Here is a 64,641-nt window from a genome sequence, read left to right as displayed (position 1 = left end):
GTCGCCGCTGCCGTCCGTCCGCCCGGGGGCCGTGAGGCGGCGGCGGTGGAAAACCGGGCCGGGCTCCGACGGCGGCATCCCCCCCGCTGAAGCCGCCTGTCAGCGGGCGCTCGGGCCTCGCAGCGGGAGACAGGCCCGCCCCGCTGCCGGGACCCCCGGGGCGGGGTCTGCCGCTGCCTGGGCTGCCGCCTCTCGGGGCCTCCCCCGCCCCGTCCGTAGGTGGCCCCCGGCCCGTGGGTAGCCCCCCGGTGTGTGGGTGCCCGTTGGCTGGGGCGGGATCGCCGCCCTCGGTGAATGTCGCCTTCAGTCCTGCGACCCGGGAGGAGCCGGGCGTTGCGGGGCGACATGCGGGGCGGTCTCCCCCTCGGCGTGTCCCGAGTCCGGTACCCGGTGCCGGAGGGCACCACACGGGGCTCCGCGCTGCTCAGGTGGCTCTCTCTTGCTCTCAGGGACGGCAGGGAGCGGTGACTCCCCGGGACTGATTTTGTCCCCCCCGGGACTGATTTTGTCCCCCCCCCGGTCCAGCAGCTTGGCCATGTAAAAGTTTGGGAAAGGCAGGTTGGGTTTTTGTGGGTGGCATTTATCACAGCATCCCGCAGGTAACGTGTCAGCACCACGGGCTGAATCAGTGCTGTGACCGCAGTCTCAAGTTTGGACATTTGGAAAAAGAGAAAATCCCCTTACATGGCATAAATAAAGCTTTAGCATCTAGAATTTGATGGAGTATTTGACCAGCTTTATTGAAGGGCTTGGATTTTTTGACTGAGTTGGTTGTGGTAACAAAACGGCCAGTGAGAATTGGCTGTCAGGAATTACTGCTGCTTCAGGATTGCTTCTCTGGCTTGATTTGCTCTTTAGGCAACTTAAAACTCCTTCTGAATTAGGCGTAGCTAATATTTGCTTTAGCAGTTGGCAAGTTCCTTTAGTAAATCAGTGGATTAAGTGCTGGACATTGAGAATGCTCTTGCGGATAGTTAGATACAAATGCAGAACTTTTTTTCCTTTATTTGGTACAGCTACTTCAAAAACTCATCAGGACCTATTTTTATCCCTACTGTTAAGGACTGAGAGAGAAATTATAAATATTTGTCAGCAGCCTGTTGCACGGGAATCCAAACTACAATAGTAAACTGATGCACGTTTGGCAGGCTTAGAACAAAGAGGCAGCTGTCTGAATTCCTGGGTCTTGCTCCTAACACTGTCATTTTAACATCACCAATAAGTACTGTGAAGCTCAGGAAAAGTTTTAAAAGTGTTTTAAGATTGACACTGGTAAAATGTTTTAAGTCCAAGAGACGAGTAAGGCAATTTCCTTGAAATACCTGGGGTTTAGTTTCAAGAATGCAAGTGTATTTATTGAGCACAGGTTGAGATACAGACTTTTATTTAAAATAGCTGACACATTTTCTCTTTTCTAACTCATAAAGAATAAATCATGAAATTAAGACATATCTATTATTGTGTAGGTCTCCTGTTACTAAATGAAATATGATGTATCTGACTGATATAACGTACTGGTGCCGTGTTGGTAGTTTGACATGACTCTTTGGAGCAAAAGTGCTCCTGGGGAATGTTCTTAAGGTGGGCCTTTGACATCTTGAAGCCTTTCGGTGCTTTTGAAGCAAGACTTCAAAGCGACTTGTCAGACTCCTGTGTATCTAATGATAGTGTTGACTTGTAACTGTGTGCCTGCAAGTACTGGAATCCAGATGCTGTTCTAGCTTTTATCTTGTTCTAATGAAGGAACTGATCCACCAACCAAACAGAAACCCCTCCAACAATAAGTACTAGAAGCGGTACTACGACACTTGGCCAAACAGAACAGGGGTCATCTTTCTTCTGTGTGGTAGTTAAACTGGTGCTGCTCCTGATACATGCTAATGGGTATTGAGGTAAAGTTTCTCACGTGTTAGCCCATCTGCAGTGTACATTTGCTTTCAGGTTTGAATCCAGGTAGTGACAGGAGCTTCCCAAAAAGTATAAATCCTTACTAGTCCCCCGATACAGCACGTCTCTGTAGGCACCTCATTGCTTGTACCAATTCAGAGCACGATATCATAATAGGCCCGACTCCATAGTTTGCTTACAGTATAGAGTGTGGAGAACAGAGTTAAAATGAGTGAAAGCTTGCCTACTTGTAAAAGTCCCAGCGTGTTTGAAAATGCCTCTTTCTCTTCTGTATGTTCCTGCACCTGTGTAAAGATAGAGCTAAATCAATGAAGTTGCTTTCTGCCTTGTGGATTATCATCTAACTGCATTCAGAGATGGAATCAAGATTCCTTTTTTTCCCCTCATTATATCTATTGGAAAGCTGTTTGTGAATTTTCTTCCTCCTGCAGCCAGAAGCAAGTATTAGTTTCCAGTCTAAATTAATTTAAGCTCTATTTATATCTATTTGTGGCAATCTTACTTCTTAGCTAGAATAGGTTTCTTGGTACCCTCTCTGACATATTTTTCAAAGTCTGATCCCTACCAGCCTGTTTCCCTCGCCTCAACAGGCTGTATTTCCTTTGCCGTATCTGAAGGAAATGGCTCAGCCCGCCTTTGCAGGGCTCCCAGTGTTGCTCAACTGAGAAGGGAGGCCATGTTAAGACTCGTTGGACGCAAGCCCTGGGAGGCACAAGATAACAATCTTACTTAGAAGAAACAAAAGAGTGCCCACCTTACATCGAACAATAGGTCATCTTGACACCGTTAACAGGCAATTAGCGCGTGCTAAACTTGGAAACTGTTAACCGACAATTAGTGGGTGCTTGGGGAGTCAATCAATCATCAAGGGACGTGCTATCCCTTGATCTGAGTGTATTGTTTTTAATATGTATAAAAGTAGAAGAGACAGCAACAATAAATCGACAACTTGCTTGCATCAAGCAGTGTCCCGTCTCTCAATCGCAGCACGTGTCATAAAACTGAATTTATGAAATTTAATAATAGGAGAGCCCAGCTCTTCTTCATGCTTGTTTCCATTTGAATTAATCTTTCTTGTGTAATCTGGTGATTTGTGTTTGCAGCGTTCGAGAAAGCCTCATGCTCAATGCCACTGATATCTCATTCGATGTACCCTAAAATTACAATTATCTTCTTTGTGTCCAATTTTTACATGTTTCTTATCACTTAATATACTGAGGTCCTTTTTATCCTATGGTGATTCCTCACTAAGAAACCTAAAGCTTTTAGGAGAAATTCCTATTATCCTTGAGTGCATGACCATGTACTTTGTCCTATTACCCCACTCCATTTTTGTTGGTGCAGTTCTAAAGATCACTCAGTTCTTAGTAGGATGTCTCTGTTCTTTCTCCTTGGATGGTACGTGCTGCTTCTGAGTCATCAACAAACTTCACTTCTCTCAGTGACCTGAACACGACTGTAAGTGTGGAATTTGTCTGAAATGTGATTCTTGAAACCAGAGCAGTAATTTTCTGCCAGGTCACTAACCTCTATCATTGACTGCTGTAATTTCCCTGTTAGCCTATTGATTTCTAAGTCTACACATCTTTCCATACTCCTCTTTTTCCTTTGTTCCCCCCCATTTTTCTCTTCAGCTCTGGCACATCATAATCATTGTGCACTTCATGATCATGTTTGTCGATCATGCTGTACTTTAAACAGTCAATTATCATACCAAGAAATAGACTCAATTTCTCTGCATTTTTCTTTGGTATTTTTTTTAGGCTGTAACTCTTGTTAGGTGTGTCTCATGGACTTCAGGGACTTTTGCTGGTTTGAATTTTTTTTTAATGGCTAAATACTTCTTTCATGTGCCAGTTCTTGGAGTGTTGTGGAATGTACTGTCTGTGTGAACATACAAAGTCATCACTGATTTCGATTCAGATGGCAGTACCATTCAATTTTTATGCATTAATCTTCATTGGCTCAACCTGCTGTAATAGATTTCCTTGGCCTGTGACAAAGGGGAAAATAAGAATACAGTTGCAGAAATATGGATGTTTGTTTAAATATCGAGGAGTTGCAGAATTTGGCTTTGATGGGAACTGAGGAGCAGTGCTGGAAGACGAGAAAGAAGTGTGAGAAGATTGCCCAAAGTTGGAGGTGAAATCAATAGCCCAGGTCAAGTGCATCTACGCTAATGCACGTAGCATGGACAACAAACAGGATGAGCTAGAAGCCATTGTGCGGCAGGACAGCTACGACATAGTAGCCATCACGGAAATGTGGTGGGATGATAGTCATGACTGGAATGCTGCAATGAGCGGCTATAAGCTCTTCAGAAGGAATAGGCAAGGAAGGAGGGGGGGGTGTGGCTGTGTACATTAGGGAGTTGTTTGACTGTATAGAGATAGACTCCAGTGATGATGAAGTTGAGTGTTTATGGGTAAGGGTGAAAGGGAAGGCCAACAAAGGTGATTTTGTGCTGGGAGTCTGCTATAGACCACCCAATCAGGATGAGCAGGTTGATGAAGTATTCTGTAAGCGGCTGGCTGCAGTCTCGCAAATGCCAGCCCTTGTTCTAGTTGGAGACTTCAACTTACCAGACATCTGCTGGGAATATAACACAGCAGAGAGTAGGCAGGCTAGGAGGTTCCTCGAGTGTATGGAGGATAACTTCCTGACGCAGATGGTAGGCGAGCCTACCAGGGGAGGTGCCTTGTTAGACCTGCTGTTGACAAACAAAGAAGGGCCAGTGGGGGATGTGGAGGTCGGAGGCCGTCTTGGGCTTAGTGACCACGAAATGATTAAGTTTTCCATTCTAAGTGAGGTAAGGAAGGGGGTTAACAAAACCCCCACCTTGGATTTCCGGTGGGCAGACTTTAGCCTGTTCAAAACCCTGGTTGGGAGAGTCCCGTGGGAGGTACTCCTGAGAGACAAAGGAGTCCAGGAAGGCTGGACGCTCTTCAAGAAGGAAATCCTAAAGGCCCAGGAGCAGGCTGTCCCCATGAGGCACAGAATTAAAGGCCGGGGAAAATGGCCGGCCTGGATGAACAAAGAGCTATTAATGGGACTTAAGGAAAAAAAGAAGGTTTACCACCTTTGGAAGAGGGGACAGGCAACTCAGGAGGAGTACAGAGATGTGGTTAGGACATACAGAGAAAGAATCAGGAAGGCAAAAGCCCAGCTGGAACTGAACCTGGCAACTAACATCAGGGACAACAAAAAAAGTTTCTATAAATACATTAACAAAAAGAGAGTCACAGAGAATGTGACTGAGCATCCCTTACTGGATGCGAGGGGAAACCTTGCAACCAAGGACGAGGAGAAGGCTGAGATACTTAATGCCTTCTTTGCCTCTGTCTTTAATAATCAGGCCAGCCACTCCCAGGATATTCAGCTTCTTGGGCTGGAAGACAAGAATAGAGAACCGAACGACTCCCCTGTAATCCAGGAGGAGGTAGTTAATGATTTGCTTATGCACCTGGATACGCATAAGTCTATGGGGCCAGATGGAATTCACCCAAAGGTTCTCAGGGAGCTGGCAGGAGAGCTCACCAAGCCTCTCTCCATTATCTATCAACAATCCTGGTCAACAGGAGAGGTGCCAGATGACTGGAGGGTGGCCAATGTGACGCCCATTTACAAGAAGGGCCGGAGGGAGGATCCTGGGAACTACAGGCCTGTCAGCCTGACCTCGGTACCAGGAAAGATCATGGAGAGGATCATCTTGAGTGAGCTCCTAAGGCAAGTGCAGGGCAGCCAAGGGATCAGGGCCAGCCAGCATGGGTTTATGAAAGGGAGGTCCTGCCTAACCAACTTGATCTCTTTCTATGACCATGTGACCCGCTTTCTCGATGAGGGGAAGGCTGTGGATGTTGTCTACCTGGACTTTGGTAAGGCCTTTGACACCGTCCCCCACGGCATTCTCCTGGAGAAACTAGTGAATCATGGCATAGACAAGTGTACCCTCCGCTGGATAAAAAACTGGCTGGATGGCCGTACCCAGCGAGTTGTGATCAATGGAGCTAGATCTGGTTGGCGGCCGGTCACCAGTGGTGTCCCTCAGGGCTCAGTTCTGGGGCCAGTCTTGTTCAATATCTTTATTGATGATCTGGACAAGGGGATCGAATGCACCCTCAGTAAATTTGCAGATGACACCAAACTAGGTGGGAGTGTTGATCTGCTTGAGGGTCGGAAGGCTCTACAGAGGGATCTGGACAGACTGGATCAATGGGCCAAGGACAATGGGATGAGGTTTAATAAGGCCAAGTGCCGGGTCCTGCATTTTGGTCACAACAACCCCAGGCAACGCTACAGACTTGGGGAAGAGTGGCTGGAAAGCTGCCCGGAAGAAAAGGACCTGGGGGTGTTGGTAGACAGCAGGCTTAACATGAGCCAGCAGTGTGCCCAGGTGGCCAAGAGGGCCAATGGCATCCTGGCTCGTATCAAGAATAGTGTGGCCAGCAGGAGTAGGGAAGTCATCGTGCCTCTGTACTGGGCACTGGTGAGGCCTCACCTCGAGTACTGTGTTCAGTTCTGGGCCCCTCACTACAGGAAAGACATTGAAGTGCTGGAGCGTGTCCAGAGGAGAGCCACCAAGCTGGTGAGGGGTCTGGAGAACAAGTCCTATGAGGAGAGGCTGAGGGAACTGGGCATGTTCAGTTTGGAGAAGAGGAGGCTGAGGGGAGACCTCATTGCCCTCTACAACTACCTGAAAGGAGGCTGTAGAGAGGCAGGTGTTGGCCTCTTCTCCCAAAGGACGAACGACAAGACCAGAGGAAATGGTCTGAAGTTGCGGCAAGGGAGATTTAGATTAGATATTAGAAAGAATTACTTTACTGAGAGAGTGGTCAGGCACTGGAACAGCCTGCCCAGGGAGGTGGTGGAGTCATCATCCCTGGAGGTATTTAAGAAACGTATAGACATGGCTCTTCAGGGCATGCTCTAGTGCCCAAGGTTATTGGTTTATAGCGAAGTGTTCAGTGTGGGGTTTAGTTGGTGGGTGCGGTGTTTTTGGTGGGCGTTTGGTGTGGTGTGGGTTTTTTTGTTTGTTTTGTTTTTGTTTGTTTTTTTTTGTGGTTGGACTCGATGATCTCAGAGGTCCCTTCCAACCACTAAGATTCTGTGATTCTGTGAAAATCAGTAGAGTCCAGAATAAAGTTGGCCTTCCTTCCATATCTTCCACATCTTTGTTGAGCTGGCTGCCATAATAGGCAGGGATCCTAGGGCCACACACGCTTATTTTCATTGTGTATGAAAACACTGTGTGTTCTCCCTTTGTTTGTAGACAGGGAAAGAAGAAAGTGCCTTTTGAAGTTCCAGTTGGTTTTAACAACTGTCTGTTCTAGTTGGTTTTAACAACTGTCTGTGACTGACAGTGTATAAAACAAAGAGAGAAAATACTTTAAAAATATTCCCGAGTGTGACAAGTACTGATGGAATGTCTAAGTAACACATTTTCAGTGCACGGCAAACAGAAAATAAAGCTCAGTAAACCAGATAGTTGAGCATTCAAATCAGATATACGTAAGCCTTAAAATAATCTTTGTAAACAGGAAATTGCATACATATTCAAGGTACAGATTTTTCCTGTGTGCTTGTCTTTGCAAGCAAAGATGTAATGCCTTGATTTTTCAGCAATTTTTACGTGCTGTACTTGGATTCAAAGGTTCAGAGAAAGAGATGATGTTTATTGCTGGTGGAGAAGGATGCTCGTGGCTTCGCTTTCAGGACCTGAGGGAAGGCTCTGGTTTTCCATATCCATTATCCTAGATCCTCCCATTGTTGTTCTGCAGGGGGAAAAAACACCTTCCAGTGCTGTTCTGCACTCAGCCACAGTGGTTGCCATCAGCCCAGTGGGAAGGTGACTGACAAATGTGACTGTGGAGCAGTTGTTTGCTTAAATGTGACAGCAAACAAGACACAACAATAATGCTTACTGAAATGAGTTCAGTAGTATATAATGCATGATAACCTGGGAGCCAAATCTGAATCATATGGGGTTGGAAGGGACCTCTGGAGATCATCTAGTCCAACCCCACCGCCAAAGTGGGTCCACCTAGAGCAGGTTGCACAGGAACTTGTCCAGGCGGGTTTTGAAAGTTAGATGTGAAAAGTATTTGCTTCAGTAGGGTTCATTTGGGGAAATTTTTACATATTTTTCCTGCTTGTCTCCCCTTGTATTGTAGTCCTCTACACGTGACAGTGCTCATCTTGCTGTTTTTCAGTGGCCCATCTGAGGCTTTCTGGGGTGTCACCTGTTCTATGCCCAACCAAACTGAAGAGGAAACAGGCAAAAAAAATGATGTGTTCTCTGGTGTTTGGAAGAGTGGAGCTGTGATGCTGAGGTGGGGAAGAAGGCATGTTGGGCCAAAGTTGAAGGGCCCGAGTGCAGAAAGCTCTGCAGCTGCAGCGCCCAGATCCTGCGACAGCGGGCACGGGTGGAACAAGATCTGTGGGGACATGCACATCTCTCTCCTTGGTCATTGCTGTAAATTTACCCAATTGTATCTTACCAGTGCTGCGTGCCTCTCCCAGTTTAGCTGCTAGATTTGCGTGTGCTGTATCCCATCCTCTTAATCACAACAGACATTTAAAGAGGTATTATTTTTTTTTAGCAAAAATGCTCCAATTTGTGATTCCTGCAAGAGCAGTCAGTATGTGTTTGAAAGTTTGTTTTTTCAAAAACTTTTACCTTTTCCTTCAAAATAAACATCTGCCCCCATCGATCAGCACCTTCAGAGAAAGTTTTACCGAATCACAACGATGTGAATTCGGGGCAGCGTAACGATTCGCAAACGGCAGCGAGCGGCGTGCTGTGATGCGGGAGTCGCGCCCAAAGGCTTCTCTCAGCCATCTGGTGCCTCCCCGTGGCTCCTGGGCATGCCTCTTCACAATCAACAGCTTTCCATTCCTTCCGTGGGACTGACACTATTCTTTCTCTGCCTTTGGAAAAGTTCAGGTGCGGCTGTAACCACGTGAATAACTGTCTTGCTGAGCTCCTCAAGGTCTGAGGTCTCTTCCTTGTCTCTCTCCATTGACACAGTGCGCACCTGACAATTGCTCTGCTCCTGCTTGTCCAGCTTTCCTCTCTGGTGTGTGTGGGCCTGTTGTATGGTTTCCTGAGCAAGGCAGGGAAAGGATACATCCCGAAATAACGGTTAGCGTGACAACTAACCCAACCAGAATGTGCACACCTCGAGTATTGTGTCCAGTTTTGGGCACCTCAATACAAGAGAGATATCGAGGTGCTGGAGCGAGTGCAGAGGAGGGCAATGAAACTAGTGAAGGGACTAGAAGACAAATCATATGAAGAGCGGCTGAAGGAGCTGGGGCTGTTTAGTATGAGGAAGAGGAGGCTGAGGGGAGACCTCATCACTCTCTACAACTACTTGAAAGGACACTGTAGAGAGGTTGGTGCTGGTCTCTTCTCACAGGTAATTAACAATAGAACGAGAGGGAACGGCTTCAAGCTCCAACAGGGTAGGTTTAGATTGAACATTAGGAAGGAATTTTTCACAGAGAGAGTGGTCAGGCATTGGAACAGGCTGCCCAGGGAGGGGGTTGAGTCACCGTCCCTGGATGTGTTTAAGGAACGTTTAGATGCAGTACTGAGGGATATGGTGTAGGGGAGGACTTTGTAGAGTAGGGTAGATGGTTGGACTCAATGATCCCAAGGGTCTCTTCCAACCTAAACCATTCTATGATTCTATGAAGAATGTTGCTGCATGCAGCTTTTTTAGAAGTCCTCTCTTCCAAAAATGGCGAGCGGCGTGTGGTTTTCCTGACGGGGTTTGCTGCTGTACAAGTAGCAGGATGGTGTCTGAGTTTCACAAATACAACAGAATCGGGTGTCTTGTTTCTAAAAAGGGCACACAATCTCTTTTGATCTCTACAGCATTCGTGTTTCGGATAATGAGTAGAAAACAAAGCTATGCAAAAGTGTGAATGATGGTAATGACAGTAGTACAGAGTAGAAGGATTTAGTGGGAGCTTGATGCTGTGTCCCTCTTATCTCTTATGGGGTGTTGGTATGTAAAGAAGCCCTCATAGCAGTGTGCTGGTGGGGACGGGGCCTCCTCTGAGACGCTGTGCGGACCTTCTGCGTAACGTGGCTTTTGTCACCCCAGGCGCTTGCTGAGAGGATTTGCTGCCCAGGCCAAATAACCATATTTGTGTCTATCCTGGCAAAACTTCAGGGATAGCAGTCGTACGCCAGCACGAGTGGTAACAATAAAGCTTCCTGGAGTAGCGGTGGCTTTAATGTAGATTCAGTAAAAGCTGTTTGCGCAGAGAAAGGGAAATAATTTATGCTGTTATCGTTGTGTCCGCCCTGCATGTGATACTGGTAGGATTACTACAGGAAAACAATAACAACAACAAAACAACCCCCAAAAAGGTTGCATTCCTAATCGACGTGTTTATAGTAGTAAAAGCTGTGTATAGATTGTGTCTGAGAACAGCATATTGGAAGAAAAAGGATGGTTTGTGTTCATGCACATTTTTGGTTTTCTGTGCTGCTGGGATTTCTCGTGCTTCCCTTATCTCCCTGGGAGTGGGGTGTTGAGTGCTGGAGGCTACTGCAGCCCCCATCAGAACCCACCAACGTTGTACAGATCCTGTCCAGCAGTGACTGAGGGACAAACTTTGGACTCCAGGATACTCCGTTGCAAGGTGATCTTTGGAATCCAGTGCACTTCAACAGGTTGACATTGAAAGCTGGTGTTTCAGTGTGTCTGTAGATAAATGGAGTTCCTGTGCTGTCTGTTACAGCTTTTACTTTATTTGGAGCATTTCTTCTGGAAAATTAAAGTTTATAGAGAAGGGAATTGCAGGAAAGTATGCTTTTGATTTGCCATTACTGCTTTTATCTGAGATCTCAGATTACTCTATAAACATCAAATGAGTCTCTGAGCACAGCATAGGTTAGAATTACAAAATCATTATAATGAGTAAAATGAGGGCCAGAAAGTTAAGTGATTTAGTAAAATTATTGAATGGTAGTGTTGTGATGCAGCTGTTATACTTAGGCATCATGGAAGCAATGTGATTTTTACCTCATTATGGTAATGTTAGATCAAGGAACTGGATACATGAAGAGCAAAAAGTACCTCTTATTTCACAGCTTTCAAATGAGGCAAAGTTTACAGAAGATGTAGTATACTTGTACTTTCAGCACAGCTCTGGAAACAACCACAGAACTGCCAGGCGTAGTCTAGTTGGAAAGAAATACTATAAAAAAATGAAATAAAGAAAGCTTCTGCCATCTGGCCCCAAGAGACATCTCTCTTTGAACGTAAAGCACATGGATCTAAGTGATGAAAGATCTGACCTGCTAGTAACTACTGATGTTGCCAAGGCTCAGTAGTAACTGCACCATGCAAAGTCAGCAATTTTTCATGTTGGAGGACCCCTGTTGAATGACAGCAGTATAATGGTATCAGATTTTCACATCTTTTAAATCTGGTGTGCTTTGCTCAGAAGTTCAGTGAGCATTGTTTTCTCTTTGAAATTCTTCAGCTGCATGGCTGATGTAATGTTTGAAAAGTTCCCAGGAAGTCTGTGGGTTTTGAAATGTTATCTGTCTGTGCTTGATTTTAATTTAAAATGGTTATTCCGCTGTGTTTCCCCAGTTTTTATTTTTCTGTTAAGATGCTCTATACATCTAGTTTGTTAAAAGATAGCTGTGTAATAAATAGCTAATGCAGATGCTGTTTACACTTGAAAATAATTTTAAATGGTTTTCTTAATCTCTTCAAAATCTAGTATTGCTATTATACCACAATCTATTTTGCAAATAAATGGTATATATTGATGAAGCCTGTCAATATCCATTTGACTTATGAGGCTACGTTAAATAATTCAAAGACAGATTTGTGGTGCTTCTCATTATGGAGTCTCAGAATTTTTTAAAATATTCATTATCACTAATCTCTAACAGAGAGCGTAGTCATGATACTTATTCCACCCATGTGCTGTTATGTGCTCAGCTTTTACAAGTGATTATTTGGATTCCTGCAGATCTAGGTAAATCCAAGTGGGTTTTTCATAATTTCATGCTTCATGAGGAGACTCAAAGAACACTGCAAAATCCTCAGTTTGTGTTTCTTGTTCAGCTTTTGATAATACAGTTGTCTTCATAGTGATTTGCTAACTGTGTTTTATATGTATTTCAGTCCTATAAGATCATCAATTTTGCTCCAACACTACTGCAAATCATAGTATCAGATGAAGTTGAATTTCCAGTGCGTCAAGCAGGTAAGATAAATTCCTCATTTAATTTTCTTTCATTAGAAAGTCAGTCTCTTGGTTATTTCAACAGAGTATTGAGCTGTTGCAATGTAAGTGAGTTCGTGTTTGTCCTGAATGCAGAAAAGGCTCTATCTTTGCCATTTCTTTCCTACATGAGAGCCAGATAAACCGTGGGTGTAGGGTAGAGTCCTCCTTTGGCTCCTCTGTGTTTGTAGTGATCCCTACTGGATTGCTGTGATACTGGTATGAAAAGAGAATGATTTCTGCTTAAAACTGGGTACCCAGGGAGCCTTAGGTATTCTTTCTTTCTCCTGAAGGTGAAGAAGTAGTGATGCCAAGTCAAGTGGGAAATTAAAAAAAAGTGGATCTCATTTGAATGCGTATCTCTCTTCCTGGAAAAATGAAAGTTTTGAAAAAATGAAAAAACCCCATTGTTCCCTAGGTCAAGGGTAGCCACATACGCTTAGTATCTATGATGTCCACTCACAGATGTAGATATGAAGGAAGGTCACATCACTGATAGGTTATGAATTGATGGTCTGAGCCTGTCTAGAAAGATCACCCAACTGCGTGTAGTGATGTAGTTGACTTTAGGATATACATTTGTGTAAGATCAGGTTCTAAATTCTCATTATCTATGTTAACTATTCTTCTATAATATTTTTGACAGATACAGAAAACATTCAGCTTTTTCAAGAAATTGATGAATACTTGTTCTGGTTTCAGCTGGGATAGAGTTAATTTTCTTTCTAGTAGCAGCTGTGTTTTGGTTTTAGTATGAGAAGAATGTCAGTAAGGCATTGTTTTAGTTCTTGCTAACTAATGTTTATATTAGTCAAGGTCTTTTTCAGCTTCCTATAGAAGCTGATAGGGAGCATAGACAGGACAGGCTGGCCAAAGGAGTATTCCATACCATAGGTGTAATGCTCAGTATATAAATGAGGGTTGGCCGGGGGGCAGGAATCCCCGATTGCTGCTCGGGATGGGTTGGGCAGCTGGCCATTACGTGATAAGAGTGACTTGTATCACTTTATTTTGCTTTTGCCATTACTATTATTGTTGTTGTTGTTATTTTCCTCTTCTGTTACTGTTTTGTTAAACTGTGTTTATCTCAACCCTTGAGGTTTTTTCCCTTTCCCTTCCTTTTCTCCCTCTTCTCCCTACCCTACTGGGAGGGGAGGCGGGGAGTGAATGAGTGGCTATGTGGTCCTAGTTGTTAGCTGGGGTTAAACCATGACAATACTGGTTCTTTCAGAGCTCTGTTTTTATCCTATGGAGCAGCATTTCCCATAGAAGCACCGTTGGGTTTTTTTTTGTACAGATCCTATTAATCCCCTGAGTGCATTGGGGCATGCTGACATATGCTGTTTGTCATGCTGGCATTTATTTTTTCAAAGATAATCCAACTTTGAATGGTGGTGTTACTACAGAATGGTTTAAAGTTTGATGCTTAATCTAGGACTCCATAAAGTTATTTTTATAAATTAGTTTCTCATTTCATTACTGTTCAGGGAAAAAAACCCAAGTATGTAGAACATAATTTTTACATTTTTTGTTTAATTTTTTTTTTATTTTTTACAGAGTAGGGGTATAAAATAGAAAAGCACATTTATATTGCATTTGTATAGTCAACAGATTTCCCTGGGAATTTTTTAAAAGCCAAGAATTTGTATAACAACAAATCTATGGACGAAGTAAATTGAAGTCTTGGGCTGTTTTTTCTGGACCTGTTTCTTGTCTGAATACTCTGGCGTGTCATAAACAACTGTTTTCCCTCTTGCTTCTGTTTTCATACTTTGCAATTTGTCATCAGCAAGAAAAATTATTGTACCCAAGGATATCTTATTTATACTTTAAACCCCTAGCTGGTAATCAACCAAAATAGTACAAGGATAAGATTTTATTAAGAATGTCTTACACCATATATCCTACATTTCCTAAGGAATACCTACAGGCATTTAAGGACTGAGGCACAAATGCTGCTTTACTTTAACTGTGTTTTATATGTATTTCAGTCCTATAAGATCATCAATTTTGCTCCAACACTACTGCAAATCATAGTATCAGATGAAGTTGAATTTCCAGTGCGTCAAGCAGGTAAGATAAATTCCTCATTTAATTTTCTTTCATTAGAAAGTCAGTCTCTTGGTTATTTCAACAGAGTATTGAGCTGTTGCAATGTAAGTGAGTTCGTGTTTGTCCTGAATGCAGAAAAGGCTCTATCTTTGCCATTTCTTTCCTACATGAGAGCCAGATAAACCGTGGGTGTAGGGTAGAGTCCTCCTTTGGCTCCTCTGTGTTTGTAGTGATCCCTACTGGATTGCTGTGATACTGGTATGAAAAGAGAATGATTTCTGCTTAAAACTGGGTACCCAGGGAGCCTTAGGTATTCTTTCTTTCTCCTGAAGGTGAAGAAGTAGTGATGCCAAGTCAAGTGGGAAATTAAAAAAAAGTGGATCTCATTTGAATGCGTATCTCTCTTCCTGGAAAAATGAAAGTTTTGAAAAAATGAAAAAACCCCATTGTTCCCTAGGTCAAGGGTAGCCACATACGCTTAGTATCTATGATGTCCACTCACAGATGTAGATATGAAGGAAGGTCACATCACTGATAGGTTATGAATTGATGGTCTGAGCCTGTCTAGAAAGATCACCCAACTGCGTGTAGTGATGTAGTTGACTTTAGGATATACATTTGTGTAAGATCAGGTTCTAAATTCTCATTATCTATGTTAACTATTCTTCTATAATATTTTTGACAGATACAGAAAACATTCAGCTTTTTCAAGAAATTGATGAATACTTGTTCTGGTTTCAGCTGGGATAGAGTTAATTTTCTTTCTAGTAGCAGCTGTGTTTTGGTTTTAGTATGAGAAGAATGTCAGTAAGGCATTGTTTTAGTTCTTGCTAACTAATGTTTATATTAGTCAAGGTCTTTTTCAGCTTCCTATAGAAGCTGATAGGGAGCATAGACAGGACAGGCTGGCCAAAGGAGTATTCCATACCATAGGTGTAATGCTCAGTATATAAATGAGGGTTGGCCGGGGGGCAGGAATCCCCGATTGCTGCTCGGGATGGGTTGGGCAGCTGGCCATTACGTGATAAGAGTGACTTGTATCACTTTATTTTGCTTTTGCCATTACTATTATTGTTGTTGTTGTTATTTTCCTCTTCTGTTACTGTTTTGTTAAACTGTGTTTATCTCAACCCTTGAGGTTTTTTCCCTTTCCCTTCCTTTTCTCCCTCTTCTCCCTACCCTACTGGGAGGGGAGGCGGGGAGTGAATGAGTGGCTATGTGGTCCTAGTTGTTAGCTGGGGTTAAACCATGACAATACTGGTTCTTTCAGAGCTCTGTTTTTATCCTATGGAGCAGCATTTCCCATAGAAGCACCGTTGGGTTTTTTTTTGTACAGATCCTATTAATCCCCTGAGTGCATTGGGGCATGCTGACATATGCTGTTTGTCATGCTGGCATTTATTTTTTCAAAGATAATCCAACTTTGAATGGTGGTGTTACTACAGAATGGTTTAAAGTTTGATGCTTAATCTAGGACTCCATAAAGTTATTTTTATAAATTAGTTTCTCATTTCATTACTGTTCAGGGAAAAAAACCCAAGTATGTAGAACATAATTTTTACATTTTTTGTTTAATTTTTTTTTTATTTTTTACAGAGTAGGGGTATAAAATAGAAAATATACATCTAGTTTGTTAAAAGATAGCTGTGTAATAAATAGCTGATGCAGATGCTGTTTACACTTGAAAATAATTTTAAATGGTTTTCTTAATCTCTTCAAAATCTAGTATTGCTATTATACCACAATCTATTTTGCAAATAAATGGTATATATTGATGAAGCCTGTCAATATCCATTTGACTTATGAGGCTACGTTAAATAATTCAAAGACAGATTTGTGGTGCTTCTCATTATGGAGTCTCAGAATTTTTTAAAATATTCATTATCACTAATCTCTAACAGAGAGCGTAGTCATGATACTTATTCCACCCATGTGCTGTTATGTGCTCAGCTTTTACAAGTGATTATTTGGATTCCTGCAGATCTAGGTAAATCCAAGTGGGTTTTTCATAATTTCATGCTTCATGAGGAGACTCAAAGAACACTGCAAAATCCTCAGTTTGTGTTTCTTGTTCAGCTTTTGATAATACAGTTGTCTTCATAGTGATTTGCTAACTGTGTTTTATATGTATTTCAGTCCTATAAGATCATCAATTTTGCTCCAACACTACTGCAAATCATAGTATCAGATGAAGTTGAATTTCCAGTGCGTCAAGCAGGTAAGATAAATTCCTCATTTAATTTTCTTTCATTAGAAAGTCAGTCTCTTGGTTATTTCAACAGAGTATTGAGCTGTTGCAATGTAAGTGAGTTCGTGTTTGTCCTGAATGCAGAAAAGGCTCTATCTTTGCCATTTCTTTCCTACATGAGAGCCAGATAAACCGTGGGTGTAGGGTAGAGTCCTCCTTTGGCTCCTCTGTGTTTGTAGTGATCCCTACTGGATTGCTGTGATACTGGTATGAAAAGAGAATGATTTCTGCTTAAAACTGGGTACCCAGGGAGCCTTAGGTATTCTTTCTTTCTCCTGAAGGTGAAGAAGTAGTGATGCCAAGTCAAGTGGGAAATTAAAAAAAAGTGGATCTCATTTGAATGCGTATCTCTCTTCCTGGAAAAATGAAAGTTTTGAAAAAATGAAAAAACCCCATTGTTCCCTAGGTCAAGGGTAGCCACATACGCTTAGTATCTATGATGTCCACTCACAGATGTAGATATGAAGGAAGGTCACATCACTGATAGGTTATGAATTGATGGTCTGAGCCTGTCTAGAAAGATCACCCAACTGCGTGTAGTGATGTAGTTGACTTTAGGATATACATTTGTGTAAGATCAGGTTCTAAATTCTCATTATCTATGTTAACTATTCTTCTATAATATTTTTGACAGATACAGAAAACATTCAGCTTTTTCAAGAAATTGATGAATACTTGTTCTGGTTTCAGCTGGGATAGAGTTAATTTTCTTTCTAGTAGCAGCTGTGTTTTGGTTTTAGTATGAGAAGAATGTCAGTAAGGCATTGTTTTAGTTCTTGCTAACTAATGTTTATATTAGTCAAGGTCTTTTTCAGCTTCCTATAGAAGCTGATAGGGAGCATAGACAGGACAGGCTGGCCAAAGGAGTATTCCATACCATAGGTGTAATGCTCAGTATATAAATGAGGGTTGGCCGGGGGGCAGGAATCCCCGATTGCTGCTCGGGATGGGTTGGGCAGCTGGCCATTACGTGATAAGAGTGACTTGTATCACTTTATTTTGCTTTTGCCATTACTATTATTGTTGTTGTTGTTATTTTCCTCTTCTGTTACTGTTTTGTTAAACTGTGTTTATCTCAACCCTTGAGGTTTTTTCCCTTTCCCTTCCTTTTCTCCCTCTTCTCCCTACCCTACTGGGAGGGGAGGCGGGGAGTGAATGAGTGGCTATGTGGTCCTAGTTGTTAGCTGGGGTTAAACCATGACAATACTGGTTCTTTCAGAGCTCTGTTTTTATCCTATGGAGCAGCATTTCCCATAGAAGCACCGTTGGGTTTTTTTTTGTACAGATCCTATTAATCCCCTGAGTGCATTGGGGCATGCTGACATATGCTGTTTGTCATGCTGGCATTTATTTTTTCAAAGATAATCCAACTTTGAATGGTGGTGTTACTACAGAATGGTTTAAAGTTTGATGCTTAATCTAGGACTCCATAAAGTTATTTTTATAAATTAGTTTCTCATTTCATTACTGTTCAGGGAAAAAAACCCAAGTATGTAGAACATAATTTTTACATTTTTTGTTTAATTTTTTTTTTATTTTTTACAGAGTAGGGGTATAAAATAGAAAAGCACATTTATATTGCATTTGTATAGTCAACAGATTTCCCTGGGAATTTTTTAAAAGCCAAGAATTTGTATAACAACAAATCTATGGACGAAGTAAATTGAAGTCTTGGGCTGTTTTTTCTGGACCTGTTTCTTGTCTGAATACTCTGGCGTGTCATAAACAACTGTTTTCCCTCTTGCTTCTGTTTTCATACTTTGCAATTTGTCATCAGCAAGAAAAATTATTGTACCCAAGGATATCTTATTTATACTTTAAACCCCTAGCTGGTAATCAACCAAAATAGTACAAGGATAAGATTTTATTAAGAATGTCTTACACCATATATCCTACATTTCCTAAGGAATACCTACAGGCATTTAAGGACTGAGGCACAAATGCTGCTTTACTTTCAGTTGAAGATTAACTTTATTTTTTGTTTTTTTTTCCTGTGAGACAGAAGGGAGCAACTCTAAGGGATTATGGGAAATCCTAACAGTGAGATAAAGCTGAGGGAATGCACAACAAACATTTCTGTCTGAATAGAAGGTAGGCCATGTGCCAGTTTCATACTGGGCATTTCCCCAAGCAGAGTGTCCCATCTGCGTGAGCAATGATTTGTTTACACGAGCCTTCCAAAACTTCACTTACTGAATTTGAGTTTTAGGGAAGAGTAAAAATGCAGATAAGTAGATTTTTGTTTGCTTGTTTAGAATGATGGAATATTATGTCCATATGGAAGACTGCTGTAATAAAGAATGTACTCCAATAGAAGCTGACTGAAATACCATCCTGTTCTGTTTAGGACCAGGCACTTGAGCCTGATCTTGTGTGGAATCATAAAAAACTTCATTTTCTGAGTCAGCTGTGCTTGGTGCCTATAATTGTTAAGAACTCATGCAGTGGTTTTCAGTCTTTTCAACCTTTTGTTCTACTTTTAGCTGTACTACATGTTGAGCACAGAGTAATGTGGAAATGTGTTAGAATGAAATGATTATCTCCCCACTGTTTGTACTTAGCTGCCATTTACCTGAAGAACATGGTGGGATGGTACTGGGCGGACCGTGAACCACGTCCTGGAGAAGTGGTATTTCCATTCAACATTCATGAAAATGATCGTCAGCAGATTCGTGATAACATTGTAGAAGGAATAATTCGCTCTCCTGACTTATTGAGGTACCTTATATCGTATAGAGATACTTCTGTAGCTCAAGTTTTCGGACTGGTAGTCAGGATGTAGTTAATGTGAGAATCTCAATTTCCTGGGAGTTGAAGCAAGTGCTTATTTTGGAAATGTAACAATAATCAATGCTACCATATTTATTTGCACTTGTTTTTCAGAAATATATTAACCTGGCTAAGAGCTCTATGATGTGATTTGGCCTCTTACGGTGTAGTTTAAAGTGTGTTCTAATACTTGCTGTAGCAACAGCCTATTTGGCTGATTCAGAGCAGATAGGGTAGAGGACTATCTGCAGTACAGAATTACCTGTTCAGAGAAATACTGCCCAAGATCTATTTTTTTTTTCCCCTAGTAGCCCTTTTCTCAATTACTTTTGCAATTTTTTATGTAGTCCTAGTATCTAAATGTATATTACCAATCTTGGTTTTAAGATGTTAAAAGAATGAAAAAACGCTCTTCTCTTTTTGTTGGAAGAATAGTTAGGATTCACAGACATACTGCAATCTCTGATTGTTCACCACTGTAATTAAAGTAAAGCTGATAGAATGGGATTAGGCCATAGTGCATAGATGTTCATCTTTGTAAAACAGAAGAAAATCTTCCTCTTCTCTCCTCTTCCTCTCCACCAGCTAGGTGCCCAAAGATGTCTTTTTTTCTCAGTAGTCGTATCTGGAGGAGGAGTGCTTGGCTATGGATTGAAATTAGGATTAGGGAAAACACTTTAAAAAAATAATGAAACATCAGAATGTATTAGGCTGCTATAGCTTTGCTGTCACTGAAGGTCTTTATGAATAGATTAGACAAACACCTGCCAGGACTGCTTAGATCCTGCACTGAGACAGGAAAATGAACTAAAACATCGTTTCCAGTTCAGCTTTTCTAGCATGCTCTGACACAGATGTCTAGAATCCCCACTGAAAGAAGTAGTTGCTCCTTGCCAAGGTTGTGCTACAAGGTAAGGAAGCTTGTGTTGTTTCTGTGATAATGTGATAAAGGCATATCGTTTCCCCTCCCGTCATGCCATAAATACCAAGGCTGAGTTTATACAAAAGAACACAAAATAATGGAAATTTGTGGAGGTTTTTTTTTTTTGCAAACTAGTTCAGGCATCATTTCATAACCCGATATTCAAAATGCCCTGACATTACAGTGACAATCTACATCTAAAAGGATTGTTGAGACCCCTGGGACAATCACCTGCAATAAAGTAGAGGGTTTGTAAATACTGGCTAAACTTGTAGATTTGTCAGAGGTTAAAAAAGTCAAAGAAACTTTACTAGGATTAGTGTGATGAGGAACCACATCAGCAATAAGCACAAACTCCAAAGGCTTGAGGGGCAAGGTAAGTTTGTACAAAACTAAAAGGTTTAGTAGGTGGAGGGCCCCTTATTGAACTGCTTTGCAATAGCGGCTCCTTATGTAATGGGCTGCAAGAGGATACTCAAGGAAAACTAAATTTAGAAGAACCAATATTTTCTGCAGACTTTTTTTTTCTTATTATTTTTATTCCCAAGCAGGGCCGAGAGTATTTATTTACAGCTTCTAGTTCAGTGCCACTCAGCTTTTTTAGTCACACCCTATTTTAGTAAATTAACAGACCTGCCTTGCCCCTCACCATTGTGAATGGCATCTAAAAGTGTGTGGAGGGAGAGGAATGGTAAGCTGTTTTTATGGAATTGGTTCTGCCATATGCTTCAGAGGTTGAGAAGTGGTGTTCCAGAAGATCCTAGGAAAACTGTAATTTCATGAGGAACCTCTGGCTTGGATCATAAAGCAAACCAATTTTTAACAACAGATTTTAATTTTTTAATAAAAACGTACAAATTTGTGTTTTTGTGGTTGCTTTCAGCCTCATGAACATGTAGAAGTATAAACATTCATTTCCAAAGTACAAAGCTAGCTGGTTTCATGAGTAATTAATTGTTTTCAAATAATGCCTGGTGGGTGTGGAGAGGGAAGAGGAAGGGAGAAAGTAACTAAAACATTCTGAAATTAGTTTTTTCCTTAAAGCTCAATCCCCCGGGTTTTTTTCTTCTTCCTTTTCCTTTGCTACTTTCCAGAACTCTTTCAGTGCTGTTAAAATATGTATATTGTGGCCAATAAACCAAGATTTGGGATCTATCCTTTGATATTAAGCACTATACCGTGATCTTATTTACTTTTAATGTATTTCTTTTTCCCTCCTGCTGTAGAGCCCAGCTGGCACGCTGCCTCCATGCTATCATTACATATGACTTTCCTGGCCATTGGACAGCCGTGGTAGACAAGATAGGCTACTACTTGCAGTCTCAGAACAGTGGGAGTTGGCTTGGGAGCCTCCTGTGCCTGTATGAGCTGGTGAAGAATTACGAGTAAGTTAATGTCCATCCATAGATGAGGAATCGGTACTTTTAGTCTCGGCTGATTACTGAGAATGACATTCTTAAGAACGCTGGCAGTTCTATGAGGAATTCAGGTAGAAAATGGGAATTAATAATTGTCATATGCATCCTTTCCTGCAAATAAATTAAAACTATTAATCATCTTTGTATGTTCAGTGAACTGAAAGCAGAAATGTCAGCAATAATCTGTAAGAATTTACTGACATTTTTTCTTGAGGCTTTGTACTATTGATCTGATTTAACCAGTCTATGAAAAATGTCCTAAATGATTATAGCTTCTTTTGTTTGGAGATTCCCCAAATGCTGGATATATGAATGCAAATTACTTTCTACTTCTATATCATGAATACAGTACTGTCATTGTTATACACTCCTCTTGCATATTGTTACCTGTACCATCCTCCTGGTAGTCTAAATCCGGAAAGTGCAAATTAGGAGAAGTGTAGAGTGCTCTCTCACTCATTTTTTTTTAATTATCTGTTGTTACAAACATATGTATAAACTGCACAAAAGAAATGTAAATGGAGAAAATCTTTTCAAAACAAAGGAATTGTCTTTCCCTTTCAATTGCTGTTCACTCCTATTTGCTCAGCACCCAGCTTGAGTTTGGCATTGGTACGAAGGTCAGAAAAATACAAGTGCCTGCTACTCTGGGCTGACAATTCAGTAGTAAAGAACATTAGTTTTTCCTCCCAGTAGCTGCATTTATATAACATTTATTGGTTTAATAGTTAGAGAATTTACACAGATTGTTGGAATGGGGGCTAGAGAAGGGGAGAGCGAATGAGTGAGTGCTGGATAATTAATTTAATTTTCTTTAGGATACAGAAATTAAATTGCTGGTGAGGCATTAGAATCTCCAGTGTGTAGATCCTGGACCAACGTTTTTGTTTCCTTTGCAGATGCAGAAAAGCAGAGGAGCAAGGTCCTCTCATAGCAGCCATGCAAATATTTTTGCCTCGGATTCAGCAGCAGATGATCCAGCTTCTGCCTGATAACTCCCATTACTCTGTACTGCTTCAGAAGCAAATCTTAAAAATCTTCTATGCTTTTGTTCAGGTTGGCATCTGTGTAGAAGAAAACTGAAACTTTCACTTTGTTGGGTACAGCGACACTTCAGTACACTCATGAGTGTGATTGAGTATGAACACCAATTTGGATGGGAAAAGTCATAAACAATAAACAGCTTTTATAAAAATATTATCTTTATAGATTCTTCTACTTTAAAACTGGTCACATGATCCCCCAGATTATTTTTTTTTTTATGAACCTGGGCACATCTTCTCTATAAGCTTGCTGGAGAAATATTCCTATTTTTATAAAGTCACACATAACCTGATGTAAACTGTATGGGTATCTAGACTGTGCTGGTTGGCCTCTGAAAGTGCTGGTAATGCACATTGTAGTATAATTGTCAAATAGTGCACTTCATTAGGTAGCATTTCTTATTATCTTCTGAAGATCTGGCAGAAATTATTTACCGAGGCACATGCATTTGACAGAGATGAGTTTGGCTTTTACAGGGATCAGTTTGGTGACAAATTACTTTTAGAGAATGAGAAACAAAACAAGATCCTACAAAAGGGGCAGCCTGAAAATTCTTACTGGGGGTTAAAAAGCTAAAATAACTTGTTATTAGATAGGGGGAGGATTAAAAAGACCCTGAGATCCTATTTTACTTTTCAGTAGCTTGCCTGAGTATAGTCACTTTGCTTTGGATTTGGTAGAGAAGTAAGATTTACTAGATAGTAGCTAGGTAGTAATTAGGAATATGTTTCACTTGGGGTTTACCCAAGCCCTGTAGTATAGCTACTGCCATCGTCCCTAAAAGTCAGCTGGGCTTTTGTGAGGAAGAGGGGGGAAAAAAAAAAAAAAGTAGTAGCAAGCTCTCAGACCAAGGAGCTTTTCTCAAATACCATCTGCTCAGAAATTCCTCTGTAAATTGTGCCAAGAAGGATGCAATTAGAGCAGTATTGATATCTAACCTAATTAGTTTTAATTTTACTTAAAACCTCATCTTCCTCAGAATGTGACTACTGTAGAAGCATCTTCTACCTTTCTCAGAGAATATTAGTATTTCATGACTGTGTTTTTATTTCAGTATGTTTTGCCGCTCCAGTTGCTGAATAACCAGACTATGACTCAGTGGATGGAGTTCTTCCGTACTATCATTGATAGAAGTGTACCTCCAGTAAGTTTTAGTTCTCTAAAGACTTCTGATACTTGTGTGTTGACATTTGAGGAGCAGTCAATGTGAAGGTTTTCAAAGTGTTATTTTTTTTAAGATGTCATCTAGTTAAGATTCTTGTCCTTGGAATAAGAGGTGTTTCTGACAGAAACGTAGGAAGATCCTGTAAGCTGTCAGAATTTCATTGTCTGAGGTAATGACACTATCTAAGCTCCAATCTGGGATATATTGGAAGTTTCCAAATATTTTAGCCAGTTTCTCTCAAACAAGAACCAAAAGCTCATCACAAAGCCATCATTTGTTTCCATTCCTCTTTTTCTTTCATCAGTCGTTATATTTCTTGAACAAAATAAAAATAGGAATTAAATTTTTGTTTGTGTGTGTGTACAACATTAACTGTCATTTCCTAAGTTTATAGAAATTTATTTCACAACATTAATATTGTTTTGGTTTTTTTGTTTTGTTATTTGTTTTTCACAACCTTAATATTGTTAGCAAATGGTTAGGGTGTACATATTTGGAGGAGTTAGTATCATGCTTTATTTTTAAGCCAGTTGCACAACACTGCTTAGTCAAGTATATGTGAGAGTTTCTGTTTTTTAAATATGCATAATTTTGAAAATTAAAGTACAGGAATTGTACAAGTATTGCACATGTGCAGTTATATTCACTAATTAAGGTATTTGAAAGTTCCTTAATGTTACGTAACTGTTAACCAAAGCTTTAGTCGATGCTGTGAATTTGTATTAGTCTACTCAGCAAAGAATGTTTAAAGTGTCGTTTCTCTTAACAATACACACAGCTAATTTAAAACAAATCTCTTTATTTATAGGAGACTTTGCAAATTGATGAAGATGATAGACCGGAGCTGGTGTGGTGGAAATGCAAGAAGTGGGCATTGCATATTGTAGCTCGTCTTTTTAAACGGTAACAAGCTAACAGACTGATTAAAAACTAAATTTGGGTTACAAATTTGTGATGTTAATTCAGGTGCAATTAGAGAAGAGAGTTTAGTTGATTTAAACAGATCTTGGTCACCGAAGAGGTATTCCTGCTGCTGTCCTCTACCTTGCAGTGACACAGCAACAAGTCTGAGCTCTTGGTGAAATGATTTGACTCTCTAAGATGGTAAGAAATTAGCCCCACAGGAGAAGTACTTTTTCTTAACTTTTTTTTTTCTTTTTTTTACTGTTTTTTGCTGTTGTCACTACATCTACCTACGAGTGCTCATATTCTCAAATATAAAGGCAGGGGAAGATTTGAAAAGAAATCCGTAAACATGGAAATTACAGAGCTTGTGACAAAAAGGTGGCTATCTTTGCTTGTCTGTAGTATTGGACTTTATGAGAATCTAAGAAAAGGGAAATGGGGCATTATATGGGAAATAATTACTTGGAAGGAATCTGTGGGAAAGGATTCCTTTGGAGATGGGAGGCTACTCAGGATCCTTTGTGTTTTAGAAAGTACTGTGTTTTCCTGACACAGCAGACTTCTCACAATGTAAGTATCTGTGTCCTCTTCTTTTACAAGGTATGGAAGTCCTGGAAATGTAACAAAAGAATACTTCCAATTCTCAGAGTTTTTTTTAAAAACCTACGCTGTGGGCATACAAGAGGTAAGTGCACTTCATTTGTTTGGGAATTAGATCATTTTGGCTGAACAAATGTATTGTTTTCTTCAACAGTGTGCTCGTATCAAAGTTTATTCGTTAAACAAAAATGGACAGAGTCAGACAGGTTTTCCTTATAGTGATTGAGCAGTTCTTTAGAACTCAGTGCCATACAATTAGGTATAATAACATGATTTTTCAGCAATTCAAAAAAACCCTGCAGGAACATCCTTAGAAAAGGCGAGTGCTGATAAAATGGTATTATTATCACAAGTAAACATTCTGGATATAGCTGAGAGCAAAAACCGTTGATACAGAGGCCTCCTGTCATAGAAGGGTGTAATTTCAGCCCAGTCTTTAGTAAGTGCTTTTGCTACAAAATGTAAATGATACTGTTTAATTTCAGGAAGATACAAGCAGATTAGAAGGTGTCTGGAGAACAGCGATAAAAGCTGTTTTCTACCTGGAGAGCATTTTTCAATATTCAATTTCAAGATTTGATATTTTGTTATACATTGCCCTTGACTTTTATTCTTATTCATGTACATACCAGTTCTACACACTTGTTAATGCTTAATAGTTCATCTGCCATTAGTGCAAATTTGTAGCTTTATACTGTAGGTTTTTCTTAGTAGAACAAGCCTTTATGTTAAGGAAACATTGTGTGATGGAGTTTGTGATAGCATGCTAGGTGATACTATCTGATGGGTACAACAGATAAATGAAGTTAAGGGTTTTGCATCTCTTCTGATTCACAGATTTAGGTGCTAACCTATTTTTCTTTCCTAGTTTAGAATTTCTATTCTTATCACTGTTCTTCCAAAGTAATTTGTCTTCTTTAGGGGCCTGTCCTTAAAAAAATGAACACAGACACCACTAATGGATTTAGAAGCCAACCAGTTTGAAAATCTCACTGTGCCTTTTCCTTATCTGCTCCTAATTTTGCTGAGGCCTGTGTAAGCTGTCAGCCTGTGAATATTGAAGTGTATCTTTGGTTCACAATCACAAGTGATCACATGGTGGGGCTAGTAGTAAAGGTAAACATGTATAGAAATGCTTGCAAAATTAGCTCCTTAATGTTTATATGATTTCTGATTTTTGGATCAAAGGCATTACAGCGGTTACTAACGCTAGAACCTCTGCTGTAAAGCTAATTAATCTGTTCATGTATGTTCACTGCATGTCTGTGCATAAGAGTGAATTTTCAGTCTTCATTTAAAAATATCAATTTATCGTTTCTTTAGGTTCTCTTAAGAATCCTAGATCAATACAGACAAAAAGACTATGTTGCACCACGTGTTCTTCAGCTAACGTTAAATTATCTGAACCAAGGGGTTATTCACTCTGTAACATGGAAGCAAATGAAGCCACACATGAAGGTCAGTGTATAAAACCCAGTCATAAACACTGCATGTCATCAGGGTGATTAAAAAAACCTCCAGAATTCCCCACCAGTTTTGCAGTTTTAAAGAAGGTTTCATGAATCTTTCATGCACCAGTGGATCTGAGCAGAAAACAACATTTCTACATTAATGTGATAGGGTTTTTTTCCAGTGTCACAACTCTTATTACAGATACTGTTTACTTAATTAAAGATTTATCTCCTTAAGTTCCTTGTTTCTTATTTTTGAAGTCTGCCAGAAAGTCATAATGCTCTGGCTTTTATTAGTTGGTAGTGTTCAGAATTATCTATAGATTTAGAAATTCATAATTGGTTGTTGTGCAAATATAGCAGGCAAAGAGAACGTGAAATATAAGGAACTGAACTCTCTTTTAAGGACATGTTTCATAAGTGAACTGAGAACAAATGAAAAGTGATTTTCATGCTTTTATTTTTTCACATCATAAACTCCCCTGTTGTACTTAGTTAATCCCATGAGTGTTAAGAGGAAGGACTCTGAAATGTGTTCACATGTTTCAAGTGTTGCATTGGTGAGATCCTTCTGCAGAATGTGATGTTCTACTGTTTATAGGCTATATCCTGAAGTACATTTTGTGTGTGGTACTGCATTAATATAAAGTTAGATTAAGTAATTACTGCTGTCTGGGACTGCTGCAAAAGGAAAGTATATATATTTTCAGTTTACTTCTGTTAGCAAATTAAAAAAGCACTTGTTAAAAGTGCTTTTTTAAAAAACCTCTTCAGCAAAGTAAGTCTAGTAAATTAGTGCATGGTGGAGGGATTTGATTTTATGTGCACTTACGTGTATTTGACTTCCCTAATATTAGAGTATAACAGAAGAAGTCATATTCCCTCTAATGTGCTACAAAGATGAGGATGAAGAGCTCTGGCAAGAGGATCCTTATGAATATATCCGCATGAAATTTGGTAAATGTTTATGTTTAGCATTTATTTTATGCTTTCATCATAACTGTACACTGTAGTCTCAATTAACAGCATGGCCACTGTAATGTCTCTGTCTTCACCAGTGTCCTGAACAATAGGAAGAAGAAAATCTGTTTCTTAAATCTCACCAATCTCTAGTTAAAAGAAGAAGGCAGATCAAGTGAGTTTTGGCCATTTGGCTGGTAGCTTTAAACTAAATGATTCTCTTAATGTTTTTTTCTACTTCACATGTGCTCAGTGCAGCCCAAATAGACTGGCTTGCTCACTTTTTAATGCCAGTTTCAGAGTCCTGACTTACAGATGTGCCAACTGTCTGCAAGTTCTTGCAGCTCTCATTTTCACCAGAAGAGGCCTGACTTGCTCTTTCCTATTGAAAATTGTTCATGTCTTCAGCATTTTTTTGCCAATTATTATTACTAAATTGTAAGATAATTAGATATATGTATTCTTTCAAAAGATGCAGTGCAAAATCTTGAAAATAACACACAGAACCATATTATGAATAATTTCTATTACTAAAAGAGTCATTGTCATTGAAAAAGAGAAGGGTACTTTAAAATATAGCGAATTTAGCTGCAAAACTCCAGTAAGGCGGGCACCACAGAGATATGTAACATTTGGGATTTTTTAATTAGTTGATTTGGGATTAGCATATGTGAAAACAGAATTTAAAAATTCATAGAATAATTAAAAAACCTTGGAGAGTTGTTACGCAAAAAATTCATCATGATATAGTGTTGAACACTGGGGTACAAACACGCTGCTGTTTTTTTGGTATATGAATCCAGTTCTTTCTGTGTGGGGAGTGAATCTAATTTTTATATGTAGCTGAGACAGCTAAATACTGATTTAAGTGGTATTGGGGAAGCTAAAACAACCAAAACAAGTATGAAAGTATATTAAGTTGAATTTTAGAGAGGCACATTTGGCTTTGGAACAAGAATTCCAGTAGTCTGGTAGTATTTCTTAATCATGTTTTATCTTCAAGTTCTCGGGAAAAGTTAGTGTGTAATTTCAACCACATTTTAAGATTACCTTTTAGATCTTTTTATGTAATTCAATTTGTGTGGGGATGTTTGGATTAGAACATGTTTGGCAGCACAGATCTTTTTTTTCCAAGATATAAATTATATTTTCAATATGATTAAAGGAGGTTTACTTGTAATGAATGAAGCTAAAAAGCTTCGACTTTCAGCAGATTTAAAACTACCCCAGGTCCAAGGAGTTTTTACATACAAAAAGTTTCCCATGAGGTTTTAATAAAATCAAGCCAAAATGGTGTACATATGGTATGCAGATGGTACTGGAATGTATTGTTGTCCTTCCTATAGTGGTTTTAATTTAAAAAAAAAAAAAAAAAGAGCCAGGATTTTTCATCCCTTAAAAACATGGTCTCAAAGAATTAATGAACAAATAACACATTCCTAATAAAGGAAATGATGAAATAGTCAGTAGAGTTGGAAGACGTGAAGTAAATGCTTGTATAAGCTATGTGACATAAGCTTGGGTCTGGCTCTTTAACCACAACGTGAAGAGAACAGTGTTAATAGTTTTGAAGTTAAATATTAACCCTAATTCCTGATTTTATGATACCCTACAAACAAGATGGTTTATAAAAAAATTATTATTATGTCATTCAGAAAAGGAATATTTTTCTTTTGCCTTTTTTTTCTTTAATTTGTTAGATGTATTTGAGGATTATGCATGTACTACAACAGCAGCACAGAATCTCCTTTATACCGCTGCGAAGAAGAGAAAAGAGGTATGGAAATAGCGGGTTTTAATGATTTGAAGTTTCCTTAATAATGTCATTTCCTCTTAAATTTAAAGATGCTACAGGAAGCAAGTCTTGAAAAATCTACTTGCTAATACATAGTCAAATGTTTTCCTGGCTGTGTGCTATCAATTTTGGGACTATTAAAATATGTGTTTATGTATAAATAAATAAATAAGTGGGTTCCTCTTGCAGTTTTAAAATTAACCTGCCGAATACAAACTGAGTTGTAACAGATGTACTGGTATTTTCCCAAGTTTACAAACAGCCTCTGTCACGGCTGTTTTGAGCTTCCCAAACTGTAGCAGTAGGGGAAAAGTGAACCTGATCCTTATTAATTTTCACTGATGCTATTTAAAATCCTGTTGACAGCAGTGAAATTAGCAAAAACGAAATCAATTTCATACAGCCGCTCTTTAAATGAGGACATAACTTTTCTGTAGATCTTTCTGTACTTATATTGATCTGTGCAAAAGCACCCATCCGAGCCCAGGAAAGCGCGTCGGTTTGCTAGAACTGCAAAATTTTTTCCTGGGTACCATTTTAAGATCCAGTAAATACGGAGCTCTGTTCCCAGGTGGATTTTTACATCAGGTGGAATAGCCTGTGACCTTTCTACTTTTCTGTTGTCAAAACAGTCCTTGCTCACTGACCTCATTTTTATAATCTTTACTGAGACCATCAAAACATATCTGAAAAGTACATAATGGGTGTGGAAATGACATTAAACAATTGGTTTTGCCAAGAAGCCTTTCTAAGTCTAGTCAACTTTAGAAGCTACTGCCAAAATCATTAGACTAATATAAGTTTATGAGGTTTTATTCCAAGCTGTTCTTGAATGTGTGTATGTTCATACATATATGTATACACACGCACGTATTTATATATGTGTGAGACAAGCCAGAAGAGAACTTAAGGGGAAAAAAAATGCATGAGGTACTTACTATTAGAGCCTCTTGGCTTTTTGTCACCTTTTTTGATTTGCCTCAAGACGGCAAAAAATGCCTTATTTACTATTACTAATGTGATTAATTTAATTTTGACAAGTTTGGCTGAAAAGTTGAAAAAGGAACCTTCTGTATTTTAACTATGGAAAGATTGCACATGTAGTACCTCACAGTTGCTTTGGCCAAGATAAAATCTATTCTTAAAAATGCCATGTGAATATTTTGACTTAAACAGTGCTATTAAAATAATTTGACAAAAGGAGGTTGCATGTTTTCTGTCTTGCCTAGGTATTACCAAAAACTATGGCATATTGCTATGAGATTCTGACAGACCCAAATATTGATCCAAGGAAAAAAGATGGAGCTCTGCATGTTATAGGATCCCTAGCAGATATTTTACTGAAGGTAAGTGGGTAAAGAACTGAAAAAGGTTTGTAATTCTTAGTATCAACTGCCATTTCCAATAAAAAAGTCTTAGCTATAAAGTATGGCTAGCTCTTAGCCATATTTATAAAGTCTTTAGAGAGACTGCTCTGTGCAATAAGAATCTGAGGGTTTGTTTCTTTAAAAATATTGGCCTTCTTTCCTGTTTTTTATATTCCCTTTTATTTGCAGATTTTTCTTCTCAAGTTTCTCCAAAGCGCTGTTTGTTTGCTACGGAGCAGTCCCTTGGTCCTCTCCTGCTTTACTAGTAAAATGGAAGTGTGTTAAGAAAGCAAACATGCATTCCATCGATAACATCGCCTGTGATTCTTTAGCAAACCCTCCCAACAGCCTGTACGATTGTGGGCGGCTTCTGGTTCCAGAAAAATGTTTGCTTAACATGTTGCAGGAATGTTTTGTCTAGCTTTCCAGCTTTCTTACCCTACAATGTGTGGCTGTAAGTCCTATTTCATCAGCCAACTGGGAGTTTTGAAAATAACTGGAAAGAGCACAGAGTTTCTATCTTTCCTCCATTCTTTATAGGCAGTATTTTCAGAATTTTGAGTATTTTTCTGGAATTTGAATACATATTTAATCCACACTGTTGCTCTGTAATGTTATCTTGGTTACAGTTTCCCTTAAGCTTTTGTAGATGGTGGAGTCCGAGATATGCCCTCTCTCCATGTCAAAAGGAACTGCCAAAAGGGTATCACTTTCAGCATGAGAATGGTGGCCTTGTGCTGGAGGCTTCCTTTTTAAAGTAACTTATTTTATGTGAGTTCGTCTGCCTCTGTGCAGGATGTGTCTTCATAGTACAAGGCACATCTTACCAACATTTAACATTTATTTTTTACCAATGTACCAATCTGATCTGATCTGAGATCCTGACACATCAGTAACTTTTGCAGAATTTTTGTAATTATGTTGCATTGTAACTTCCCTTCCTTGTGCTGGAGTATAGCAGTGAAAGAGGAGGCCATTGTTCATGTTGTGATGAGCCTTTCATATTGACTGTGGGCTTCTAAACCTATTTATCTCTGTCCTGCAGAAAAAAAAAGGGGGGTTATGCCAGTATATTGCTCTTATTGAAAATTTTCAGTCTTGAAACATGAGGGTATAATATACTTTTATAAAAGAGTCATAATCCCCAAACACTGCAGACTGCTCTCAACTCTGAATTTCTTGTGTTTGGGATTTGGCAGATTGAAAAATTCCATGAACTGTTTCTGCATTAAATACTCTGTTTATAAGGGCTTTCTGGCTGGTGAGCTGACTGAGATACGGATTGTGAGGAGCTCATAGACACAATGACCCTGCCTGAGCCACCTGGCTCTCCACAGTGGCTCCAGTTTAATGCATGCAATCTTCTGACCTGTGTGCACAAGGGAAAATTCTTTTCCCTTCTCTGTGCTTTTCTCTGCTCAGTTCTTCATCTGTCTCTCTGAAGGTTTGGGAATCAGTGATGTATTTGGGAAAAAGTGATGTATGCATTGGTGAAGTAGAAGTGTGATCACCTAAGATATATTTCATATTCAATGTCCCCTTTGCCCTCTTCCTCTCTTAGCCACTGAATCATTCCTTTAGATGGTAACGTGGTCCCCAGCATGTATCTTTTCTATTGTCCTGGGGCTGTAGGTACTAGGAAAGTCCCAAGTCTCCATCTCCATGTTGGTGGTTCCTGGCTTCCTGTGAATATCTTGGGATTTGTCAAGGTTGGAATAATGAAGGATAGTTTTTATCAGATATCCTTCTTCAGCCAAGGAAATTTCTATCACAAAGGAATTATCTTAGTCCATTAATAAACATGGAAAAAAAAAAAAAAGATGTGAGTTATTGTTGTAGTGTGTAAAATAATGAGTTTTAATACTTACAGTAACAGTAGGTCATTTGAAACTCTGATCTGCTTCATACTAAGTTTATATTTGTCTTCAGCTGTGTATGTACTCCTTTGTAGGAAGAATGGAGGTACTAGGTCATTGATCCTAATTAAGTTTTAAGAAAAAATGTCTGGAATCAGTTGCCTTAAAGAAAAAGCAAATTCCAGTTTACAGTATTGTAATGAGTAATATAGAATTGAATGTTACATGTACTGTTCTTTCACTTACCTAGCATTGAACTTGCTGTTCTTATGAGGTGTGGTCAGGGCAATGTGCATGATCTAGATCTCTTCATGAGAGAATACCTTTATTACATAGGCAAATCATTGTGTTTCTCATGGCTGATAGTTGCAATGGATTGCTGGCTAGAATGAACTATGTAAAATGAATGGTCTCCAAATTTCTGTTTACACCAACAGAAGAGTGTCTTCAAGGATCAAATGGAGCTGACGTTACAGAATCATGTCTTTCCATTGTTCATGTCTAACCTGGGGTACCTCAGAGCTAGAGTAAGTTCCCCAGTTATATCAATTTCAGCATTTGCCATGATTCTTTCCTTTGAATTTTCACTTCATTCTGAATGTCAATGAAAGAAATAAAGCAAATATATAGTAAAATTTCAAGTAACTACTCAGGGCAGTGATTTTTTCAGCACTTTGAATAAATTATTTGTCAGTTAAGTGAATTGACGGAAAGTCTGTATCATATTATTGTTTACCTCTTTGATCAGACTGGAGAATTTGAGCACTGGTTGTGGCCCCATTGTGACCAGTTTTCATAGCAGATCTCAATAACTAGAGTGGTTGGGTGGCTGTGAAGAATAGGTAGGATTTCCACAGGGTCAGTTTGAGTGTAACTTGAAGAAAATCCCTAACTGCCCATATCAGTTATAACCAAACAGTTTTCTTTAATTTCTCTTCTGACTTTTTTCCCCCCCCATAAGGACCAAAACTGTTAATGCCAATTATGTGCATACTTAATTTATTGGAATTTGGTAAAGAAAAATAAAGAACTGCTTGAGTGCAAAAACTGTGTTAGATGTTAGCATATGAATACACCATAATTAAGAAAAAAAAGCAATACATGCAAACATAGAGATAGTTAGCATTGGTTTTGAATCAGTTAAAAAATGCTAAAAGTTGCAGTAATTCCTAACTTGCTTTTCTTTTTGTCATGCAGTCCTGTTGGGTACTTCATTCCTTCAGTGCTTTGAAATTTCACAATGAGCTAAACTTGAGGAATGCAGTAGAGTTGGCCAAGAAGAGCCTGATTGATGATAAGGAAATGCCTGTAAAAGTAGAAGCAGCCATAGCTCTTCAGATGTTAATAAGCAACCAAGAGCAAGGTATGCTACAGTGATTCATCAGTTGTATACACTGATTATTTATTTATTTATATTTTTTTAGAGATCAGGAGGTTGGTGCAGATTTATCTAAATATTTCTGCCATTTAAGACATAGATTTCAAAAACATTACATCATGTTTAGAGAGTGTCACTTGCTCATCAGTTACTGTATACATCCCAGAATTCTGTCTGCCAAGTTTTTAAGGCAGGTCTCTGCACAAAAAGCGTTAGAATCAATATATACCCTTTAATAAAGTAAATAGCAGCTGTCTTTGTTTTTCTTTAGTGAAGTGAAATAGTATGTTTAAGAATGGATGCTGCCTATGTGTGAGGGCATGTGTTCCCCCAAACCAGCAGATTTTTGCTGTAGATGGCATTTCAGTATTGAAAGTGGCAGATGTACAATTTATTTACTTTGTTAGTCTACTGGTTATTGGCTGCAAAAGTGCCTTAGGTAGGTTTTTCGGTTGGGGTTTTTTGATGAATTAAGCTTAAAAAAAAAGAGTAGTCAGTTACCTAGTAGTTTTGAGGCACTGTGCAATTGCGTTTATGGATAATCGATTTCACCTAATTTCACTTGTTTTTTTAGCCAAGGAATATATGAAGCCCTATGTAAGGCCAGTTATGCAAGAGCTCTTGCACGTTGTTAGAGAGACGGAAAATGATGATCTTACTAATGTAATCCAGAAGATGATCTGCGAGTACAGCCAGGAAGTAGCTACCATTGCTGTTGACATGACTCAGCACCTGGTAAGAGATGGTTGTAAAGTAACAGTCCGGTCAAAAGCGCATGCCTAGTGCAGTAAACATTTAATTAAATTGGTTTGTTGTGCACACAGTTTAAAGCAATCTTTACAAAGGTCCACCTATAGTGTCACAATATATTTTTTTCTGTACGCAGCATCTTTAAAACCTGTAGGTTTTTGAAAGATACTGAATTTTGTCACTGCTTTTAATGAGCCAAGCTCTAACCATTTAACATTTCAAATGGCTTGTTGTAGCCAGACTTCTCAAAGAAAGAGGAGTTTTCAATTTTCCGTATTCCGCTTTCAGAAGTAAGGAGCATATTTTTCAGGGCTGACAGCTCTTACAGATAAGGCATTGCTGCTGTTGCGTTAGCTGTCTTGGTTTTGCACGACAAATTAGAAATGTGAGTTTGCTCTTGAATGTCAAGTTGCTCGTTTTTTTTTTCATAGGCTGAAATATTTGGTAAAATAATTCAGAATGATGAACAAGATGAAGACCAAGACAAAGGAGCTATGGCCACGGACATCTTGCACACCATTGACACTATCCTGACAGTTGTGGAAGATCACAAGGAGGTGAGATTTTCTTTTATACTGCTGTTCCCTCGTGCCTTTCATTCGCAACAAGCACTTCTATGTGTGTTGCATCGCTTGAGTTGACATGAACGTGCATTTGCTATAGCAGGATGGTGAATTAGTACCAAGTGATCTCTGACAAATTTGAATTTAAAGCCCAGTTTACTTCTGTCTTTTCTTAATTGTTTCGCTCTCAACTTCAAGGGGAATTTATTTCCTGAGGGTAAAATCCTTAGCCCTTATTCTGTTAAACACTTCATTGGATAATTGTTTTACAGACTGTTAAAATAGATTTTAGGGAGAAAAATTTTGCGTAAGGCTAATTTTTTACAATGGTGACTCATATTTAGTTGTTTAGCCATCAATTTCTTGGGTAGAATTCCTAGGAATTGGTCCACCAGTTGTGTAATTTAAGCTTACATTTCACATATTCAGTGAAGAAAGAGATTCTTTCTGCTCAATAGCACCAGGGCTGACTGAGGTAGGAAGGAGTTAAGTGACTGACCAGAGAGGCAAAGTCAGTTGGTAACTTAAACTCAGTTGGCGTAAAAGTGCTTTGTCCTTGATTTTTTTTGCTTCCTTGATTTACAATGGGAAAGTTTCATTGTGAGTGAAGCAATGAAGCTTATATTTTTAAAAATACATTAATTAAAATACTAACCATTTTCTTGTAAGACCATTGTGTTCCTTTGGATTTCAGAACATTTTTCATTCCTTTTACAAGAACCCCTTGCGTGTTTTGAAAGCTAAAATGAAATCTGGTAGCTGAGCTGAGTATCAGGAATGATCATCTGAAGTGCATCTTCAGGTTTTAGCCTAGGAAGGCCTTTGGGGTTGGGATATTTTTGGCGTAAACTTAGCAGCTTGGTTTTTTGTTATGTGAAGCACAAACTAAAATATTGTGCCGAGTGCTCTTCATCTCAGGATCTTAAATCACTTTAGAAGTGATAGAAATTATATAGAAATTATATATGAGGCTGAGAACTCCTTAGAAATTCCTTTCCTTAGGAAAAAAAAAAATCCTTAGAAATTCACCATTAAGTATGGAGAGAGTTTAGGGGATGGTTGCTCCCGAGTCAGGTGTCTGAAGATAAGTGGGTGTATCTGTGGTCACGTACTTGATCCATTCACTAGAACAAGCCCAGAAAGCCTGACATCCTGCCAGATGAGGTCTGCAAGGAATGACCTGTGGTAATAACCTGTAGTAATCATCATTACTTTCTATCTAGCCGGAATAACAGGTAAAGTTTTTGGTAGGATGTGTGGAATAACCATAAAATAAGAGGTTTTTTTTTAAATAAAGAGAAATGCTCTAAATAACAAGTTTTAAAGCAAAACTGCATATTGAAAATCTGTGTATTAACATCAGTGAGACTTTACTTCATAAGAGTGTGATTGTTAATGCAGTATTTAAAAATTGATAAAAGCCTTTTTGCTTTGAAGAACTTCTCAAACTGAATTAGTGAAAGACATTGATTAAATTACTAAGTTTTTAAATTTAAATTTTCATTTCTAGGTTTTTAAATAAACTGCTTTATATTTTCATTTCAGATAACTCAACAGCTCGAGAGCATTTGTTTACAGATCATAGGCCTTGTTATGCAGAAACGCGTTATAGGTAAGTTTCAGAGATAATTTTTAGAAAAACATTACATATTTTTACATTTAAAAAAAATTCTTAAATTAATTAGTGCAAACAACACTGTCTTCCTGGATAGAACTTCATCTTTTTGTGTGTGTGTTTTGTTAAAGAAAAAAAGATGTTAAATTTCACTTATGGTTTGTTTTTCCTGATCTCCTTTTGTACATTAGTCAGGCTGATTATTATGTTTTGAAGGTCAGTGAAAGCTGAAGAGGCAATTCTGAATATAGTTCTAGCTAGTTGTGTTAAAGGACAATGTCTACAATTACATTAGTATTTTATGGACATGGTCTGCAATTAAATTACTGCTTTATCAGTAACCTACACTAAAGAGCTACACAGTTTTGTTGTAAGACCTTTAAATAAAAACAAAGGTTGGGAAAAGAAAAATATTTTGCAGTAAATTGTTCAGATGCAATGACTTTGATGTGCTGGTAATATATTTTTCTGGTGTGTATTTATAATGAGAAACTGTGCATGTTGTAACTATAGGCAACATAAGGGCTGTCTAAGAGTTTTTTCCAATTTGTATTATTTTACTACATATTGATTTTGCTACTAATTGTTGTCTCCTAGTTGTAATATGACTTGGGGCTTGGTTTCAGATTTTAAGGTATTTTCAAGCTACCTTTAGTGTTTTTTAAAAGCACCCTGCTTCAAATTTTTTCTCCTTTCCAGAGTTTTACGAAGACATTCTCTCCTTGGCTTACAGCCTGACGTGCCAGATGATTTCACCTCAGATGTGGCAGCTTTTAGGTGTTGTATATGAGTTTTTCCCGCAGGTTTGGTATGGGTGCTTTGCAGGTATGATCACTTCTATTCTGTTGATGTTTCCACTGTTTGGGGATGCATCTCTGAAACCCATCTTAATAAGGGTGGCTTCCATTTAGTGTCTCGGTTTCAAGTGATCATGTATTTGAGTCATGCCCCGAGCGTCTGTTGAGTGTGGGAGTGTAACGGGAGCATACTTAAGCAGGAGAAGCGTCTTCAAATCTGTCAGTGTGATCTGTTATTGTAGGAGGTCCTGAACTCAAAGAAAGCTGAAAAATACAAAGTTAATGTGAAATTACGAATTAATGAATTAAAATATAATCCTGTTCTGTTTAGTTTCCTGAGAATGCAACCTGCGTGGTGTGCTTTATGAAGAATTCTGCTAGAATAGACTTTTGCAGAGTTTGAATTTCCAGCCATGTCCAAGAATCTGGGCTAATGAATCCCATTATAGGACTGCAGTCTCACTTGTTAGCACTTAAATGGATTAGTTTGTAATTTTTTTCTCTTTTGCTCTCCCTCTTCTGCAGAAATGATGCCTCTCTTGCATAATTACGTGACCGTCGACACTGATACTTTACTGTCTAACCCAAAGCATTTAGAAATCATTTATGCTATGTGTAAAGAGGTAAGGCTTCTTATTGTTAACGTTTATCACTGTTACTTAATGATCACATTAGCCGAGTGACCTGAACATGCCAGGTGGTGGCCAGTCATTTCAGAAGGAAATGAAATTTGGTCTCGGCTCAGTTCTGAGTACACATAGCACCTTCACAGGTTTTTTAAGTGACATGCTTTTTAAAAAATTACATGCACAAATCTGTGTGGGAGAAAGTTGCTGTTCCTCTTGACTCTCTTCTATGAACAGCTATTTTGGTAAGTAGAGGAATTAATGAAGCCTGATTTCTTTGGGTTGTGTATCTTGCGATTGGGTTTTCTAGTTGTCAGCTGAGGTGCAAACTCATTTGAAGTTCTTCCTACATTTATAATGTTTCTTTTTTATGCTGATTCTCTCATGTATAATAAAGTACGAAGTCACACTGCAGCCTGTCTCATATTTTGGGCATTATAGAGTGACATCTAGCTACCTGCTTATTTTTCAGAACAGCAGAGAGATTGAATGTGTTTGAGAATTCTGCTGCTTTGTCAGGTTTGATTGACCCTGACCATAGGGTTGAAACATAATGAGAAGAAGCAGTCAGTTTCACATATATGCATATATTCATAGAGTGATTCCATACATCTTGTTTTTAATCAGAAACTAGCCTAGAGATAGGACTTCACTTTGCCAGACTGTTAATCTGCCATTGTCTATTAGAATTGAAGTCACAAAATGGAAACAGCATATGGAAGACATCAGTGATTCTTATAAGTAACATTTCATTTAAAAAAGATAAATCAATGACATACGAAGAATACTATCATTCATAAAGAACTATAGCAATTTCTTCTACATTTTTACATTAATCTTTAGCCACTTACCGTTGTTTATGTCCTGCAGAGATGATTTTTGGTGTGGCTTAATTTCTCACAAAATATGGCATGAATAGATACGTATATACCATTTAGAGATTTTTTTGATGTGTGCATGTACAGGAGCACGTGCTTTCAAAGTTGTCAGTGATTAATACTGATAAACTACATTGTCATTCTGGTTGTTAGGTATTAACAGGAGATTTACGAGAAGATGCAGAGTGCCATGCAGCAAAACTCCTGGAAGTCATTGTTCTTCAATGCAAAGGACGGGGTATTGACCAGGTGACACACATTGAATAGCTCTTCTCTTTTACTGGTTTCCAATGAGACACGTATGATTCCTGAGAAAAGTGCTTGGAATTAGAAAATTTGAGGGAACTGTAAAAAGTAAAAAATGGGGAGAAATACAGAAAGAAGCAGATGGGCACAGAAGAGTTTGTAAGGTTGGGTGTGTGTTTGGTTTTTTGTTGTTTGGGTTTTTTCATTTGGGTTTTTTTGGGGTTGTTTTTCGTTTATTTTGGGGTTTGGTTCTTTTTTGAGATGCTAGATTAGTGGGCGTGACCAAAAGAGGAATATAGACTGAACATTAAGGATATAGTATCATTTTTTTTTGTTTTGTTTTGTGCCTTCTCCTAATAAGGTTTCCCTTTTAATGGAAAACACACATTCTTAAAGCTATTGTGGCTGAGAGATTAACTATACGTATCCAACTACTGAAGCTGTTTCTCCAAGCAGTATGAACTGGGTCCTTTTTAATGTTTTGAATTACTCAATGCATTTGGAAATGAAGAATTTTTAGCTTGGCTGGATTGTGATTGCTGGGAAAAACATAATCACAATTTTCCAAAGTCTCTTAGAACACACTTTTAGATAGTAGTCTTTTTCCAATTAAGGGCTAAATTCTGGTCTTATATTCGACATAACACTCCAGCCTAAATTACTTTAAGATACCATGTTTGATGTTGCCACAGTGCAATCCAGAGACTTCAGTGAACTCAGTTAATTTCACTGAAAGCAATACAACTTTACTAATGTAAATCTGAAGATAAAAATACTCCCTGAAAAATTTTATTTTAAAAAGAAATCTGGAAGACATTAAAGTGAATTGTGTGTATTTGCATTGAAATGAGTACATGGTGGAAGGATTAACTGAGCTGCAGTACTCTGTGAATTAAAATGGTTGTACACTGAACTGAAACTCATAAACTAAAACACTCATAACACTTCCCAAATTATTATAAAGCATAAACCTGCACATTGAAATATATGTAATGTTTATTTTGTTGTGTAGAAATTTGTGCCTACTTGCTTTTGTCTGAACAAACTTATTCATTTTAAACTTTTATAAGAAAATTAGTATCATTTTACATTTATTAGGAAAAACTTATTTTCTTTTTCTTGCAGATTTAGGTAATTTAATTTTTACTGCCTGTTAGTTTTGAAATTGTTGGATATCTTTATTCAAAGATAAGACTGTCTTTGAGTTCTTTTCTAAATGTTTTATACGCACTAGAACAAATTCCACCAAATGGCCCCAAATATTCTCCTCTATGCCGAGAATAACACTGGCCATTTTTAGTTCAGAGGAAGGCTTTTTTGGGGAAGATTTATAACCATGTAATCAGATGCTTAAAAGGCTTTTATACTAGGAAGTGAATAGATTGCATTCCAGGTTATACCTGGACTTCAGTTAACTCTAGAGATCAATTCTGATAAAAGTATTTTAAACTTTTGTATAATCTGGCAACATGTATAATGCCTGAGGTTTTATCTTGTGGTTTTTTTCCTTCTCCTTCACATGCCCAGTGTATTCCACTCTTTGTGGAGGCAGTTCTGGAGCGGTTAACCAGAGGAGTTAAAACAAGCGAGCTTCGGACCATGTGTCTTCAGGTTGCCATAGCTGCGCTCTACTACAACCCTGACCTACTTCTGCACACCTTAGAGAACATGAGATTTCCACACAATCCTGCGCCCGTCACTGCACAGTTCATAAACCAGTGGATGAATGACACAGACTGTTTCCTTGGGCAAGTATTGTCATTGGTTTTTTAGTTTTAAAAGTCCATGGGTTTGATTTTCTTGTTCACTTCTGTTTGTTATCTCTACTCATGTTGATGCAAGAGTTCTCACTCCTTGGTTAGTCTAAATAACAGTAACCCACACCAGGTCTAGTTCCTATGGTGCCAGTAAAGGTGACCTATGGCCATGTAACTTTCCTGGGTCTGCTGAGCTACACGCTGAATCTTCTGTCTTGTGAGGATACAAGAGTAAAATACATATCGTATTTCAGAATTCTTTTAAGTTCCTGATTCACAAACTCTGTGCTTCTCCAAGAGATAGTCCAGCATGCATTGAAGGTAATGTTCAGAGCTGACCAGCAGGATTTCAGTGAGATGCTAACTTTTTTTAATGAAACACAACGTATACATATTTTCTCTTTTATATTTAAAAAGTATTTTTAACTGATCCATTTAATGTGGAAAAAAAAAAATTCTGTCCAATGAATCCCACACTCTGATTTTAATCCCTGTGAGTTGTTCATGATCAGCTTTGCATATTTATCATTATACCATTGGTGTACGGACTGTTCAGCATACTCTTAAATTTCATTCCAACCTCTCTTGAACGTGTGTGAGCACTGCACTGGTGTGTACTTGGGCAGGAGCTGAACATTTGTGAAGTAAATGAAGGTGGACAAAGCCTGTCATCATGTAGCTAAGCGGGCAGTTGATGCTGGGCAGATGTGAAGTCCAGTGCTCAACAGTTAGTGCTTGCCTCTCAGCTGAGATGTGGTGTCTGACTGGGAGATTCAAATCCACTTAAGGGCAAAACAGAGAGTCAGATGTGGTTAACAGCTACCTCTCACCTTCCTGCTATGAGTTACATTTTGTCATTGGAGGCTGACATCTGACTGCAGGTGTATGGATAGGCTTAGAACATCTCTTCTTTGTGCACAGTTTGTGTCAACAAAGTGAAGTGTCAGTCTGGTAGGAGTCGTGCTGTGAATGAACATGGGCCAAGACAGGCAGCTCCTGACCCATAAATGCATACCTTATTTTAGGTTGCCCTTCTTTTCCTACTGGTTTTCTATTGGTCCAGTCTTGTCTTTCCAACTCCAAACAAGTTTTCTAGGGGGCTTCTTTTAAGATGGTTTCTCCATTCCCCAGTCATCCAAGTAGCTTTTTCCATGCCAATTCTTATTTGAGTTTATCTGTTTTGAACAGAATTATATGCCATCTTGGTATAGCTGCGTTACTGCCTCAGTTTAGAACTGTGTGGTGCGTTATAGCACTGTGTTAACTTTTTCTTATCTCTAATAAGACAGTGACTCCCAGTCAATCAGTGACCAACTGGCATAAGCGGGTTTTGCTCTCAGCACACTTTGCTGTAAAAATAAAAATAAAATAAAATAAAAAAATAAAATAAAATAAAAATGCTCAGCATATTTTTAAAACACACATACCAAATGTACACAGTAAAGATTGTTTTCCACCCTACTCTGTCCTAAGCACACAATTTAGTGGGATGAGGATTAAAGCACAGTAGTTTGTAGAATTGCAGCATAGACTACCTTATTTCAGGTCTGCATGTTAATTCTGACTGTTTTACTGGAATGAAAACCACTTGGAGATACAAGAGAAATTGCCTGTTTTGATGCATACAGGCTTTGTGCAGATCCCTTGTTCATGTCTGTATTTGAAGGTACTGCCATAACAGTCTCTCCTTGAAGAAAAAACAAATTAAAAGTACTAAATTAAATAGATAAAAAGGGGAGGGGGGAAATCTTATTCCTTATAACAAAAATGGACAGTTCATATTATCACAAACATTCTGACTTTTTCTACCTGCTGTGTATATGAAACGTTTGTAGTATGTCCTGTATCTTAAGATGCGTATCTTACCAATTTAGAGGGGTTACTTGAGTCAGTGACAAAGGCATAAAGGACCCGATGTCCCTCATTTCTTTTGGAGTGCCAATGGCTGAAAAAGGGTGCCTTTAAGTCTACCTCTTCAACACCACTTGGAATATTATTATTAATTAGTAAATTATTTTTATATCTACCACCTTTAGAAAAAAGCAAGACATTTTAGGATTTCCATGTACTGATTTTTTTTTTTTATGGCTGAAGCAAAGTTTTAGGATTTCCATGTACTGATTTTTTTTTTTTATGGCTGAAGCAAAGTTCTTGAGATTCAGCTCTTTGTGCTGGCATTTTTTCTTCTGCACATCAAATGCTGAATGCATACAGAGACAGTATGAAAGAAGATATTCCCCATAGGTGGTAAGCTTGTCATTCCTTTTTTTAAATAAATAACAAATGAAAGAGATTTATAGCTTTAAGCAGTTCATCCTGGAGCATTCAGTGAGAAACCAGTTAGATCCAGAGGGGAAAAAAGATGCAGATGTGACTAGGCTCCAACCTCAAGTACTCCTGTGAGCTACAGCTTAACTTTCAGTTCTTTTGTGTTGCTTTTCGAAAAGCATCAGCTACTGCAACTGCTATTCAACTAAATTCTTCATCAGAGCTGAGACAAAAGTAGACAAAGTCTATGAAAATGAAACACAGAGATCATGATGCCAGATTGTCCTCAGACTCTGCACTTGAACAGTAATAGAAGATTAAAAGGTATCTCTTTGATCTTCTGCTATCAGCAGCGAAATAAATATCTGTAGGATTGCTTAAATCTAAAAATCACTCTTCCTTCAGTGCTGTTTCCTCAGTATGTGGCTTCCAGGTGTAGGGGTTTTGCTATAGTACTGCTTGTGATGTGGTGTAAGGGACTTCCTTTTCCTTGGGACAGCACTGCTTCTAGAAGACCATTTGTTTTAGTAAGGGTAGTAAGGGTCATCCTCTGAACAGCAGCCAGATATTCAGAGTCCCAACCGAACAGGAAAGGACAGAAATGCAAACAAAATCTGGCTTTCTTGAAACCCTTCCTTGGATCCGCCCCTGCAGACTTCATGTCTTCATCAGTGAAGACAGCAGTGGGCACTCTGATTTGAACAATCCTTTTTTCTCCCCGTCATTCACTGCTGTGTTGGTTTACAGTTAGATTGCTTTCCATCAGGAGGCAGTTTTAGGCTTAAATTGAAATCAATTGTAAGACTCACAGATCCTAGAGAAACTGGAGAAGGTCAAAGAAGGTCCACCTCCAGGTGTGAAGGACCAGGTGCATCTTACTGCCATTTCCTTGTCAGCCATACAGGAAATCTGTGACTTACTGGTAACAGTGGCTCTTCAAGATGCTTTGTTCACAGAAATCTCACACCCCTCTGTCCTTCCTCTGTTCCTGTGAAGTCCTAGTATCCATAGGTCCTGCTCTGCCAGCAGTAGGGTTGTGCGTGTCTGCATGCTCTCAGGCTGGACTCAACCATGTTTGCCAAAAGAATGCAGTATTTCTTGAGCAGCACTTGTGAACACATGAGATGGGACCCATGGGAATGATACATCTTCAGGGGGAAAAGCATTTGTGGTAAGCTAAGGAGCTGTTCTTCCATGTTATTAAAAATAGGGAAAATATTTAAAACTGATTAGAAATTTGGACTGTTAAAAATGACCCAGGCAAGGAGAGCTCAGAACTCATTGTAAAACTGTGCATAAATCCAGTCTCTCATTTTGGATATTACGTATCTGTGACTGTGTGCCCTTATAGCCCATGTATCACAGCATATTGTATTTATTTATTTCTAAATGTTTTCTACAATAACTTCAAATTGAATAAGAGTGAAAGATCGAAAAGCTGTTTGTAGGAACATTTGTTCCTTACTGCTTTCCACCTTTTCCCTGACAGCCTGAAATTTGAGTGAGACTTCTGCATGACTTATGCTTACTCTCATACTAAAAATTCTTCTGTGGAAACTAGGGTGAAAGGAAAATCTAACTTGCTTCAAAGACAAACCCCTAAGTAAGTGACTTTATTTTTTTTAAGAAGCCAGGGGGGTTTATTTGATAGGAGTTTAAATAGTTTGAAATTCTAGTTTTCTCAGAATTGTATATAAAATCCCAATCTTATATAGGAAAACAGGGTTGGTTCCAACTTCGCAACTAGAAGGAAATGGCTAATTATTTGCAGTTTGTCCAGGAACTGGATTGATGTAATAGAAAGCAACTTGATCCTCACATAAAGGAGCACAGCAACCCAGTGAAGGAAAGGCTCAGCGATTTCCCTTTGAAATCCTTTCAGCTCAATTTAAAATACAGCAGATTCTTAGACCTTTTTGTCCTGTATTGGAAGGAAGTGTATTAGCAAGAAAAGGTTCTGCAGATTATAAGACCACACACAGCTTGTTAAAAATAGACTTGCTTAGGAGTTATGCACTGCACTGCCATGGGTTGCATGTTTAGCACTCCAGGCTTGATATACCATTGAGGGAGCAAGCAGAGTTGGTGATTGTTAGGGAGGACCATTCTGTGCTGCTGAGCAAATAAATAGGGATCTCCAAGGACAAAGCACTGAGGAGAATTTTATCCAGGCTCCCTCAAGCAGACAGAAGGGTACTGAAATAACGAGCCATTTGAAAGCAAAGGAACGGTCCTGGAACCATTCTTTGCTGTTACAAAAATATGTAAATGACATAAAACTCCCGTTTTGCTTGTTCAGTCCTGTGTGTACTTCATACATCTGGGGCACAGTAAAATGCTGAACTTCAGGCAAGGCAGATGCTTGTCCTGCTCTTTGTCTCTGCTGGCAGGTGGAGGAAACAAGTCTCCTTCTGGCTCGGGTTCATTAAAGATGGCTTGATGCCTGGATTTCTGCTGTCCTGTTGGGCTTTCTAATAACATGCATATTCGGAAGACATGTGTTCATTCTAACAACTTCTCTGTTTAGAAGCTTGAAAATGGAGCATGACAAATGTGCTGTATTTTTGGCCATTTGGGCTTCTTCCTAATGATGACACCCTTTTAAACAGCAGTGCTTGATTCTTGCACTTTCGCTTGCTGTCCAGAAAAGATAGTTTAGTATGAAGCCAAGCTACTAATTACTAAGATTTTTTTATATTTTACTGTGTTGCATTTTGCAATTGATATTGTGTAATGGTAGCTTTTTCAAATATATTATAAAAGGTAGTGCCAAGTGTCATTAACTACTCTGGCACAGGTACCCTGAAATTGCTTCATTATACATTTAGGACCTGAAGACATTTCATGGCTTCCCAATGTCAAGATGCAGGGTAGAAGTCTTGTGCAGAAATTACAGAGCTTTGGCCAGACTTGAACAAGAAGGGGGTAGAGAAAGTTCTTTCCTTTTGAACTTGCAGTAAGGACAACTCTCCCAGAAAACCTATGCTTCATTCATGGGTAGCATCATCGTTGGCTTGGATTTTGATCTTCACAGTGTTGGCATGAGAGCGAATGGCGATGAGCTTGTTTTCAACATAGATAAACTGACAGGAGTAAGGAGTTTAATTTTTGGTTTTGGTGAAAGCAGATCCTGTTCACCTCACTCAGTTCCTTTGCTTGGTTTGTATACCCTCTTTTGTACCCCATGCCTTCTGAAAATAAAGTGTTGCAGTGAGTAGTTATGGAAGGACGCTCTTTGCCTACTTGAATTTTGGTACATTTTTCAACACGTGTAATGGAGCAGCCAAACCCAGCCTGACAAAGCGTGTCATTTGATCTGCTAGTTTACTTTGTTTTTCTTGGATGGTCTTCTGTGATCATAACGTAATGCATGGTCATATATAATTTATGGTTGTTGTCAGCTCCTCTGAGAATGGAATCACTTCACTAAGCCCTAACAAGAGGAACAACGTGGGAGGTGTAATGAAATCCCCCCAGATCCCCAGTCTTGTTTAAGCACATGTAAAGTTCAGAAAGCTCCAATACATGTATTACCTAAAGAATATCATTGAGTAGCACTTTATATGGAATCTCTGGTAATGAAATTGTAAGCACTTTTAAAATTGTATTTCTGTAGCAATTTGTGAAGTGGTGGATTGAGCCACTGGCTGTTCCCCTGTAAGCTTTATTGCAGTCTGTAGGGCACATCTCATTAGTTTCTTCTCTCAACTTGTATCCTCTTCATTCCAAAGTAAAACTGATTCAGTAATGGAGGTGTCTGCTGAGACTCTGGGGGATGGCCATTTTCTGCCAGCTCTGGAGGTTTGCGTGGGTTCCGTAGCCCTTGCTGGAACTACTTGCCCTGCAGAAGGCTTGCACAGAAGTTGTCAGCGTCAAACTGAATAGTTCAAACAAGCCTTTCAAACCCATAATAGCAAAACACCGTAATGTTAAAAAAGAGTTGAATACTACTGGTGTTTCCAGTAAAGGAGAACCAAAAAGTATCTGGAGAGGCAGTTAAAGAATTTTTCCCTGTCTTGTTTGCAAATAACTTCTATTTCTGGTAGTGAAAATCAATTTTTATTTTTAAGAGTGCAGACTCTTCGCTTGTTTCCTGGCTATGGTCACATAAAAATCTTTCTGCTACTAATTTAATTATTTTATTTCCCTTGAATTATCCGTAGTTTGTTTGTTTTACTGGAGGTCTACTCATTTGCAAGTTCCTTGTTTGAGTCTACTGGCAGTTATTCTCAGCACAGTGGAATTATTTCCCTGCTTTCACTGGAGTTAGCACGGTGTCTCAAGTTAGTGTTGGAAATTGGGTGTATAATACAGCCATTCTGATGGACTCTTAATAAATGTGTTTAAATAAAGCCAGCCCTGTGGCACTCCATAAATGCACCCTGCAATTCAGTACATTCCTGCTTATCATTATTCTTCTCTAATAGTCTTTTTGCTAATTTCAGTCCCTGCAACAGTACTGCTGTCGAAGCCAAGGCAAATTAATTTTCCATCCTATTTAATGATGATAATCTGTATCAAGTGCTTTATTAAAGACAAGATATTCTACATAATCATTAAGCAGTATTTATTTAGCATTACAAACTTTGCATTTGGTAATCAGAAACAGTTGTTCCAGAAATTTGACTAGTGCTTGAAAGGTGTTTAATTGTTACTGGACAAGGACTTTCCAGTGGGGAACTTGCATTCAGAGCAAAGGTAATAATATGTGTGGGAGCTTCAAACACAGACTTTGAACGTGGTCTCTGTGACATTGTCTTCTGCCATGTCAAGTGCCAGGACGCTACATGTCCTTGCAGTGAAAATCTGTTTTTTGTCTAACAAGTGTGTGTTGTTTCAGGCGCCACGACAGAAAGATGTGTATAATAGGACTGAGCATCCTACTGGAATTGCAGAACCGACCACCTACAGTGGATGCTGTGGCTGCCCAGATTGTCCCTTCAATCCTCCTCCTCTTCTTGGGCTTAAAACAAGTTCGCAGCTCACGAGAACTCACAGAACATGAAGATCATGCTAAACGTGAAAAACAAGTTGCAGAAGATAATGGTAAAGTGTCTCCTTTTCACGTGTGATTTAATTGAAAGGGGGTGAGAAATTGCAGTTAATTTTTAAGACTCATTATTCTGCTGGAAATAGCTCGGCTTACTGGGTGCTTGTCATTTTAGGAATTGATATTTTCTCCCAAAATGTAATCAAAACGTTTCAATGTATAATACTTTGTGAAAGGGTAGTATTGGTTTAAGAGTAACAATAAAACTTGAGTTGTGAATGTGCTCTGTCCTCTCACGTAGGCAGCAGGAGGTTGCCAGGACTGCACTGGTTATATTCTTGATTCCTGGAAAGCTGTTCCTAGTACTCAACTGTTTGAAGGACTTGTTTGCTTGAACTTTGAAGGAAATCCTAGCAAGTCTTCTTTGCCCAAATGGAAAGGGATTTGCAAAGTGGAGTTTGAGACAGCTGAGGTTCCTGGAGTAGGCAGACCTCTAACTGCTGTGTCTGCCAGAAGAGAAGAAACATCAAAGAATAGCTTGTGGAGGGAATTGTGGGGAGTGAATTTTACACAGCAGTGCAGGCAGTTAAGTGTGGCTGTACTTGGACTTGGAACAGGAGATAGATAGTTTGAGGTCTGAAAATTAGATTGGATGTAAGCAGATTATGTAATCCACTCAAATTTCACACATGATTGTTCCATAATGGAATTACAGAATTCTTTTCCGTGCATAGGATTACAGTATGGAAACAGCACGGTAATTTTCAAATCTCTCTCCTTTGATTCCGTCCCTGCTTGTTGCAGATACAATCATCTTTATTCTTTCTAAACTGTTAACACAGGAAGAGCTGAAGGTATGGAATTGGAGGGGGACTTTTTTAATCTTGACTGTAAATCAGAAATATTTTTCCTGAAGAAATAGCAGTGTTTAGAATGGCATGTAGGAGTTGCATTTAGTTCAGGATGTAATAGTTGTTTCATAAGCAGAATGGAAGGTTAAGCTAAGCAGAGGATGCTATTTTAAGTTTGTTCAAATAAAGGAGCCCTCTGAAGAACAGCAGGCAGACTATTGGTCTACATCTGGTTTTCTCTTTATTTTGTACCAATTTGGGAAGTCTATGAAAGTCTGTGTTCATAATCTAAAAAGCACAGTGGTGGAGCACTTTGGCAAAGACACATTTGCTCAAAATTTTCAGGTCCTATAATTGCACAATGACTGCATAAATGAAAGAAGAAAAAAGATTGCAGTTTCACGTTCCCCAGGTGCGCTTAGAAACAAAAGTTTAACTGATCTTGAATGTAGGAAGCATTTTAACAGCCTCATTTATCCAATTCTTCTAAGATTTTGGGGGGGAAGAGTGTTAACAGAGAGTCCTCTTTCCAGCCAAAACCTAGACTTGTCAATTATTCTTCATTCATAAGTCATTGTTTTGTTATACTTTTTAAACTTTGTTTTACAAAACACATCAATGCTTTTGCAGAAGAGATACCAAGCGATGAGGAGGAGACAAATGAATTGAGCCTGGCAGCGCAGGAGAAACATAGTGGAGGAGGAGGTGGTGATGGTGGTGGAGGTGGTGAGGAAGAAGATGAAGACGATGATGATGATGACTGGGATGAAGAGGCATTGGAAGAGACTGCTCTTGAAGGGTTCAGCACACCTCTTGACCTTGAAAATGGTGTTGATGAATACCAGTTTTTTACACAAGCACTTTTAGGTATGTATTTACTAGTTGGCAGAATGATACAGCCATGATGAAATCGTTTGGAGATTCATCACTGGGAAAAACCCTTTTCTTTGTTAGGATCAGTAATTTAGATTATTGAAACTGGAAAATGTGATCTTGCTTTCTAATGTTAATCCTAAGATTTTTTGGCTTACAGGTACTGCAAAAAAAGAAATGGTAGCAAATACAGCCAGAGATTCATTTTCTTCATGTTCTCTTTCAGAACTTCTCAAACGCAACCTAAATTAGTGGGACTCGGTCACTAGAGGGACTCCTGTATATAGAAATATTTGTCACTTTCTAGATGTTAAAATCATAATGGAGAAATTATTTTCTCTTAATCATGTTGCTTTTAGTTTTGATATGAGTTTTAAATTAGAAGATTCACTTCATCATTGTCCATGAATAATGGCCACATGGGTAGCTTTCTGTTTCAGAAAGCAGAGGATGTAATTAAGTTCCCCCCAGAATTGCCTCTTTACAGTGGGGTTGCTGTGCTAAGAAAACCGACAGGAACACTGAACCTGTTCTGTGGTGCAAACTCTGTTTTAAAACCAACCAGGGATTCCATCTGTTTGATTTTGTTCTGAAATTAACTTGCAGTGTAACTTGATAACCACTTTTCATCCTTTCCTGTTGTGACAGCGGTGCAGAGCCGGGATGCAGCCTGGTACCATTCGCTGACAGCGCTGTTGAGTGAGGACCAGAAGAAGCAGCTGCAGGAAATCCATACATTAGCAGAACACCGGCGAAATGCTGCAGGTGAGTCACTTCTCTGGGGCCATTTTATCCGTTGCAGGGATGTTGGAACTGCATCTAACCTGTAACAACAACAGAGAGAATAAATCTCTGTGCTAATTAACATTTCCTGAGAAGCGTGAGTAGGATATTGAGCTTATATTATCCCTTGCCTGGAAGTGTGTGTTATTCAGAGAGGCTACTTTTGCTTCTAGTTGGTTGCCTTCTCATTAACACGTGCTGCTGTTTGAACTGGGTACAAACTAGTTTTGCATAATCTGATGTTTGGAATAAAGAGGAAATTAAGGCAATATCTAGCTGTCAGCCAGGCATTTGATGAAGATTACTGGAGATTATTATGTGTTTAACAGTTTTGTAACTTTTTAACTGCTGATGTTGCCTTCACAGCCAGTGTAAGGTTTTAGGTGTTTAGAAATCTTGCATCATGGAAAATAAATTCAGATTTAACCAAAAAGCACACAGCATAGTGTAACAGACTGATTCTGTAGAGGATTCATTTCTCAGCTTTGGTCTAGCAGTGTGTGTGTTTATGCATTTAGAGAAAATCTGGGTGTAATTTATTACTGTCACTTCGTTTAGGGAATGAAATTTTGACTCAACCAAGATTTTTTTCCACAACGTTGCATTCTTAGCTGAGCTGTGTTGTCTCTGGCAAAAGCATTCTTTATAGACTATATTTCATATCCTTTCCCCTCTTTGAATTCTAGAGACTTAAGACAATAGAACAAGAAAGTGACTACACATTTGACAACAAAGGACTGATCACAGCCTTTAACTTTGCTGGAAGTACTCCTGGTGGCAACTGAAGGATCAACTACAACAATGGTCATTGGGAAGGGTCTCATCATTACATTTTCTTGACATCATCATGACTTCTGAGAGATAGGGGAGAGTAATTTAATGCTGCTGAAGGTTTTCTGGAAAATAGCAGTGTGCTTCCCCCACCAGAATGCTCTTTCTAACCAGCTACTGTAATGTACAAATTCTTGTGGTGTTTTGATAATCTGATGGACTGAAAGGAAACATTTGTCCTCAAGGAACCTGAATGACTGGGAGGGGCCAGGCTGCATCTGATTGAGTTGCACTTCTCAGGTTTTTGCTGTGCAGAATTGATAGATTCATATGGATAACAGTGCCTTCTGTTGTACATGGATTGCCTGAACAAATGGATTTTGGAGTGCATTATAATTTTTTAAGTGTAAGGACATTTCTTGATACACTGTAAGCCTTGGTTCCATGTTTTCCTGTCACCGGCTTTTTACTACTTGGTTTAATTGTTCATTGATTGCATACACATTGCTGGATTCTGAATATTATCTCATCTTCCCTGTTTGGTGCAGACCAAATGTGTGGAGGAAGGTGTCTGTTGGAGTTGCAAAGCATACACTGGTTACATCAAAGAGTCTTAATAAAATTGCAGATTTTCCCTTGATGCAGTAATCTTAAAATACTCTCTTAGCTATGAAATCAACTCCCTGGAGTTACTGTGGAACGCGTGGCAGGTGGCTACCCTAAATCTACATTGATATTACCTCCTGGCTGGACAAGTGGTATTGCCTGTGCATGTAGATGTTCTACATGACAACTTTTTATTTCCAGTATTTTTGATGAATATTGGATTTTACTTGGGATTTTATAAACCTCTTTTCTGTTTTTATTCATTCATTACCATTCCAGTGGTAGTACTGAATAATGTGGTACAAAATATTTACAGTGTTTTATCTCACTAGAAGAAAAACAGCTCCAAACTTATTCCTTCTTACTCTTACAATTGCAATGAATTGTGATGGAATTTCTGATCTGCATTCCATTTGGCTGCTCTTGTCCTTCGCTGAAATTTCATTATCTGCCAGATTTTTCCCTAAATTTCAAAGAGTGGTTTCTCATAAATTGAAACACCTATAATGAAGTGTTTGTGAATATGTTCATTTAGTGAGAAACTGATAGCAGTACTAATTTGAATAGGTGGCCCTCCTTTAGATCTGTTGGGATAACAGTGATGTAGACAAAATAAGTAGGGGTGCTGTAGAATGTGAAGTTTGAATTGGAGATGAAATGTTTAGGCCAGATTTTATCTCTATATGTTAATTTCTGTATGACTTAAAAATACTTACAAGGAATATAAATGCATATTGATAAAGTATTTCTTTAGAGCAGTGCCCCAACTGAGAAGTCAAAACCCTTCCCATACCCCATCAAATTTTCAACAACTATAGGAAATAACAGATTGCTGGCCTTGCACTGTGCTGAAGCTTCCAATTTTTTATATGTCAGAGTAATTATAATTCAGTCAGATAAATCTGAAGCCCTCTTCGCCTTGACGTCTGAAAAAGGCCAAAGTGTCTCTGCCCATTCCTTGCCCCATCTCTTGGAATTTTCTCAGCCTGGCAGCTGTGGGGCAGAAGGTTCCCCAATGCGTTTCTTTCCGTTGCTGCTACTCACTTAATAGCAACAATGAAGATTTCTCACTTCTAGATCCGTTGTACATACAGAAAACTCTGAGAGTTCCAGGGTCTGTGTTTCCAAAACAATATATTGAGCTGCATTGGGCAGGCTCTTTAAGCTTAAGCAGCAGAGCGCCAGGACATCCTTTACTTTGAACATCAAGCCATGAAAATTACAGGTCACTCTTGTTAATTTAAGCCTGGAGGTGTATTGACTGAAACAGGAGGAAGGCATTATATCCAGTTTGTTGGTGAGTTTCTCAGAAACCATGGAAGTTTTGAAATCCTTCACAAATTTGAGAAATGTTTTTTGGAAGTTAGGGACAACAACTTTGCTCTTACCTGACAATTAAAGTTAAGTATTAGGCAAGTAAACTGTTTAAGCCCTTTATTTTATTTTTAAAAATGAGATTGTTGAGTTGGGTTTCTTTCAGAGTCCATTTGCCTTCTCTACATTAGCATGCAGAGTGGAAAAGGGTTTTATTTTTCTTCTGCTAATGAGGTCACTTGCACAGTCACAAACTAATATTTAGAAGTTAATGTGTTCAAGGAAAAATCTGCTTTTGCATAGCATCATCTTTGTGTCACTCAGCTGAACTATGGCTGCTCCCTAGTTCTGCTTCTTGTATACTTTTCAAATCAACTGCCAAGAAAATTTCATCCAGATGTTTCTTACAAGGGGTTTAATCAGCAGCGTGGAGTCGGGAATCTTTGTTGTCTATTTGGCAGTGGGGGTCAGAGATGTCTGAGGGGATGGCATGTAAAAAGGTTAAATGCCCTTACCTTCCCAGGAGATTCATGAGCAAATGTTTCTACTGGCAAAAGCAACTGTTAATTATTTTATTCCTTTTTTTGAAAAGGGATTTCATCCAAAAAGATTTATTGGGCTCTAGCCTCCACTTTAACATATGGTTCTCTTTTAACATGATAAATATCCGTTTGTACATGATCATAAATGGGTAATGGATTTTAGGGATTTCTTTCTGCGCTGTGTCCAGCTTTGTACTACATTAAAGGGAGAGTAACAAAAATGTGCATTACTGTCTCACTTTGAAGCCAAGGTAATCATGGAATATCAGATACCAGCATCGGCCAACCAAGCATGATGTATTTGCTGTTGGAATTGCAGAAAATCATGAATGTATTGTAAAATAAAACAAAGGCTGATAACCTGTGACCCGTGTTGCCCCATGCCCATGTTCCCAAAGTGTGAAGGTGACTCACATGGGCACCAGGGGGGCTTTACATAGGAAATTTGCATTGTGTAGGTTATAATCACAGCAAATGTTAACTTACATGATAAACTGCTTTTTCAGATAAAATCAACTGATCTTGGGTGTTGAATTGCATATGCTGTTTTGTCACTCTTAAAAGGAAAATAAGAATCACCACATGTTTTGGCTCCTTCTTTTTGCTTGCTCTCTTTCAAAGTTGAAGTACTTTGTTTGGTTTTGTAACAAAGCAAAATCTTTAATCAAAGTGGCCAGCTTCAGAAAGAGTGCAGAATATCAAGCTAAAGAAAAAGCTAAAAAACCCAACCGACCCTCAAAAAAACCCCTGTGTGCACAGTCTGATTGAAACAAATGTGCTCTGGGAGTGTAAGTCAAGGTATTTAAAGAATGTTACACAAAATGTGACTGTGAGATTCTCTTCTTTAAGGGGAAAGGCTGCCTGCGGTGTTTCAGGAAGGCATGAAGTGAACCACTGTAGAACATACTCTTGCCTATGAAGTCCAGGCAGGCTGTGACTCTGGATTCCATCATACATTGTAGAGGAGAGAAGGTAGGACAGTAGAGGATTTAATTTTTTTTATTTTTACTATAGAGCAAGAGTCTGTTTTCAGACTCTTGTGAGCCAAAGGACTTGTAGGCTACATGAATGATTAACTATCCTTTGTTTCCAGCATATTTTTGAACCTTTTTTCTTCCTGTTGCCAACCACTATGTTACCAGTTATTTCAGGGGATATTCAAGATACCTGAAAAGGTAAAGCTTAAACAATGAACTACAATAACCCCTCACTCGTGTCTGCGATTTGAGAGGAGTTTTTTCTGTGATTTACTTCTTAATATGGGTACTTTGAAATCCCCTCACCTTGTACTAAAGTTTTCTCAAAGGGTAGGCAAAAATGCACTATGTAATGGAGTACCCAGTCCCAGTTCTGAGATATGCCCCTGTCAGGCTTTTGATAATGTTTGACAGTCTGGTGGTCAGTTCTTCAAGGATCTCCGCCTCTGACTGAGCACATTCTTCAAGTCCAAGAGACTCTGTATCTTTACAGGTGGACAGAGAATCATGTTTCCCTCATTGCAGCAAAGCATACAGCAGGTATGGCTAAGGACTTCTTGATGTTATGAATGAAAATAGCCTTCTTGTCTCTTGAATGTCAAATCTTACCCCAGATGGATGTGATACAGTAGAGTTAATGTTCTCAGTGTGTTAAAGGAAGCCAGACACTATTGCAGATACTAGAAGGCTTTAGCATAAAGCTGATGTATGAACAGGCCAAGCTGCTTGCTTTTGACACCTCTTCCACTGCTGTTGCTTTTGTAAAACCAACCAAACAAAGCCAGTGTAAACTAAAAGAGAACTAAAGCAGTGCTTCTGCACTAGACAGGCAGAAGCTTCCTTGGCCTGTGGATCTAATCGTAATATTCATTGCAAATGCTCTTGCAGTCAGATACCTTTAAAATAAAATATGCAACATCTGTATGGATGTCAGTACCCTGAATATGAAAGCATTGGTGAGAGGTAAAGACTTAATGTGATTTTTCTCTGGCAGGAACAGATGCATCTCTTTAAAAAGTCTAGAATCCTCTTGTCTTGGCTGATGTGCAGTCACCAACAGGAGACACTCAGTGGGATTTACAGGCTTTCTTGAAGATTGCCAGCATGCTTTCTACCAAATGGCTGCCTGAAGTGCTGTACAGCTAGGGAGCTAACTGACCAGCCACTCCCCAACTAATTACTTTTGGGGAAGAGCAGTTCAAAGAGAATCTGCAGGCATTTGTATCTGTGATGATGTAGGAATTGGGAAGGCATCCATTTAAATTGAGGTCATGTGTTTGGTATGATCTCAGATCTGCAGTGTTCCAGGTTTTGCCTGGATCTTCTAGAGGAGCGTCCAAGAACTTTGTCCAATGCCTTTCTCCAGGAAGAGAATGTGCTTGACTTCTCAGGCAGTCCCAAATGTGGTGTGACTCTTTGATCTTGGGATCAGAAAGCAATTTGGTTACAAGCTGGTAGTTACCCGTATCAGAAAAATGAGGTGAAAGTGATACATTAATATTCTCTTCATAGTCTGTGTAGAGGTTCACCATTTTAAGTGCTTGGCTACGTGCATAGTGGGGCAGGAGGTGAACTTTCAGATGCATTGATTTCCCCAATGTGAATGCCCCAGTGTCAGCTCCAGGATTCACCTGAGGTGAATGGAGAGTGTTGGTCATGGTCTGCCTGCTGGACCATCCAGGATTATGTTAGATGAAGTGAAATGCACAAGCTGAAAAATGACTTGGTACTTGAAGCTGTTGAGCAACAAAAATTAGTATTTTCTTATTATGATCAGGTATGTTCTCATTTTCAGGTTTCTTGCCCTTACACAAAATACAGAATTACTACACGACATGTAGGCCTATTGATTTTTCACAGGACTGTTTAACATTGAAGGTGTTTATCCAAGAATTGATCCTCATTTTTAGATATTTTCAACACATTTGTTAGTAAAGTTGCACATATCCCTCTCTTACTACTTTCTGCATATGCACAGAAATGAACTTAACAAAAGGAAGAACAGCACTTTGACTTTAGAAGACTATGCAGAGGCAAGTTATTTTTAGAAGACAGAAGACCTATGGCCTCTGAAGAAAATATGAAACAATATAGATATAAAAATGCATGAGGTAAAGAAATGAATGTAAGTCAATATAAGAGGACTCCATTCTTTGAACACAGCTGTAATTGCCAAACAATGTGTGAAAATAGGCTTTGATTGGATGTGCTGGTGGTAGTATGCTTAATGTAAATCACCTGAATTTTTTGGGGCTCAAAAAGAGAGCAAAGAGGCCATGCAGATTTCTTTTGATATTAAAAGCAAAGATATGAGCCCATACCTGCAGTGACTAGAGGAGGGGGACCACCATGTGCTATGTTAGCAGATTGAATTGCAGGATCACCACCTTTGTAAGAAGCCTAAAATGCTAAACTGTGGGTTGGCTTTGAGGGCAAGAATTGACAAATGGAAGACATGCATCGATGACAAGAAGAACCTCTTCCTAGCCTAAAGAATTCTGTACAGTGTTCTCTTAAGCTGTGCTGAATTTGCTTTAAAAATAGTAATAAATCTTATTGCTTAGGTCGAATGTTACATCTGTTGTGTATTTATATGGGAGGAATAATATTTCTTAAAAAAATGTAACATGCCACCTACCAGGGATCCCAATCTCATTTTATAGCCTCTCCTCATACAGCCATAAAACTTATTTGCAAGAACACCCCAGAATTAATTTTAAACAAATGTGTACGTTATCCAGAGTTAGCATGTGCATTTGTGTAGCAGTGTGGGTTTGTTAATCTCAGACTTGTGAAGGCAACTGTTCACATGCATGCTTTGCCTGCAAAAGAACATAGCTGGCGTTTGATGTAGATAAGATCATTATGGATCATCCAAATACAATTCCCAAAATAACAAAGTAATGAAGACAGTCATCTTGCAGTCCTGAGAGAGGGAATTGCATCAGAGCTTGGGCCGGTCTTCTGTGCTTGGAATTCATACACATGATAGTTTTAGCAGGCTGCCACAGGACAAGAGATTCATCCTGCTGAACCTGCAAGCCTGATATTTGTATCAGTGGATCAACTTCAACTTGTATCAGTGGATCAACGTCCCCGATGGTGAGTTGCTGAAGTAGCCCGTTTGCCAAATTGCACTGATTGGTAATGCCCTTTTCTGTTTGAGGTACTTCTGTGAATCCTTCACAGTATCTCCAAGAGCAGTGGTTAGTGGCCCATTTTTATAACTGGGGAGGTTGCATTAGTGTTGTTTGCCCAAAGCCATAGCAGTGTGTTGCAGCTGGCATGAGAAATTAGAATTCTGGCTGTGTAGAAGTGCCTGGGAGATTTGCCATTGGCTCTAATGGAGGCAGGATTTCACCCAAGAAATTTGCTAGGTCCTAGTGTTTGGATCACTGCTAATACCTTCCAGAGAAGCTCTGCCAGAACATACTTAGTTTATGAAATTGCTTAGAAACAGTGAGTTCCTCTATTGAGCTGCAATTTTAATCTGTCTAGCAGTGACATTATTTAATTGTATCTTGTGTGGGTTCCTTGGTATGATGAGCTCTCCTGTAGAAAAATGATTCTTGGCTAGGTGATGACTGACATCCCGATTGCCAGTTCCTCTTGAGGCTTTGAAGTGAACCTGATGATGTGGGAGCAGAACTCCAGGTGACCTGCGGTATCATCTGTACTGTGTATCAGGGTGCTGGGAAGCTTATAGCCTCTCTGCAGGTATTAACAAATGTGCTGGATCAGTTGGAGGTTGTGATTGCCACTTTTAACAGGCTCTAAAGAGTGTATTTTTTACTGAAGTAGATACATGGCTCCTGCCCTCTGACAAAGCATTGGTCTTTTAGCTGGAATCACATTCTTAAGCCAAATTCTAACTCCAAACCTCTTAAAATGGTAATTTCTTTTGGTTGGTCCCCAGAAATGGTGAAAGATGATCAGCGTTTGCTTTCTCTTGTAATCAGGTATGTTAAATGAATAATTTAAATAATTTACTTACTTGGCTGATTAAATCACTGGGACTTCAACCAATCCCCTGCAGGGTCCTACTGAATTTGTGGTTTTTCTGGCAGAGCTCAAGCTACCTGGATTTGTGTGCACATCAGGAAAGCTCTCCCTAGTCATAAATGAGATTTAGAGTAAGATATAGAGAGAGCGCCTGGAAACGTCGTATCAGTATATGATAATGGATGTTTTCTTTTTTATTAAAGCTACTGGCCTTCTGTCTCTCAGCACCTTGTAGAGCAGGGTATGCAACTGCAACAAATAAGGATGCCTTAACCAGCTTCAAGGTCTCCCTGCTCTATTAAATATAAATGATCCATACTGCTGTTTTTAATACAACATACCTTGCCTTGCACCTGACTGTCCTGCAATAATGGAGTGAAATGGCTGCGCCTTTGCATAGGGGTTTGATCACGGCTGTGGAGCTGCCACCTGGACCTCAGGAGCAGTGGTGGTTGTGCGCTGGAAGAGCTACGTCTGTATGGAGAAAGCATACCCTCTGCTGTGTTCTCCTCCTGCCGTTAAGTATCTTTCTGGAGGATGCAGGAGGTTAAACAAAACCACAAGAGTAATGGGAGAACACCGCAGTGCACCTGAACGTGCACCGAACAGAACCAGCTCTTATCCATCTCTATGCATAGAACGCTCAGGAATTGGTCAGCATGAAGTCAAATTAAACAGGTAACATGGAGTCTAGTTCCTCAGTACAACAAGGATCGGAGTTGTTGAATTCTGGCAAACAGGAATCAACTCAGGGTGAACAGCGTGATTAGCTCAGTTTCTCAATTTGTATTATTGTTTTGAAGAAAGACTGACAGGGTCTGTCTGCATCATTTTTGGGAGGGAAGAACCCCAACCTGGCCAAGAGAGGGGCCATGCACAAGAAGTTCCCTGAGCACTGATTTCAGTGGAAGACCAAGCATGGAAGTTGCTCCAAGGAAGAGTTACTTCTCCTGATGTTCAATTACAGAATATTTATCCCATTGTATTATTAATCAAAAGGTTTACTGATCTCACGAAGGTAGGACTAAGGTAAGGAGGGTGGCCAATACTTTCCCATTGTGCTCCTCTGATCCGTAATATGGCTGATATCAGAACCCAGGGCTGTCTGAGCCACCAGGCTGGAGGATCTAAAAGACTCTCCTGGCTGCCAAAAGTAGTTCTATCAAGAACGGAAAATCCTGCGCAGTCTCAGGCTGCCTCAGTTCTTGTGGTTGCTTCTTCCTAAGGGTTGCAAAGGCACATTTGATTGTTTAATGGGATTTTCTATTACTTAGTGATTGATACTCTTCTAATAAAATACACATACTGAAAAACCACTGCCACTGCGTGGCTGAAGTAGCAGCTGTTTGTGGTTGCGAATCGTGCCTGGCTGCCTGTCACACACGAGTGAGGGAGCGAGCACTTGTGTTCATCTCCTGTCTGCTCTGGTTAGGCTTTGTCACCCTCTCACTTTGCTCTCTCTTCTGTAGCTTTAGGATGCAGTGATCTTCCAGGGTGTCAGGAACTTTCCTTAGATCCTCAGCTTCTGCTTTTTGTAAACAAAGAAATATTCTCACTTCATCTTGATTCTGGATTTCTCTGTCTTCCTCTCACATGTGCACCTCTCGGGGATTAGTGGCTGTGATCTGCTGAATTAGGAAGAACAGTGGAGTGATGCCAGATAGATATTCCCACAAAGCATGGATTATTGATCAAGAGATTCTTTAACTATTCTGTTTATTTCTTTAGATACGGTATTGTGTAAAATGTTTTCAAATTGATTTTTGAGCAATTTTTTTTCGGCATTTCAGGGTCCAGTTACTGAATCGGGGCCCAAATCCTGATTGAATTAAATTCTGTAACTGTACAGCAGGTTGGGGAAGATACAGAAAACATGAGGCAAACAAATCCAAGGTTAACTGTGACGAGAAAAATAGAGTATTGCTTTGTTTATAAAGTGTAAATACTCAGTTTATAGCTTTGTATTCTTGCTCTGTTCCTGACTTTAGAGGGGGGAAAAAAGATTTAATTTCCTTTTACTTTTCATTTGGGTATGGAGTTATAGTTGACTTTTAACTCCAGATTTTACTTTATGACAGCACTGCTGCAGGAAAAAAAAAAAAAAGCACCGGCTACTTAGTGTCAAAGGACATTGTGCTAGTTTATTTTGTTGCCATCTTTGTGGCTTTGATCCAAGGTGACTTGCATTATGGGACGCCTGAGTCCAGGATTTATTCTCCTGCAGGAGATTGCCTAACAGGACACTAACAATTCGTAATGTAATGAATTTCCAAAGCCATATTAAAGCACTGGGAAGCGTTTCATTCTTTCCTGGATGGCTTCTGTTTCACAATGTAATTTCGTAGAGTAATATTTTCTTACTGTGTTTTTACAATATTCTCTTTTTGGTTGAAGAAAAATAGGGGGGGAAAATCACCAACTGTGGGATGTGACTTTGAAAGACACACAGGTGAGCGCTAGTATGTGTAGTGCTAATGGGGAGATAAGGAAAAAAATAAGCACACCACCTGATTTTAGGCACCTAATTTGGGTTAGGAGGCATATCTTTTTAGGCTTTTGTAGTAGCTGGGGATAGCCGGGCTTGTGCTTCTAAGCCACTGGATGCTCTAAATCATTATCTGGCAAAGCCTGCTTCCTTCTCCTCTTATAAAGCGAGCTCAGGGAAATGTACTGTTCAGGTTAGGTAGGTAATTCTGCTAATGTGAGTACACCCCCGCTGGATTTATTTGGAGGGGAAAGAGAAACGCTCGAGAGGATTATAACCAACAGTAATTAGAGAAGAAAAGTCTCCACTTCTTGTTTGCTGATTGTGTGCAAGTGTATAGTCAGTTTTGCTGATGCTTGTACTTAAGAGAGATCCTGAAACACGAGTAATTTGATGCGTATGCTTTGTCTTGCTACAGTAAATTACAGCCTTTCCTTGCCCAGGAGCTGAGCTGTAGCTCTTCTTTTGGTTTACAGTGTGTTATGTTGCCTTAATTGCACCACCTATTGTGATGGTTTTGGTGCTTTTCATTTTTGTCTCTTACTGTGAATGCTCTAACTCAAGTAAATGATACTACAGGATTCAGGAGACTTGTCAGGCTGCATTCAGGTCAGCAGTTCATCACTGAGTGCTATGAAAGATAATCTATGAACGTCAATGTTGTAGGACCTTGAAAAGAGGCAATCAGGAGGAACAGCTTGGAAATCTACTGAGCAGAAGGACCTAAAGCTAGATACGGTTCTGATTATGAGTTACTGAGTATGACGAGACCCTGGGCATGTGGTGTCCAGATCCTGGACTTTCAGTTGACCATTTGCTGATCCTTTAGAATTGGGGGAAAACCCTAAAGAAGGGCAATACGTAGACCCATAAAGAAGGGAAATCCAAGGGGGGCAGTGGTTACGGAGCTGGATTTTCTATCAATTTCTCTTACTATCCCTGCATAGAACCACAGAATAGTTCAGCCTGGGAGGTTTCTAGTCAACCTGGTCCCGTAAGCAGGGTGATTGGACAAAATTGCTCAGGATTTTATCCAGTCGGTTGTGCTGCTCTTTCTGAAGTAGGATGGGCAGGGGGGATTCAGGGTTAGCAGTGGCAGAACAGCTTGGCTGGGCTGTGTGGGCAGAGACGATTAGGAGGGCAGGTGTTTGACTTGTTCAAAATGTGATAATGGCAATAATCTTGAATGAAGTGGCTCCGCTTCAAACAGTCAGAGGATAATTAGACTTTGCATTTGAAAGGAAATGAGCAGAAAAAGCAATAAGCATTAGGCAAGAGTCCCACTACCATACAATTTCTAACCCTGGAAACTACAGCTTGCTTGAGGTAGCGTTAGCTTCAATTACAAGGGTTATGTCACTTCCTCAGAGCAGTCCAAAAGCTGAAGCAGGAACTATGGAGTTCTGTGTTATCGTGAACTGTCGAGTTGTGTGGGAGGAAGGGATATAAAAGGAGAACCTACATGAGAAATCAGTGTCTGCTTGGATTGCAAAGTGTCAGCAGGTGTCTGGTAGGTTCTCCTTGCTGAGGGAAGCAGGTGGCTCATTATTCACAGGAGAAGGAGCATCTCACTGAGAAAGTATCTAAGCATGGCAGAACCAGATGAATGGAGGGATCTCTGGAGGTTTCAAGGAGATGGGTTGTGACTCCCATATTCTTAACCTTTTCCAAGATAACAAAGCATATTGGTGAAGAAGAAAAGGCCAGAGAAGGAAATACTGACTTTTGAAGATTGAGAAAGGCGCCTGCAGTGATTTATTTTGTGTTACTGCAGGGGAAAGTAGAGGTACGTTCCTGGCTGTAAAACATTTGCTCAGCCCTAGTATAGAGACACGACGCCAGCACTGAACTGTGCCTTCCAGTCTCAAGATTTGCCGTCAGATTTTAGCTTTTCCCAACGATCCCTCAATGCAGAGGTGGTGTCTCTTCACGGATGTACCGGGCTATGGGGAGGTCTAGGTAAAAAGAAGGGGGGGCCACAAGTCTAGGGAGAAGACACAGAGCTATGAGTACAGTCACGAAGCCCACCTGCCCTCCTGGGCGCCGGGACACGCGTGGGCGGGTGAGGGAGCGGCCGCGCCGCTGTCCGTGGTGCTGAGAGGCCGCTGTCCGTGGTGCTGAGGGCCGGCGTGCCCGCCGAGCCCGGCCAGAAACCGTGGGGTGTGGGGGTCAGGCTTCCCCTCCTGCTTCTGCCCGGGCAGGCTCCTTGGGCCCGGCAGCAGTCAGGGGTGTTCTACCTCCTTGCTCTGATGGAGATTGGCTGCTCTATAATCTTTCTCCGTGTGTCATTTTTCTCTCTTTTCTCTCTGTGGAGAGCTGCCTGGCAGAAAAGGACCTGGGGGTGTTGGTCGACTGTTGGCTGAACATGAGCCAGCAGTGTGCCCAGGTGGCCAAGAAGGCCACCAGCATCCTGGCCTGTATCAGGAACAGTGAGTAGGACCCGAGAAGTGATCATCCCCCTGTACTCGGTACTGGTGAGACCCCACCTTGAGTACTGTGTCCAGTTTTGGGCCCCCTACCACAAGAGGGACATTGAGGTGCTGGAGTGGGTCCAGAGAAGGGCAACGAAGCTGGTGAGGGGTCTGGAGCACAAGTCTTACGAGGAGAGGCTGAGGGAGCTGGGGGTGTTCAGTCTGGGGAAGAGGAGACTGAGGGGAGACCTTCTCGCTCTCTACAACTACCTGAAAGGAGGGTGTAGAGAAGTGTGGGTCGGTCTCTTCTCCCAAGTTACAGATGACAGGACAAGGGGTAATGGGTTCAAGTTGCACCAGGGGAGGTTTAGACTGGACATTAGGAAACAATTCTTCACAGAGAGAGTGGTCGGGCATTGGAATAGGCTGCCCAGGGAGGG

The 64,641-nt window shown here is 39.6% G+C and overlaps 1 protein-coding gene across 1 annotated transcript; it reads left to right on the top strand.

Annotated features, from left to right (window-relative positions):
- The first annotated feature begins 16,307 nt into the window (after positions 1-16,307).
- IPO8 (importin 8) lies at positions 16,308-54,904 on the top strand. Its single transcript, XM_014937442.1, has 24 exons — positions 16,308-16,435; positions 19,027-19,183; positions 21,383-21,541; positions 22,474-22,630; positions 23,673-23,762; positions 24,592-24,686; positions 25,290-25,374; positions 26,613-26,747; positions 27,598-27,697; positions 29,401-29,477; positions 30,725-30,841; positions 33,156-33,245; positions 33,916-34,081; positions 34,671-34,831; positions 35,278-35,403; positions 36,955-37,021; positions 37,724-37,849; positions 38,347-38,444; positions 39,479-39,574; positions 41,099-41,319; positions 48,437-48,642; positions 50,068-50,304; positions 50,959-51,075; positions 51,780-54,904. Exons 2-24 carry the CDS (start codon positions 19,047-19,049, stop codon positions 51,785-51,787), a joined length of 2,871 nt encoding a protein of 956 aa, XP_014792928.1. The 5' UTR covers positions 16,308-16,435; positions 19,027-19,046; the 3' UTR covers positions 51,788-54,904.
- Positions 54,905-64,641: the final 9,737 nt, after the last annotated feature.

This window comes from Calidris pugnax, unplaced genomic scaffold (genome assembly GCF_001431845.1).
Source record: "Calidris pugnax isolate Ruff unplaced genomic scaffold, ASM143184v1 scaffold1, whole genome shotgun sequence".
In the NCBI taxonomy this organism is placed as follows: domain Eukaryota; kingdom Metazoa; phylum Chordata; class Aves; order Charadriiformes; family Scolopacidae; genus Calidris; species Calidris pugnax.
The sequence above is the reverse complement of the archived record's forward strand: the minus strand, read 5'-3'. Positions and strand labels throughout refer to the sequence as shown.

Bases quoted from the DNA above. Each gene is read 5' to 3' on its own strand.
- IPO8 (XM_014937442.1), top strand. From the start codon at position 19,047: ATGGTGGGATGGTACTGGGCGGACCGTGAACCACGTCCTGGAGAAGTG. The intron at 29,478-30,724 runs GTATGGAAATAG...TGTCTTGCCTAG, and splicing joins CTGCGAAGAAGAGAAAAGAG to GTATTACCAAAAACTATGGC. The intron at 33,246-33,915 runs GTAAGTTCCCCA...TTTGTCATGCAG, and splicing joins TGGGGTACCTCAGAGCTAGA to TCCTGTTGGGTACTTCATTC.